Source organism: Solanum verrucosum, unplaced genomic scaffold (assembly GCF_900185275.1).
Source record: "Solanum verrucosum unplaced genomic scaffold, falcon-dt-bn FXZP01000252.1, whole genome shotgun sequence".
Classification (NCBI taxonomy): Eukaryota; Viridiplantae; Streptophyta; class Magnoliopsida; order Solanales; family Solanaceae; genus Solanum; species Solanum verrucosum.
The window spans coordinates 813404-866000 of record NW_026019988.1 but is presented as its reverse complement, the minus strand read 5'-3'; the positions used below and the strand labels follow the sequence as shown (position 1 = coordinate 866000).

The 52597-nt window shown below is 31.8% G+C and overlaps 4 protein-coding genes across 4 annotated transcripts; 1 reads left to right on the top strand and 3 right to left on the bottom strand.

Annotated features, from left to right (window-relative positions):
* The first annotated feature begins 7900 nt into the window (after positions 1-7900).
* On the top strand, positions 7901-23374 carry LOC125818680 (thioredoxin reductase NTRC). Its single transcript, XM_049498190.1, has 10 exons — positions 7901-8186; positions 13051-13258; positions 13343-13448; positions 18149-18414; positions 19212-19491; positions 20089-20196; positions 20595-20681; positions 20789-20893; positions 21876-22006; positions 23294-23374. Exons 1-10 carry the CDS (start codon positions 7901-7903, stop codon positions 23352-23354), a joined length of 1638 nt encoding a protein of 545 aa, XP_049354147.1. The 3' UTR covers positions 23355-23374.
* Positions 23375-24843: 1469 nt separating this feature from the next.
* On the bottom strand, positions 24844-30393 carry LOC125818688 (short integuments 2, mitochondrial). Its single transcript, XM_049498200.1, has 8 exons — positions 30204-30393; positions 29221-29325; positions 28712-28789; positions 27721-27862; positions 27535-27605; positions 26183-26279; positions 25687-25904; positions 24844-25183 (listed from the first exon to the last, which is right to left on the bottom strand). The coding sequence occupies exons 1-8, from the start codon at positions 30354-30356 to the stop codon at positions 24929-24931; spliced, it is 1119 nt and encodes a 372-aa protein (XP_049354157.1). The 5' UTR covers positions 30357-30393; the 3' UTR covers positions 24844-24928.
* Positions 30394-37864: 7471 nt separating this feature from the next.
* Positions 37865-39115, bottom strand: LOC125818691 (protein MIZU-KUSSEI 1). The gene has a single exon (XM_049498202.1). It carries the CDS (start codon positions 38915-38917, stop codon positions 38072-38074), a length of 846 nt encoding a protein of 281 aa, XP_049354159.1. The 5' UTR covers positions 38918-39115; the 3' UTR covers positions 37865-38071.
* A 5545-nt stretch (positions 39116-44660) lies between these two features.
* Positions 44661-46650, bottom strand: LOC125818831 (uncharacterized). Its single transcript, XM_049498350.1, has 7 exons — positions 46567-46650; positions 46407-46468; positions 46070-46169; positions 45744-45785; positions 45538-45583; positions 45330-45378; positions 44661-44739 (listed from the first exon to the last, which is right to left on the bottom strand). The coding sequence occupies exons 1-7, from the start codon at positions 46648-46650 to the stop codon at positions 44661-44663; spliced, it is 462 nt and encodes a 153-aa protein (XP_049354307.1).
* Positions 46651-52597: the final 5947 nt, after the last annotated feature.

Genomic DNA, 52597 nt, shown 5'->3' with positions numbered 1-52597 from the left:
TGTAGCTAGTATATATTAGTTTTAAACATATAGTTTCTTACTTTTGATATTTAATTTGTTATCATTTATTGTCTATTGTATTTTAATTATAACATTATTTTACTGTTCTTTTGAATGTAATATGTACTATGTTTTTCTTATTAATTGACATATTTTCTTTATTGTTGTTTTCCTTTTTCATAAATACTTCGATTTGAAGCACCTGAGCACAAAGGGCCTTTGGGAAATATATAGACCTTCACAATGCACGGGTTATATTATAAGATTCATATTCTATTTGTTGCACGGGATATGTTATTATGCTGTTGCTAATTGTTTAATATGAACAAAAGAAAAATACTACTTCTACCTTATTTATACAGTATAATTTTCATACATATTCAAATAAATCCCTTCCTTTAATTAATTACTTTTATCTTCAAAATCAATCATATTAAGTTAACAACAAACTTTTAATAACAAGTTAAAATACGAGGTAGCCTCTAAAATAAAGTAATAATTCTCATTATTGATAGCGTAAAAAATAATTATTTAGGCATTATAGATATATCATTGTATATGACCTAAATTATTACTATATAATTATTTAGTTGTTTGACTTGAACTCTTTGTTTGAATTTGGATAATATATCATTATATTGTATTCTTTGTGTAAAATACCTCATTGCTACGTGTACTTTTTTTTTTTGACTATACAAACGTGTGAGCATAAACATGTTACTTATTCAATATGTATATAATGTAGAAACAACTACAAGTAGTTACTTACAAAATTATTCAAAATTTGGTCCCACTTGGGTTGAGATTATTATTTTAAGACAAAAAATTTCTCAAAAGTTAGGAATAGAATGTTTCAAATTTGGTACTGTACTAGAATTGAATTATATTATGTTTCATATACTGTTCAATTATCTGATACATGTGTTGATCGGTAGTAACTAATTAATATATTATAATAAATAAAGAATAGAGTGATAATTATTTAACAGTAATAATTAATATAATTATCGTTATCTTATATTTAACAACAATAATTAATAATCAATACTTTATATAAATATCTTTTAAAAACATTCTCTCTATTTCTACGAGAGATAATGGTAAGACTCCACTTATAAGATTTTACTGTGCATATATAGTTATTGTTGTTGTACTTGATATAAATATTGTTAATAACTTTAATACATATTTTTTCAAATTTTTTGAAACTTAGAATTTTGAATAGTCCATAAATGGTAGTAATTCTAATACTCAATTCAAAATCAAATTAATTCTAATGCTAACAAAAAAAATCAACACTAAGAATGACAATAATGTTGAATACTTATTTTTTAGTTTTACATTGGTTTAGACATTTAAATACATAACCTAATTTTAATTTTTCTTTAATGTTTAATCATGTAATTACTCCATACTTAATAGACTTATTTTAGTATGACTTAGTACTTTTAAATTATGATCATTTTTATTATGACTTATTAATTTGCAATATTTATTTTATGCGATTTCATTATTTTTGTTGAATATTTCAGTGTCACCACTCATCTCATATTTTGTGTCATTTTCTTAAGAAATGTCTTAGATAATTGTACTTTGATTGGACTAAGGAAATATCTAGAGTACAAGTTAATTATATGTTTGTACGAATATTTTACCAAAAAAAAACACAAAAACCTAAAAAATCCTGAGGTTTATTAGTTTATTTTGATTTAAAAATTTAAAAATTCGACACAAATAGTTTGGTTTGATATTTGAAAAACTCGAACTAACCCAAAAAAATCCAAACTTCAAAAACTGAGTTTTATTAATTTAGTTTGATTTATAAATTAAAAAAATTGACACTAATAATTTAATATTATAGGGAAAATGCATAAGTACCCCCAACCTATATGTCCAAAGTCTCAGAGACACACTTATACTATACTAAGGTCTTATTACCCTCGAACTTATTTTATAAATAATTTTCTACCCCTTTTCAACCTACGTGGCACTATCTTCTGGGCCCAGCACGTGTTGACAATTTTTTCAAGCTATATGATTGATAGTGCCACGTAGGCCGAAAAAAGATAAAAAATTATTCATAAAATAAGTTTAGGGGGTAATATGACCTTAGTATAGTATAAGTGTGTCACTGAAATTTCGAGCATAGATTGAGGAGTACTTATGCATTTTTCCTCTAGAAAATCCGAATCAACCCAATCATGTATGCCAACTGATGTATTTCTCGGGTTAGTATTTTGGCAACAATATTGACCAGACATTTATAATAGGAAAAAAATTAATAATATTTAAGATGATATAATGGTTAATGTGTCCATGTGGATAAAGTCATAATACTTCCAAAGCATATTCTTGCAAAGTTAGTTTGTATTTTCCATTCAACTTAGAGGAGCTTGAAATTATATACTTTATTTCTTATTTTAAAATTTTTATAATTAAAATAAGTATCTAATGTGCAAATTGCTTTTCCTTTTGGATTTTTCGTTGGAAACAAAAATACTTTATTGACTTTTGTGTTTTTCTATCTAAAAAAAAATATATTGGATTTTATAAGACGTAATATCTACAGTAGAGTAGTTAAAAAAAGATGCTCCAGGTAAATTCTTTAAAGATAAACTAATCGTTTATAAAATAAGAACTAAACAATGTTGATGAATGACGTGGCATAGTAATCAATGAAGGTGAAATGAAGTTACAAGAGATAGATTAATTAAGGCCTAATTAATGTTCAAAATTTCAAAAGAGATGAAAAAAAAATATATATGTGATTTCTTTTCATCGATATATTTAATCTTAGGAGAAAAAAAGTTAATCGATAAATATGTCAGCGAAAATAATAAGTACTTATCTAATGAAATAGTTCTAAACTACCTAAATTACGTAACGTAACGTTTAAATCGACAAACATGAGATTAAAAAAAGAACTAACAGTTTTGCATGTCTATATAATTAAAGGAACATATTACAATTACTCTAAAAAGAATAATTATCATGATTTTATCAATGTCCTTAATTAGATTAATTAATACATTTCAAACACAACTAAAACACACAAATTTCCAACCAAAATTTCTGACATAGTCTATCGACAATTGGCCCAAATTTACATGAATCCTTATAACGATTTCAAGTTTAATTTATACATCAGAATAACTATAAAAAGTCAAATATTTATAGATATCATATGTGTTTCCACAAAAAGCTACTAATTTTCGATTAATTCATAGATCACGGGTTACACTCCACATCCATCATTATTCCAATGAATATTCCATCAAAAATCTTATATTTCTGTTGCATTTTGATAAAAACATCCGTTAAAAATTAGCGATTTTTTAATAATGGATTTTATACTGTTGAAAAGTTGATTCATGGCACTTGGACGTATTCAAAGTTTCTAAAGTTTGGTTTGGGTAGCTGAATTTTTTTGACCCCCCACCCCACCCCCACCACACTACCCTATCTCTTTATTTAGTTCTAGACTAATTTGTTTTTCAATACTAATTATTTCTTTTTAATAGTTTCTACTTATCTACCTACATGTTTGTTATTTAATTTCTTTGTCTAAAAGTAGCTTTTTCTTTCTTTCACCAACCACAATATAATATCTTTCCTCTTTTCACACTTGAATGAAATGCTTCTTTCAAGGAAGGTAAGGTGTGGAAGAGGAATTTAATCTATTGGACTTTGTATTCTTATCTAAACATGAATATATTTAGTGGGGACGAGATTCTTCTATTTCTAATAGAAGATTCGAGTTTGAATCTTGAAAATGATAATATTTTTCAATCAATCTTATATGAGACGCATTATGCATATTTGAATTAATTGAATCAATAAATTTTAAATATTGAATGATGATATATTATAAAAAGGTCATTTGTCTTTAGTGATGAATTCAAAATTATGAGTTTTGATTTGGACGGTAGTTTCTTATTTAGAAGGGAAAATATGCGGAATAATGACAAACATGTAGCCTATATTAAGTACTATAACTACAGTTTAAGAAAATTATAATTTGCGGTTATAATTTTCTTAATTTTTGCTATTTGTCTGATTTGTATAAATCCAAAATTTGTATAATTTGGTTCTTGATTGTATAAATTCATAATTTTGTATATGCTTACTCTAGCTATTTGTATACGATTTATGAAAAAATCATACTATAATTAATCTTGTTTGTATATTGGCAAGCAAAATATACAAATTAACGGAGTACTGAAAAAATTCTAAATGTATAAATACAGAAATTTGTATATACTTACTCTATTTGTATATTCGCAAGCGAAATAATATACAAACCGCAGCCTCCATAGCAAATGAAACTATAGTTATAGAACGCAATTATCAAAATTATAGCTATAGAGCCTTATTATATCTATTATATTTGTTATTCTCAAATTTTGTCTATTTACAAACATAAACATTAAAGAGTGCTTAAGGTAGGACAAGGGTATGTGGTTATATTATTTTATAAGAATAAGCACGATCCTTACGCTCTTCACTTGAGTTTTTGAATTCGAATCTTGAGTTTAGAGTGATTTTCTTTTTAATGACCCCTATATGATTAGACTAGTAGACTAGTAAATTTCATATTTCGAATAGTTATATCAAATAAATTTATTTTAACTAATATATCGAAAAGATTATTATATTCAAAAGTTAGACATTATATATGACTTTTAATTTGAAAAATAGGTTGTGAAATAATATAAGTATATATCAATTTGGCTAGACATGCAAAAAAGATATTAAAAAAAATCATCCGATGTTTGGTATCAACATTGGAGTCCGACTAATTCAGATTCACGGGTAGATCCTATTTGAGGTAGTGCTCTCTTTTAAGAAATTTTTTTATACCCAAAACTTGAATTTGAGATTCTAATTAAGGGAAGACAGACTCATCCACTGCACCACATCCTTTGGTCTACGTAAATCTATTGTTAAAGGATCCTCTTTGTCCCATCACTTTGATTATACACAATAACGTGATACTTGTTTTGGAATAAAAATTTTAATATGGTAGTATATTAATTATTCGAATATATTTAATTAACTAGGTAAAGTGCACTATTAATTCTTAATTAAATTTTTGTTAGGTAAACAATTTAATTTAACAGTTTAAATTATTTTAAGAGTAGAAAATCATGACCTCCAACTATTGACACTGTAATTAATTATCTCAACAACTTTTGGAAGGTTTCATCATATGTTCATATAATTTGCTAATCTATATATACAATGGAGAAATAAATATTTTTAAAAGGGAACTTTCGCAAATAGCCACTATAATAAATTTAATATATTTTATAACTGTAATTTGTATATTTACGGGTTGTAGCTATAATTTAAGCTGTCTCGTTTGTATAATTCGCGGGTGAGTTTGTATAATTTGCGGATACATTTGTATAATTTTGTTATTTTTGTATAAACTCAAAATAACTAATTTATACAAATATAAACATCTGAACTTTAAACAGTTTATATAAATTATATTATACAAAATTACATTATACAAAAGTTATACAAATTATATTATACAAACATGCAAATCATACAAAACTAAAAAGCTGAGCCGTGTAATTATAGCTAAAAGTAGGTCGCGAATTGTAATTAAGACAAACTGTAGTTATGTTAACTAATTAACTAGTACTATGTTTGCTTATCCGCGTAATTTTCCCTTTTTAAAATGAAATCTTTTAAAGAGCAAGTGCATTAGTAGCTTGAACTGAGTAATTTGTTTGCAACAAAATAAAAAATAAACTAAAGTCACAAATAAAATATGACGAAATACAAATTTTTTATTGATGAATATATATTTGTACGTATAATTACGTTCCTCTCTTGTTTTTTGTTCTTGAATTTTCAACTTGATTTGAAGGTCTACCAAGGCTTATTAAACATGTTCTAGTCTTCCTATGCACATGTGAAAGTTGACAGATATAGTTTGATTGGATTGATGGATGGTGCACTATCCTTCTCCCAATCATTTCTCACCAAAATCAATGTGTACAATTTATTAAAGGGAAACTACGAAAAAGATCTTAGAGTTAGCTGTCTCAATCATCCACAACTCCGGGATTAATGTGCTCTTTTTTATGCTAGAGTCATAGCTTATCTAAATTCCTATTTCCACCCCTACAAGGTCTTTAAATAAAATGAAGATAAGACGATAACTTATCGTCTGCATCTATAACTACTTCTGGATTATATACACTGCTAAAAGGTTGAATTCCAAACGATTAGGTTGGGCAGGGTGGAGTTCCTCTTTAGCATTGTTCTTTTAGGTGTAGTTCCGTCAAGGCACCAAGATCAAACTCCGGCACCAGTTGAAGACCCCACCGTCAGAGAATCAATCTCGGCGTGAAAGCGATTTTCAGGGAAGACAGTCGTAGAAACGAAGTCTATCGCCACGCCGACCATCAAATACGAGACTGAGCCCCTTCTCAAAGATTTGATGGAATGGTCCACCCCACCCAAGAGCGCTTATGTCATAGGGGAACTCATGGCTGGAAAAAATCCTTATGGTTTGTTTTGATATTCGGTAGGAATAAAAAAAAATGTCCAGGTTGGTTGGTTTTTAATAGCGTATTTTTTGAAGGTATGATTCATGAATCCCCCTGTAATATATTTAATTTCTAGGAACGTCAGACAATGATTTAGCAAAAATGATATTTAATAACTTGATCTTTTTTAATTGTGAATATTTCAAAATTTTATGAGATTCCAATAAGGACGGAGCTAAGTGCGAGTTCATGTGGATTTAAATAAACCCAATAATTTTTTCCTAGACTCTATATTTGTATTTAAAAAATTAACTCGATAATTTCTTCCTTTTACTATATGTATCATTCTTGCCGTCGAATGATACATATAGTCATAAGTCAACTCGTTTTATTCGTGTAGAAAAAAGAGTAACGCAACAAAGGTAACTACTATCTTTACTTGTGTAACTTGAGATTTTGTTCAAACATTATTGTCGTATTTTGTGTTAAATCTTTTTTTAAAATTATACCATTTTGAGAAGATTTGACATGCGATAATATTTTTAGAGAGTTTAACCAATATATAATCAAACTTATTAATATTTGGTAATTCCTATAATATTTATTAATTTTCATTATAGTTTGAAATAATTATATTTTATCTTACTATTTAATAATTTTATAAAAAATTTCAAGTTAGATATACCTGGCTATATGTTTTTTGCTACCAGATGCAATGAAATAGAGAGAAAGGTGAGCGAGATTTGAGAGGAAGAGGAGTGAAATTTTATCTATGTATTGCAGAGATATGCGAATCCAAGATACATGTATTTGAATGTATCTAGATGCATCAAATTATGGTAAGATTCATAATATTACAAACTAAAGTTTATCTAAATAATTAGTTCTTAAATTAGTGGAATTTCTATAAGTTACCCTTTATATTTATACATTAAAAATTGAGAAACTATCTAATTACACAAATCTATGTACCATATTTATTAAGTCTCCCTCTAGTTTAAAATAATTACATTTTATCTAATTAACTAATAATTTTTATCATATTTTAAGCCAAATTTGACATGTATCTTACTACCAGATATAGTAAAATAAGGAGTGAGACAAGTGAAAACAGAAGGGCGAATGAGTTTTGTTTATGTATCTCAGATACGCGAGCAAGATAGGAGAGTAACGAGGAAGACAAACAATATTTGTTTACATATCTCAGATATACATTGCATTTAGAACAATTATATCTAATTTTGATAAAATATATCTCGAGATACAACACACTAAAATCTAATAAAATTAGTAATATTGCGCAATAACGTGTATTCAAGTAATTAAGTCTTAAACTTAGATTTAGGTAAGTTAATTCCACCGTCTATTCTTTTCCGTTGCGGGAGGGAAACCAAATGGCTACTACTATTCCGAATATTAACGGCGCCGTCGTAGCCGGAATTGGTACCGGAACCGAGATCTCCTGCAATGCAACTCGCCGATCTGTCTTCGGCCTTATGCCTGCACCTTCAACTCTGTCAACCGCTCTTCGTATTCCGACCGGTTCGCTCTTGATTAACTCCGGTCCGAGTCGAGCCGGTCGAGTTGACTCATTCCTTACTGGTTTCACTTTCTCGTCTTCTTCAATTCGATCCTTCGCCGCAGAGTCCGCCGGCGAGCAAGTGCAAGCTCATTCTTCAGGTCTATAACTGTTTACTAATTCTGTATTTAGTGTTTATATAAACGTACTGTAGAGGAATGGATATACACAAATGTGGATTTATAAACAGAGTCCTCCAGATTAACATATAATTTTGAATTTATCAGCTTAAACAACAATATAGTACTACTAATTACTGAATTTAAGTATTTTTTCATAAGAATAAAAGCATATATATTAAGTTCTTTTTTTGTTTTTGTATAGAAGTTGACTTTTTCTTTGTAATGATGTTTAATGCACTTGTATCCAGAAGTAGCTCAATATATGCACATTGCCTTGCTTGTAAAAGGAATGTTAAAATTGCATCTTGCTCAATATTAAGCTTGGCAAAATGCTTGGTCCACTCCTTAGTTTTTTTTTTCTTTCTTTCCTTACAGCGTGTTTGCCATTGTTGTTGAGAGGTCAAAACTACTTATTTTGAGAAAAAACTATAGTTTCTTTTGAAAAATTAAGGTGTTTGGCAAATCAGTAAAATGGCTTTTAAAGGGAAACAAAAATAGTTCTTTTGTTGTTGGGAAGAAGCTAATAATTCTGTTTTTTTTTTAAAAAAACACAGTAGAAATAAAATTTTTATTTCTTTCAAGACCAAAGTATCTGCGTCATACATACATATTTACCAATATATGTTTTATTAATTAATTAGCATATCTCATAAGTTTGGTTAACTTTCATTTAAAATTTTATTTTTTATTTTTGTATAATAATTTAATTTTATTTGATGTCTATATATTATTATTTTATATTTTATATATTATTTTACATATTATTTTGTAGGACTAGAAAAAAGGTAACAACAATACTTTGGCAGGATTAGAAAAAAGAAAAAAAGTTAGGACTTTATTTATTTTTGTGGTGAATTTTCCGTATGTAGTGATTTAATTTGTTAAATATTTTTGAATTATTTTGCTTGATATTTTTAATTATATTTAAATCATCATATTAGTATGGCATCAATATTTAACTATTTTTTAATGTATAATATTGATTGAAAATATGAATATGTATATTTTAATTAATAAAAATAAAAATTTAATTAGAAATTTTATAATAGATATTTAAAATAATTCCTCTCTATTAAATAATCTTAATATTAAAAGTGCATTACAACTTGTCTTTTTTTGTAATTTGACTCTAAAAAACATTTTTTTTTAAAAATTACTCAAACACAATCTGCTAATCAAAAACACTTTTCAAATGAATTAGTCAAACACAAATTGCTCTTTTGCAAAAGCACTTTTCTGAAAAACTATTTTAAAAAAAGTTCTTCTAAAAATAAGCTATGTTTAGCAGTAATGCCAAACAAGTTCTTAACTTGAAATTTTAAGGAGGATGAAAGTGGTGACGGTAAGTGTACAAGAGGGTTCAGATGCACTGTTGTATCTTACCAAGTAAAGTATTATGTGTTTGGACAAAAAACGTTATTTTGAGAGTTTAAACTTCAGAATGTGAGAGTGATGTAGTTTTAAACAGAGAGGATCATGTTTAGTCATATTTGTTAAAGAATGACAAGTCCCACATCGGTGGTTAATGAGATGGGTGGACTCCTTATAAGGCTTGGACAATCCTTCTCCCTTTGAACTAGCTTTTGGGGTGTGAGTTAGGCTTAAGACCTAATTTAACATGGTATCAGAACCTCTACTAACTTGGTAGAGAATTAAAGAGCTTTTGCTGCCGGCGGGTGGCACCCATATATGCTGCCCGTCTGGCCAATGATTATGTTAGCAAAAGTTGGGTCACCATGCATCATTCTAGTGACTACTTTCTTATATGTAATTTGTGTAGCACCGTGCCATCATTTCGGTGACTGTTTTTTCATATTTAATTTGTAGCACCGTGCCATCATTCTGGTGACTACTTTTTCATATCTAGTTTGTGTAGCACTGTGCCATTATTCCAGTGACTCCTTTTTCATATATAATTTGTGTAGCACCATGCTATTCTTCCGGTGATGACCTTTTTTTGCATATCTGATTTGCATAGCATCGTGCATCTCTCCGGACTACTTTTCATATTTAATTTGTGTAGTACCATGGATTTTTTCGAACTATTTCTCATATCTGAGTAGCATAGCATCATGTGTCTTTTCAGTGACTTCTCAGATTTGATTTGCATAGTTCCATTCGTCTTTCCGGTGACTCCTTAAATCTGATTTGCATAGAGTTGTGCCATCATTCCAACCCTACCTGTATAATTTTTCTTTTTCAGTAGGGTCGTGCCATCATTCCGACCCTACCCATATTATTTTTCTTTTTCAGTAGGGTCGTGCCATCATTCCGACCCTACCCATATTATTTCTCTTTTTCAATGGGGTCGTTCCATCAATTCGAACTATCCTATATAATTTCTATTTTCTAGTTGGATTGTGACATCATTCCGACCCTACCCATATAATTTTATTTCTTAGATTGTGACCACTTTTACCCATCAAATCTAATACTCCGGCATCTGAGCATGTTTCGGGCAGTTTTTCGGTGACTTGTTTAATATCAACTGTCTATTGATTCCAACATGAACCATGTACTTTATACTAGATTTTGAGCACTTACAATGTTCGCTGCATTGTGAAGAAGTCTATATGGAGCAACCACCTAATTTTGTTGCTCAGGGGGAGTTTAGTAGCTTTGTATGTTGATTACGTAAGTCACTCTATGGTCTAAAACAGTTTTGCAAGCTTGGTTTGGGAAGTTCCAACACTGTAATTTCATCACTCTGTGTTTTATCGGCATTATGCATCAAATTCAGTATTTCATGAGAAGATCAAGCACATTGAAATTTATTGTCAATTTTGTGAAGTCGAGTGATCAACTCGCAGATGTCTCACCAAGCCCCTCATCAGTCCTCGTGTTAATTACATTTGTAACAAGCTAGGTACATGAATTGTATGCACTAGCTTGAGGGGGAGTGTTAGAATATGAATAAGTTTATACAATCCTATTAGAATAGGAATAGATTTATACAATCCTATTAGAATAGAAATAGGTTTATACAATCCTATAAGAATAGGAATAGGTTTATACAATCCTATTAGAATAGGAATAAGAATAGAAATAGAAATAGGAATACTAAATAGTATCCTACTTGGTAAAGGATTGTATTCTAGGGTCTATAAATAGGGTCTCAATGTAATAATGTAGACACAACAACACAATTCAATAATATTTTTTTCCTATATTTCTCACATGGTATCAAAGTCATGGTTCAATGATGGAACCATGTTAGAGATGGGTGTTTATCTTGGCGGGTGTAGTTCTAGTCGCAACCTTTTTTACAGTAATAAAGATTTTGTTGGAGAAACTGTTTCAGAGAGGTTCTCTGTGTCGAGACGTAGATTTGATGGAGGAGATTATGGAGAAGAGATGCAAGATCCTAAAGATTATGTGAAGAAGGTGGACAAATTTATTTTGTTAGAAATTCAGACCAAGGGGGAGATTTGTTGGGCTTATTTGCCCTGATTTCTTACCATAAATAGGTTTTCCTTTTAGGAAAAAGTTTTAATATTTTGAGTAGTTCTTTTCTTGTAGGAAAGGTTTTAGGACTCTATAAATATAGGTCTGTTTCTTCTAACTTAATCAACATTCACAATGTAGTCCTAGGGTTTTGAGAGTTGCGGTTATGGAGGAGAATTTTGTGTACCTCCTTGTATTTCGAGTGAATTGGTTGAGGTTGTTTCTCTCTATATTTTGTATTCTCATATTTATAGTTGATTGCTCATCTCCTTTGTGGACATAGGTCGATTGACCGAACCACGTTAAATCTGTCTCTTTTGGTGTGTTTCTCGTTTGTCTTCTTACTCGTGATCTTTCGAGGTTTGCTTTGCTAGCTTCCGCATTACACCTGCTTTTTCCCAACAAAGTGGTATCAGAGCAGGGCCCGTCTCACCCGATGTTGGGGCCCCCAAAATCAAAAATTGCCCACGCACTAGGCGTGAGGTGGGGTGTTAAAGAATGACAAAAGTCCCACATCGGTGGTTAATGAGATGGGTGGACTCCTTATAAGGCTTGGGCAATCCTCCTCCCTTTGAGCTAGCTTTTGGGGTGTGAGTTAGGCCTAAGACCTAATTTAACAATATTGACCTTCGAATTCTAGATAAGAAAGCTTTATATTTGTCTACACTTCAGCTCGGTAACACTGATAATTTTGATATAGAGCGGGTATAGAGTAAGAAAGGATGACTTGTGCTTGAATAAATTAGTCAGTTTGGTCCTTGACATGCCATATTGATCTTCTTATGCTTTGATGAATTGCCTCTATTGGCACTACGTCAAGAAGGATCATTTTGACGCGTTTGATGAGCGCTTGGATTTGTAAATATACTCCATTGGTAGTTGTTGATGGAATATTACATTTTGTCTCCCCGAACTTGCACCAAAACTGTTACAATTTTAAAAAACTGGTGCATGAAGAAAGCAATGTTAGAGTAGATCCTCTTCAACTTTCCTGTTAATGTGAAGGCATGGCTTTTTAATGACGTTATTCCATTTCCATCTTTAGCTTTCTCTTTGTTTTGGACAAAGATATTCTTGAGTTTCCATAGCACAGAGTCAATTCTAATTGCTGTTGCAGCAGAGTACATAATTTTTGCTGTTTTTTTTAATTGAGTAGGATTATTTTCTTGATTATACCCTGAAGCTGGTTGAGAATTTATACCGATCACATAGGTCACAACTTACATATCCTATTATTCACAATCTAGGCATAATTGCAGCAAATAAATAAAAGCTAAATCAAAATGAATAACACAAAATTAGGCGATAACCTCAATAGCTGGGTTGCTGCATAGTTCATTAGTTTCTGATGTTAGTTATGATTTTAATTATTTTCTGTTCTTTTTTTGGGTTTTTGCAGCTCAAGGTATTGAGAACTTGGTAATAGTAGGATCAGGTCCTGCTGGGTATACAGCAGCAATTTATGCTGCTCGGGCCAACTTGAAGCCCGTGGTGTTTGAGGGGTTTCAAGTGGGTGGTGTTCCAGGAGGACAATTAATGACAACAACTGAAGTAGAAAACTTCCCTGGGTTTCCTGATGGGATAACTGGCCCTGACTTAATGGATAGGTACAAGAATACCTTGGGCTGTTCTTTTTCCAAGTTTCCTCGGTTATAAGCGAAAAGTCTCAATCCTAACCTTATGTTTGCTAGGATGCGACGACAAGCTGAGCGATGGGGAGGCGAATTGTTTCAGGAAGATGTGGAATTTATTGATGTCAAGAACACTCCTTTTACTGTACGAAGTAGTGAACGTAAGGTGATGCTTCCGTTTGGTTGCAGGTGCTGCTTAAGTCTTATCTTTCTTTCCCCATTAAAGCACTTGCTTGTCTTACTTGTAGCTTAATCTTTTAGATCTTCGTGGAACAGCTCCTTGTGATGCACTGGTTTTGACCTATGTGCTGGAATATGCTACACAAGTACGTTAAGATTCATAACAATTGCTCATGTAGTTAACCTAAATTGAGTAAATTGATCATTAATTGCATCAATCACAGTTATTGATAAATAAGGTGTTGTAATCAACTTAAATTGGGTAAATTGCTAGAAATTTCATAGCAATTGCTAAAATATGTTATAACAAGTTGTTGTAAAGTAATAGACGATCAATGCAACAACTGTTGTAATCTACTGAATCACTTTACCAAATATTCAGGTCAATTATTTAGTTGTTGGTTAAATAAGTTAATGGTTTCTGTTTTGTTTCACTTGGTGAAGATAAAATGGCTCTAAGGAAAAGAAAAGCAACAACTGCTACTAGAAGGAGAATTAGTACACAGAGACGAATAGAAGAAGAAAACACAAGGTTGGAGAAGTCTATAGAAGAAGACAGAGGTGGAACATATGTTTCTACCACAAATGTAGATGCCTTAGATGATAAATCCAAAAGTAAGGAGAATGTAGAATGTGAGGATAGAGGAGTTGAGGATGAACAAAGAACAAAGCACCGGCATAATATACCTATCCTAGAGGAGGAGACATCTCATACTGCCGAGTCCTCTCCAAACAGTCCTTTACCTGATACCTCCTTTGTCAAGCCTATTAGGTATTCAAATTACAACTTTGAGACCACGATCATAGGTAACCAGATTTGACGGGAGTTGTTACTATGAAGTCAGGATTGAATAAGTCTTTTTTTCGAGTTCGGAGGGATCTTGGAGGAACAAAAATTATTAAGGGTTGTTTGGTTGGGAACAAGTTATCCCAAGATAACTTATCCTAGGATAACTTATTCCACCATGTATATGTTATCCCATCACTATGACAAAAATGGTGGGATAACTAATCCAATGACTACCTAATGCCTCCAACCAAAATGGGATAAAATAACCCTACATTTTATCTTGGAATTATCATACCTTATACTCACACCAAACGAGCCCTTAATGTTCTTTAGATTTTCCATTTTCGGTAATTACCTACTACTACCTAAGGATATCAACATAAGATTTCAAATGAATAAAGTGTACCAACTTCTTTGACGACTGAATTTATAGCGATAAACTATTGTGGCTTGCAGGTTTGTTTTGGCATGAGAGAGTTTTCCATTTTTTTGATGAAGTAAGAAGAATGTCATTAACAAAGCATCAAGCAGATGCACAGATTACAAAAGAAAGAAATATCAGCTCCCAAAAAGGCAAAAAAAGCTATCTAAACAGCTAACAGCAGAGATCTATGGAGCTAATAAATTCTAGGAAAGAATAGACACTAAGTACAGGAGAGAGATTAACCCAACCAAAAAGAGTAATCAAACATCTTGCTTTAAAGGTAGAGATGGGAGTTGGGGTGCCATCAAAACATCTTTTGTTCCTCTCCGTCCATAAGCACCACAAAATACAGGCTGGAACCAAAGACCAGATATGCTGACGGACTTCCCAACTTTCCAAGAACTCCAACACACAAAAGCCTCTCTCAATGATCTTCGCATGACCCAAGTGAGTCCAAAAAGTGAGAAGAACATGTTCCATAGGCCTGTTGCAACTGTGCAATGAAGGAACAAGTGATTAATAGATTCTGAGTTGCACAAGCACATGTAGCATCTGTTGACTATTTGGAATTTCCTCCTCATGAGATTATTCTGAGTCAAGCAAGAGTCTTTTAGAGTAATCCAACTGAAACAAATAACTTTAGGTGGCAACTTAGTTCTCCAGATTAATTTCCATGGCCATTGATCAATTACGGTCTTCTTGGAGCTTTGTTGAAGGTAGCATGCTTTAACTGTGTAGGATCCATTGTCACTTGCTTGAATTGTCATTTGCTAGATGTGTATGATGAAGAGAAACTCTCAACTATCTTGACGTAGTGGGGAAGAGTTGTAAGGATAATGAGCTGGTTAAGCATCTCAAATCCAAGGATGCTCGTAAAGGTGTGAAGAAGTCATAATGCTTGCTTTATTTTGTGCACAACATTCTTTGTGGAAAAGATTTGAAGACGAAGATTGCACCTGAATGGATTTTGCTCTCAATCGATAGATATACATTGTTTGCCTATCCACAGGGTCGAGTTAGCTATGATCTTACAATCAAATATCTATTGAGCACTGTAAATCCAAAAGTGAAAATTACCAATCTTTATGGCTTTCCATGGGCTTTCATGGTAAACTTTATTTTAAGATCACATAGGATAATGAGTGAATCCATGAACTCCAAAAAAATAGATCACATGTATTTTCAAAGGTATATTTTTTTGGAGTGCTAAGCAGCAAAAATAATGTATTGTTGACATTACACATAATGTCTTTCATATTATCGCATGTTAAAGAAGAATCACATGTATTTCCAAGGGTATATTTTTGTTTAGGGGTATTTCCAAGGGTAGATAAATGTAAAATGATGCTTATCGAGTCCTCATGGGGATCAAACAACTCATGAGTCTCAACAGATTTGTTATTAATTATTGAAAGCCATCAAAGGATCATCGACAAAGACACTTGTTTCAAAAACAATTTGAATTTTTTTCGGAGGGAAGGAATACCCTCAATGCCCAACACTAAATAAAATAATCATAGAGAGAGTATCACAATATTGAATAGACTAAAAAACATTGAATAAAATAAAGTTTACCATGAAAAGCCATAAAGATTGGTGATCTTCACTTTTGAATTAACCGCGCTCAATAGATATTTAATTGTAAGATCGTAGCTAACACGAGCTCATGGATAGGCAGGAAATGCATCTCTATCAGCTAAAAGAAAAACCCATTCAAGTGCAATCTTCATGTTCTGGAAAAGAATGTTGTGCACAAAATAAAGCAAGCACAATGACTTCTTTACACGACTTCTTCACACCTTTACGAACATTCTTAAATTTGAGATGCTCATTCTCCTTGCAACTCTTCCCCATTATGTCAAAAATTTGTTGTTCCCTCTTTGTCTTAGTTGACAGTTTTTCTTCATCATACACAAATGACAATTCAAGCAGTGACAATGGCAAACTCTCTCATGCCAAAATAAATCGGCATGCCGCAATAGTTTATCCAAACTTCCTTTATTCAATCGCTATAAATTCAGCATTGAAGAAGTTAGTACACCGTATTCATTTGAAATCTTATATTGATATCCTTAGGTAGTTGTAGCCTGTAGGTGATTGCCCCCAAGGCCTAGCTCAACTGGCAAAAGGTGGAGGATTTGTGGCTTAGGTCGCAGGTTCAAGCCCCACACCATGCAAAGCAAAGCCCGGTATTTAAGTGGAGAAGGGTAGAGGGGCGGGCCCATTATCCATCGAGTTTAGAAGGCTGTGATTGGTCCAAAGGGCGGGTCACAGACAGATTTTTCGGTTATCAAAAAAAAAGAAGGTAGTTGTAGGTGATTCCTGAAAATGGAAGATCTAAAGAACTTTTCCAATTTTTGTTCCTCCAAGACCCTTTTAAACTAAAAAAAAGACTTATCCTATCCTGACTTAACAGTAACAACACCCGTCAAATCTAGATACCTATCGATCGTGGTCTCAAAGTTGTAATTCGAATACCTAATAAGCCTAACAAAGGAGGTGTCGGGTAAAGAACTCGACAGTATGAGATGACTCCTCCTCCGGGATAGGTATATCATGCTGATGCTTTCTAGTAGTAGTTGTTGCTCTTCTTTTCCTTGGAGCCATTTTAACTTCACCACATTAAACAAAACAGAAATCTTTAACCAACAACTAAATTATTGACATGAATATTTGGTAAAGTGATTCAGCAGATTACAACAATTGCTAGGAAATTCTCAATAATTGCTATATTGATTGTCTATTATTTCTCAACTTGCTCTAACATATTTCAACAATTGCTATGAAATTTCCAGCAATTAATCCACTTGCTATAGCCGATTCAATTAAATATGATTAATACAATCAATTTACTCAGTTTAAGTTGATTACATCACCCTATTTATCTATAGATATGATTGATGCAATCATTTTCGGTTGATTACATGAGCAATTTGCACCCTTCGGGATGACCTAGTGGTTTGGGGTTGGGACTTCCATGATAGAGGTCTCAAGTTCGAAACCCCTTGCCAGCGAAAGCAAGGGGTTTGCCTTTTGGGTCGAGCTCGTCGCACCAGGCTTGCCTAGTGCGGGTTACCTCTCTTGTGTGGTTTGCAAGCTATTGCATAGGAGCGGGGGTTTTACCCTATGCGCACCCAAAGGGTAGCGGCTGCGGGTTTCCCATGTCATCAAAACAAAAACAAAAAACTAACTTATTTGCTATAGTATATTTCAATAATGAAACTTGCAGCAAATAACAGACTTGTGTAGCATATTTCAACAATAGGTATGAAAGTTTCAGCAACTAACTTACTTGCTATAGCATGTTTCAACAATTGCTATGGAATTTCCAGCTACTAACTAATTGGAAAAAGATTTGGCATGAGCTGGTCAAACTTGTCACCAATTTTAATTTCAACTTATTTGTCACACTACACTCAATTCTCACTATTAAGTCCTTCTATAGGATTACTACTGACTTTTTAAATTATAGATCAAGTGCCATAGTCTTATCATAGCAACGGGGGCCAGAGCTCAAAGGCTAAGATTACCTCGTGAAGATGAATTTTGGAGTAGAGGTATTAGTGCATGCGCAATTTGTGATGGAGCATCACCACTTTTCAAGGGTCAGGTTCTTGCTGTTGTTGGAGGTGGTGATACAGCTACAGAGGAAGCAATATACTTAACAAAGTATGCAAGCCATGTCCATTTACTTGTCAGGAGGGACCAACTAAGGGCATCAAAGGCAATGCAAGACAGGTAGTACACATTTTTATGATCTCATTTTGTGATTCCTCTCTAATATACATCCATAGCACGAGTAGTTAAAGCAAGTGAATGATTTGAAATTCGAGTTATTTCACAGAACAATACTCATATATATTTTGCTCATAGGGGTACTTCACAATTTAAAAATCAAGGTTACAGCGCACTGTAATAGAGCTCTTCTTAAAATCGACATTGTAACCAGCCTTTTTCTCCTTTTTGTGCATCAGGGGAGAGGAGGGCCCTTGTTTGGACTTTGACTCAAATAATACTCTTCCTCCATTGATTTGCTTTCCTAATTCAGAAGTTCTTAATGATAACTAAGAGTATTTAAGTTATGTAAAACAGCCAGTGGTGCTAGGCAATTATCCTGTAGTTCTGGAAGATGGACCAATCCTGTAGTAGTCATTTGAGAGTGTTATCCTGTTATCCTTGAACACAAATTAGTGGATGTGCTCTTTATGCTCAGCATGTGATTTCAGAATGCACCTGCAAGTTGCAACTATATGTTTTAATAGGACATACAATCCTCTTAAGTATTGAATAATTGGCTAAACTGGTACTTCTTGTGCTTCTTAGGACAGCTAACTTCAGCTTATTGCTGGCTATTTTTGTGCCTTTCAGCTCTTGTTGTCTTTAGTCATTGTGCAATATATATCATTTTGTCACAATGTTACATACTTCTTTGATCTTTTCCTTTTCAAACCAATAAAATTACTAATGAGTCATATATTTCAAGTTTCAACTCCCTGCATGATTGTTTAACAGGTTGATTATGGTGAATGTTTCAGAGTTTTTAACAATCCAAACATCACTGTGCATTTCAACACTGAGATTGTTGACGTTGTCAGCAACTCTAAAGGCCAGATGTCGGGCATTTTGATCAGAACAGTTGATACAGGAGAAGAGTCTGTGCTCGAGGCAAAAGGCCTATTTTATGGTATCGGTCATTCTCCAAATAGTAAACTCTTGGAAGGCCAAGTTGAACTTGATAGTGCAGGCTATATATTAGTCAAGGAGAGCACTGCCAAAACTTCTGTTGAAGGTGTATTTGCAGCTGGAGATGTCCAGGTATGCACAGAAATTCATTCTTCCATTCCTATTGTTTTCCTTTATTATCTAGTACTTGAATGATGATTCTGCTCACAAAAAAGTTCCGGTTAATTATTCGTGTTGTTTCCTGAGATTTAAGACATAAACCTCTATGAGTCTGCATTCACTGTACGGGTTTAGTCTAGACTTCGAAACGTCTCAAGTAAAGAAATATTTTAGAGAACAAATACCCTGTTTAGCAGGGATACTTGAATGAGTAATTGGTTTTTCCCTCTTTCAGAAATTAGATTTTAGGTGTGCAGTGAGAGAGGGAAGCTATCTAATGAAAATGATATATAAACAGTGGTTCTCTTGACCTTTTTTAATGTACTCCGATCGTCCAAAAGGAGGGGAGCTGAAATAAAACTCATGGAATGTTTCAAATGTCTTTGTTCTCTGTATACAATGCTCATGCGGAATTCCTTTTTATAAGCAGGAACACACAATTTTAATGTCTTGTTAAAAGTAAGTTCTTTAATTTTCTCATTTTCGTGTTCAAAAGAAACTCAAGCTTGTCTTCTGCTGCAATGTCTTGCCAGGACACTCTTTCATACCATTGTTACTGTTTGTACGTAGGATCATGAATGGAGGCAAGCTGTAACTGCAGCTGGCTCTGGATGTTTAGCTGCTCTATCAGTGGAGAGATATCTTACAAGCAAAAATCTTCTGGTTGAATTTCACCAGGTATCTGATTTCTAAAAGGAACTGATTTTATGAAGCTATATATCTCTTTTAGAAGTCATTTTATATTTCCCCACTGTTATGCTTGCAAATAGATATTTAATCAAGTGGAATTTGACATTTAACATTCAATCTTTTGCAATGGCTAACTGGTAGATATTGTTTATCGACATTAAGCATATTTTCCTGTTTAAAAGATTATGCACCTCCATTTCTTCATATCCAAAAAAGAAAATGAGAAATAGGATGAATTCACTTCCACGACATTTTTACTTTACTTGATAAAACAAAAATCACTTCCAGACATCCTTATATATACACACACACCAAGCAGATGGCTTCTTACTTGGAACCGATAGTTAATTATCTGACTGATACTCTTGAACTTCCTCTATCATCAGCCGCAAGCTGAAGATAATAAAAAGGAACTTAAGGAGAAAGATGTTCAAGAAGGTTTTGATATAACATATGTGAAACACAAGGGCCAGGTATGAGATTTAGGAAGCTTAGATCTTTTCTAATTGCCCCTTGTAACCAATTATCCTTTTGATAAGCATTTTATCTTTGCTTGAATTTTGTTGTTTTTCTTTCTCAGTATGCTTTGCGGAAATTGTACCATGAGAGCCCAAGGCTTCTGTGTGTACTATATACATCGCCATCATGTGGTCCATGCAGGACTTTGAAACCAATTCTTAGCAAGGTATGGCAATTCATTACTTCTATATAGACATACATCATATTTATATTCCAGGATAAGTGACCCACTCTGTCAACAGGGGGACATTGTTCAATCCTTTCAAACATGATAATTCGTCAGGCATGCCCGTATCGGTTTGGCCATGAAATTTGATCAGATTTTGAAATCAAGTTCCCAAAAGTTGGCTCAGACTAATTTTTGGGACTAACACCCACAAAATTTCAAATTTTTTCCAAGTAAAATGCATGTCCAAACACAATTTCAAGTTCCAAAAATCACAACTTCAAAAACTCAAATTGTCAAGTTTCAACTTCAAAATCTATGGCCAAACGGGAGCTTAGTTTTCCATTTTATGTCCATCATTTTGAAGAAAGCTGAGGACTTCTGAAATTTCAATAGAATTTTTTATATATATATAATTAATGAAGATTTATTATCATAGAAGTAGCAAGAAAGTGTTTTGTTCATTAAAGAGCTCAATTTAAAGAGCAACACTAGAACTCAATTTAACATTTCACTCGGTGACTTCTGCGCCAAAGACAGAAAAAACACCAAAGATATATGTGGAAATTTTTAGTCTTGTGAATTTCTTTCTGCTAGAAGATAAAAGAATTAGATGAGGGGTTGTCCCCACTCACCAGTGCTTTGGTCTAGTGGTAAGAGCGCATAATTTGTAGGTTTAAGGGCAAGTCACAGATTCGAACGCTGTGACAGTTTATTGCAAGTTGCATAACCTTATTGTCACCATTCATGGGTTCGAGCAGTGGAAGCAGTCAGTAATGATTGCATTAAAGTAGGTTGTCTACATCACACTCCGTGGGGTGCGGCTCTTCCCTGGACCCTGCGTGAATGTGGGATGCTTTGTGCACCGGGCTGCTCTCGCATAACCTTATTTCTGCTCACTGATCTGTTTCCTTTGGCTCCTCTACTGTGTACCGACTCTTTGGCCATAATACTGACTGCTCAGTATGTGGTTGTGCAACAGGTAATTGATGAATTTGACCAGCATGTCCACTTTGTTGAAATTGACATTACTGAAGACCCAGAGATTGCTGAGGCAGCTGAAATTATGGGTACTCCATGTGTACAATTTTTCAAGAATAAGGAAATGCTCAGGTTGGTTATACTCATTCTTCATAGCATGCCTGCTGTCTAACATTATTTTTTATATAACATAGTCGGTTGTTTGTCTTCTCTTAACTCTTCGTTTGCATCAAGTCATGCAAGAAATCTTCTTTCATGTTAAGATCTCACGAACACCAACTAGATATGCCTATATTCGGGTTAAAGCGCTATGAACTTCATGTTGCCAGAAATGTGAATTCTTCTAGTATCAGTTTCAATTTACTCAGTGAACAGTTTTCTTAATGATTGACTTCCTTTTTGCACGACATAAACGTTTTTGAGAAAATATTCCCCTTAATAAAATCATACGCATGCAACTACCTCATAGCTCCCAGTTAAAGGTTTGTTTGTCTACTTTTGCTATTGATGAGTTATCACCTAACACCACTCCCCCTGCACTACTATCAGATGTTAGAACTATACTAATGCACACATATCTTAACATACTCTTATTTCTAACCATAGTTAATTAATACACGTTCTAACCTTAATTTTTGAATTAACCATGGTTAAGTAGAATGATTTGGTGTAAACACTAGGTAATGTCACTTTGCTATTAGCATTGCCATCCATCTCCATTCTCCTATATTAACTTCTGCAGCATTCATTTGCTCCCACTTTTCTTTCGATCTTTAAAATGAATGTTAGAAAGTGTAATGTGTGTTGCCTCAAGATTCAAGTTTTTGCACGGATTGCCCCTATTTCGAGGTGGTCTTTAATTTGCGCCCTTACTGCTTATTTAGTGGAAACTTGTGGGTCAAAGTACCTGAACTATGACCTAATCTCGCAAGGCAAAAGTTTAGAGATCTTTTGCAATAGGAAAAAGTTAAAGTCTCTTAAGGCATAACTTTGTGGATTGTGGAATAGAACTTATGCTTCCATCGACTTAAGTTTTGTAGGAACTATAAGACATAACGTGTGGGTTATAAACTTCTTAAGGCATAACGTTCTGAAACTAAATTTATGCCGATAAGAACTAAGTTATGTCTTGTGTGGCATAACTTGTGGGTTATGAACTGAACTTATGCCTTATGCCATTATTTTGTAGGAATTAAGCGGCATAACTTGTTATGTTATGATACAAAACTATGAACCTGTCTTGTAAATTCTTTTTTGTGATTTTGATGTCGGTATTTTCAACCACTTTTTATTACTTGAAAGTGCGGAAGAGCAAAAATTAAAGACCACCCCAAAATAGGGCATTCATGAAGAGAATATTAGAAAGCGTGACAATTGTTGCCTCAAAAGTTTCTAATTTGGCTGCTTGAATATATGCAGGACCATATCAGGTGTAAAAATGAAGAGAGAGTATAGGGAGTTAATCGGAGCAAATAAATGAGGATTTAGAGTTATCTTGTTCCTAAGATAATCCTTCCCAGCTTTGTTATGACGAAACCTAAATGCTAAGTCATCAACATTTCTAAATGCCACTTCTTCCTCTCACATCCATCTTCAGAACTATATAGCCATAAAAAAGCACGTCTTAGTTGGCGCAAATCATTTCTTTCCTGGGCTGGTCATTTTTTAAACAGCCTAATACCTTGTATTAGCTCAATTTATACTTGAAATTGCACATCAAATGTCCTCAATTTGTCAGAAAGTTCGATAGTGATCAAGAAACAAAGAGTGCTCCCAGAAATCATTTGGTTTGAAAGATTGTTCTTCACACACTATTATTTGTCTATCAGAAGCAACCTCATTACCCCCACAAAGGTAGGGGTAGGTTCTGTGTACACCCCACTTGTGGAGATATATTAGGTATACTGTATTTGTAATGGGTGGTAACTATTGGTATTGGACTTTTTTTTGGGTTACATGATATTGTGTTTTTCGTTTTTTTTTAAGAAGGATAAAAAAACAATCATTGATAGATCCATGTGAGAGCAATTAGATTTATAGAAATTGTTAATATTGCATTTTCCACATGTACAGTACATTGTTGGCCAATGACAACCTTTTTTTTCCCTGCCTGGTGCCTGGTCTAAATCCAGATTCTTGCCTGGAAGACCCACATTGGGGGTGGGGTGGGGGTGGGGGTGGATGAAGCGCTCCCTGACAAAGGCGACTTTGTAACCAAAGGGACTCAAACTTGAGACCTCTGGTTAAGGATGAATGAGTACTTACCACTCCACCACAACTCTTATTGGTAATGAGAATCATTTATCTTCTGACTAATGTATCCTTTGCAATGATAAATAAACTAGAAATGGTGTTTGGTAGACATTTGGTCAAGGTTTTATAAATGGATAAAGTAATCTGATAATATCCAATAGACAAGTAAACCTTATATTCTATATTTCAATAACAATCATCCTTTATGACTATTTTTACTATAACAATCAATTTTTCATGTTAAGCTATGTAAGATGTTTTCTATACACTTCAACTATAACAACCAAAAACCATTGGAATAGGCAACACCATTATAGAGAGTTTTAGGCAACATTATTATAGAGAGTTTTGATTGTATATTCATATCCCTGTCTCACCAATTAATTGAAGGGAGTTGAACCAAACATTTGAGCTCCTTTCTGGCTGAGATATTGCATGTGCATGACTAGATAATAGCAACCTGCCTTCATGGCTTTGGTCTAGTAAGTAAGAGTGCAACATCGATATGTGAGTTAGACACACGTCACGAGCTTGAACTCTTCAATAAACAAAATTCAAATGGATATTTAAGTGGAGAAGGGTAGAGGGCCGGCACATTATCCACTGACTTTTGAATCGTGAACCTCTACCTCAAGTATTTCTCGATTATCAAAAAGAGTAAAAGCAACATAAATAATTCATGGAACATAGTGCAAATATGTCTATTAAGTCGACTTCCAAACTAGTATTAGATTGATCAGGGTTTAAGTATTCAAAAAAGATATATCATATTATATACACTGATACCTTGCAAATGACATTTCAAGATGCAGAATCAGATGTATCAGGGACATCATCCAGGATGAAAGGACCAAGTTTGCCTGTTCTAAATAGAGTTAGAAATTTTTTTGACACCATCATGCGACCTTCCGATGCCTTGTAAGGTATCTTTAGAGCCGTTTGCAAAGCTTCAAACTGCTGATCTATCAAAATCTCCAACTCGCCTTCTTCTTCCAAATTACCATTGAACTCTGACAGTGTGGTGCATAGCGTGCGTTGGACTTCACTGACCATATCCTATAAACAAAGGAAACATGATAACATCTATAGAAGAAGATGATGATGATAATGGGCTTCTTCTTGAACTAAATGGCATGGCTTACCTTACTTTGTATCAGATTTCAACACAACAACATACCGAGTATAATCCCACAAATGGGGTCTAAGGAGGGTAGTGTGAACACATACCTTGCCCCTACCTTGTGATGGTAGGGAGGTTGTTTCCGATAAGACAAGGAGAGATGAAAAAGAAGCAGTAATAACAGGCAGTAACAAGATAATAAGATAAACAAAGCGAAAGAAACAATCAAATAGTACAACTCATGCCAAATAAATAAATTTAAAGTAGTTTTAACTCCATTAGTTAGGAATAAGAGAAGTTTTATGGTTTATTGGATTAGATATGGTTAAATTTGATTTTATGATCATACACTTTCCAAATTGTGTACACATGTGACTACACTTCTAAGTATTTCATCAATAAAACTTAGACCTTTTAAAAAAAAAACATCATGTATTACCTCTATGTAGTAGATATCAAATTTATTGGGTGGCTTCCTTCTTTTTGGTAGAAGATCCTTGAGATTATACTCAGGTTTGTCATCCAACTCGTGATGAAGGCCCTCAGTTTCCCTACCGATCAAGTGTCTCCAATGAAGAGGAGTTCCTCTGGTGTTTAGAACTGCCAATAGGTATTGAACAATTCGATCTTCACCAACTACTGAATCCTTGATGGACCCTGCACAATCATACAGGTACCATAGGAGGCTAAGTGAAGTTGAATCGTAAAAGGGTCACCATAGTTTCTCATTGACTCTGCTTCAATATGGTGGGCTCTTTGTCTCATTTATAGGGGGGTTTATCGTTTACCCTTTACCATTCCTTACAATGCTTGATAGCAAAAAGACAACCTTAGGTTTAATAAAACCAAGTTGCCTAAGGCTGATATTAGACGTTTTTGCTTTAAAAAAAAAACTCTTTAGACGAATAGAATGTAAACTTGGAAAAGGAACTAACCTGCTAGAGCCAACTTTAACCCTGTTTCAATATCTGGAATACTTGGAACCAACACACCTGGAGTGTCCAACACATATATGCTAGGTTGATGTGCAATCTGTGTACAGCGATGTATTAGCATCAGAAACATTAATATGCAACAGCAGGCAATTCAATATACATGTAACAAAAAAGATGCCTGTTTCAATGACTTAAAGTTCTCAACTAATGGAAATTATGGCCATGAAAAAGCAGCTTTTGGTACCCGATCATCAATAAGAATTGGAATATCGCTTTTACATCTAAAAGGGAATTTCTATAAGCAGTTAAAGTATTAAACTCTTTCTCTTTTCTTATTGAGGTGACATCAATTAAAATTTATAACTATCTTAGAGAAGGTAACAGATTGGCCCATCAGATAAGGGAGTGGTTGTCTGATGATGAAATGCACTTGCTTTGTTCTTTAGTTCCGACATACTTGGACACTCGGGCTGTAATTGGACATCAGGAGGAATCGATAAGAGGACATCGAATTCAAATCCTGGATTTTCAGGTTCAGAGAGATAAAAATTTCTCTTCTATTAGGAATGTCATTGTGCAACCAAAAATATGCACACTCTTGAGCTAGCTCTGAGCAAAAGAAGGAAAGGGACTTGCAAGTTGCACCAGCTGCAAAGCTTAATGCTTCTGCTGAAGCATCTAATGTATCAGAGAGGAAGCAACTAAGCTCAACCTTCCCGTAGCTATAATCTCTTGGGCTTCATCTATGCATTTACACTTCTCTTAAAACATCTACAAGCCAGATAGAATATCTAAACCGGTCAAAAATCTGTGATACAACATACACAGTGAAATTCCACAAATGGGGTCTGGCGAGGATGGTGTGTATGTAACCTTACCCCTACCATTTGAAGGTAGACAGAGTGTTTCAGATATACCCTCGGCAATATCCAAAAACAGTAAAAAAAAATAAAGGAAATTTAGTAATGAAGAAACCATATATATAAAATAATGGAGAAAAGAACAATAGCAACAACAAACAGTATGATAACCGAAGCAGAGGCACAACAGGTAAAAAATAATAATTGAAAAATAAGGTAGTATGAGAGTACTAAACAAAAATTCGTCTACCTACTACCTACTAGCCTTCCACCCTAATCCTCAACCCCTATATACTACTATCTAGGGTCAAAAATCTGTGGTGTGAAGTAGAATATGGTCAACATGAAAGAAATTATTTTTCCTGAACAACAAAGGAGTACAGAAACTATAATGTATAATTTGGAAAATGAAACATTGCACCATTTATCACACACAATTTTAGCCATCACTGAATAACTAACAGATATCCAAGTTATTGAATATTTTCATACCTTATATCCAACAATATCTTGAGTAACACCAGGCAAAGGCCCCACTGTAGCCCTCTTCATCTTCTCCTGCACTAAGACAAAGGTTAAAACCATCAGCGCTTGACGTAATATGCCAGTATCCCAAAAGAACCATGTATGTCATACAGAATCACAAAACAGAAACACTAACAAAAACAATTGTTTCACCTGGAAATCGGGATGATGCAATTTGATGGATGGAATTGATTAAAGCTGATTTTCCGACATTAGGAACACCAACCACCATGACAAGAAGAGTAGGTTCCCTTGTAATAACTTCCTTCAATTTAAACTCCACAATATCGAGAAGCTTCAATACATAAATAACAAAGAACACTTCAGAAAATCTTGGAAGAAAGGTAGCCTATTAACGTCTGGCTCACTCAAAAATAAAATCAAAAGCACCTTTCTCCCTCAGCATTCATTAATCTGGTCGCAGTTGACTATATTCTGCACTAATAGTACTTGGCCTACTAAGGATAAAAAAATGATATTTTTTGCTTTCTAGCATATATAATGGGCAATATATTCATTGGGTGAAGTAGGCATTCCCATTCCAAAGCAGAAAGAAGTTATTCTTTTTTTTTTGGGGGGGGAGGGGGGGGGGAGGTTGACAATTACACCACTCTTCTGTTTTTTCACTACCCTCCATTTCAATTTATTTGTCTAGTTTTGACTTGACACGGAGTTTAAGAAAGTAAAGAAGTTTTTTGGTATTTTGTGGTCTTGAACTAAAGATATGTAGAATGTACCAAAATGTCCTTTAATCCTGTGGTCTTAAACATGCCATGTGGAAAGTTAAAATTCAAGAGTTTCTGAAAAAGGCAAAGAGGTGTTCTTTCTGAAACGGACTAAAAAGGGAAGCAAGACAAACAAATTGAAACAGAGGGAGTAATAGTGAAGCAAATAGTTCTAAAAATATAAAGAGTCAGAGATCTTTTCAGGCAAAAATGTACTTGAGAATTGAATTTTTAGTTGATGAAAATTGAAATTACTCTAAGAATACTAACATAAAGTTCTACAAGTACTCATTACAACCAATAACATTGATAAAGTGCTCAAGGATAACTATTGTTGCATCTTTGAAATATACAACATAATACAAAGCCATTAAACCACAAGCTTCCATCTAAATAGCATAGATAAAATGTTAGCTAACCTTTTGCACAGAACTTCTACTGTGTGCATTTATTGGGAAGCACTCTTGTTTACATGAATTGAAATATCGGATCCACCTCTGCATAAAATAAAAAAATGTAAGCTTTACTTTTACAATTGTGAACACCATCAAACCAATCCAAATTTAATTAAAGTTCCTTCAATAAGCACAGTTATTTAAAAGACATTATGCTATATTACTATTTGTGTCACATGAAAGCCAAAGCACTCCTCAAAACACTAATCAATTTCGTTAGTTTATTGAAACAAACATGCATAAGGCTTCAGATAACTAGTTATGGGATCAGGTTTGTCTTACTTTCCTTTTTAGTCCGTTTAAAAAAGAACGCCTCTTTCATTTTTTCCGCAACTCTTTAAAATTTCAACTTTCCACATGGCAGGTTTAAGACTACAAGATTCAAAAATCTTCTTTACTTTCATAAACTTCGTGCCAAGTCAAAACCAAACAAACAATTGAAACGGAGGGAGTACAAAAGAGAGAATAGGTACATGCATGATGTTGGGGTTGGCCAAATCTTTCTTATTGAGGGCAATCACCCGCCTTTTCTCACAAAGCATAGACTGCAAGTCTTCATTTGCTGAGGATAATGGTATCTGCATAAAAACGCAAAATTTAAACATGTTTAGTCTGAAATTAACTTAATTACTCAGTCCACTAAACTTCATTTCAAACTAGTTGGGGTCAGCTATAGCTATTCGGCCTATTTCATAACAATACTAACTAGGAAAAATATTGTCAGCAGAAATAGTAAGGGTAACTAATGTAAACGAAACAATAGTAGTACGACTGATGAAAAATGAGGTAATGGCAGAAAAGTACTCTTTCATAATAATACTGGTAAGGAGGAGAGAGAGAGAGAGAGAGAAGATAAAGTGCTCTAAACCAGATCCATGCCCCCGACCTAAATGCAAGAAATGGCTCAACATCCTACTAATTGTCTACCCTAATTCTCAACCCCCATGCTCTCTTGCCTAGGGTCATTGATGAGCTGAAGGTGCGTCATGTCTTGTCTAATCGCTCTTTCTCAATTCTTGTTCGATCAGCCTCTATGCACCTTCTCATTTGGCCTATTACTAACAACCTGTGCGCCCCTCCTCTTTACATGCCTGAACCATCACAATCGCATTTACTGCATATTATCCATCACAAAGGTCACGACCACCTTAGCCCATATATCATGGTTCCTAATCTTGTCTCTCCTAGTATGCCCCAAAAAAAAATCACTCCTTTTTAGCTTTAATTCACATATTTGTCTATTAACATAAAGTTTGTTTACTCAACAATCTCTTATTTAGCACTCCATTCAAGATCAGTTCCAAAGCTTCATACTTTAGTACTAATCCTTTTTTAGCCTATATTCTTGAACAAGTATCAAAGCAGTATCTGGTTATCTCACACAAAAATACACTACTTTTTAGCTAACCAAGGTGTTACTAGTATAGAATCAAAATACATTGAATTAGACACTTACACGGGCATCACGGACTTCAATGACAAAATCGGAGAGTTTGAGCCGGCGGCGAATGGCACGATTGGCAGCATCCATATGACCAGGGAACCAGTTAATGTTTCCGCCATTTTTGTTGAAACCCATTTGCCCTAACCATCCTTTCATCTTCACCATCAATTTGAATTTCGATTTAGGTCTTCTTCGCTTAAAATCAGACCATTGAATCAACTAAAATATATTAAGAAACCAAAATGAAAACGGGAGGGTAAGGGCATTTTTGGACCAATTACAAACGGACAACATTTTTGTTTCTTTCGCATAGTTTAGCATTTTCGAACCAAAGTATTGACCGTAAGGACATTTTTGAGTCAAACTATAAACTGAAGACAGTTTTTGCTCCTTTCACATAGTTTAAAGATATTTTTGACCTTTTTTCCTTTTAATAATAAATATATTAAAGACCAAAATAAAGTATTATCCATTTATTAAGGACCATTTTGGTCATTTTCATTCGCACTAATTGTTATACTGGTGTGAGTGTTTCCTTTTCTTTTCAGTATTGTTTGGTACTTGGTTAGAGTTATTATGAATTAGTTATACATGTATGAATTATAAATGTATAAGGTATTAGTTATTTCATATTCTATGTTGCATAAATTATACATCTCTTGTAATTTATATATGTACTAGTTATGCGGATTTTTAAATTGTCAATCAAAGATCATATTAAATTTATAAATGAATAATTTATTTCCTATCTATCCATCTACCAACATCTTATAAGTTATATAAAATAAAAAGCAAATTTTAGGAATAACAAATATAAAAATCACAAGCTTTTGATAGCTACAGTTTTGCTATTCGCGCTCCATAGCAAACTAGCATCTAATTTGTATAAATCGCAGACATCTGATTTGTATGAAATCGCAGCGATTATATATGTATATCGGTTAGAAAATCGTATATATGCAATTACTATGTATATGTATTAATGATTGTGTTTGTATATCTGCACAAACTTTGCATTTGTATACAATTGAATCGAGTTAAAACATTTGTTATTTGTATATCAAATCTCTCAAATCTCTCTCTCGCTTTATACAGACACAAATTATACATTGTATTTTTGTATAATTTGTGTTTGTATAAAGAGAGAAAGAGTTAAAGGCAAAAGAGAACTAGGTAGGGGAATTTTTGTATTTATATAATTATAAGTGTATAGGACGAATAAATATGTATTGTATTTGTATATACAGTTCTCTCTCACTTTATACAAATACAAACACAATTTATAGATTTGTGTTTGTATAAAGTGAGAGAGGGGAGCCAAAGAGTGGTGAGCGAGATTCAGGAGAGAGAGGCGAGTGACAAAAAGTTTGTTGCGAATTGGAATTAAATGAAGCTGTAGCTATAACATTTATTTTGAATTAATAGTTTGCTATAATACATAATTTTCCCTAGAATTAATACTTATATAAGTTGTTTCTTATCCAGCTACCAAAACGATTCATTTATGGTTTGATGCCGAATGGGCTATTCCTAGTATTTGGCAATTCTCCTTTATTTAAAGGACAAATTACTTAACTACACTCCTTTACTTACCTTAATATCCATTTATCCCTACTTATTTCAAAAATCCCTTATTTACCTATGTATCCCGCATGTATCCCGTGCACAACGCTATGTATCGCGCTATGTGAAATGTATCAAACGTTATGTATCCCGTGCACAACACTATGTATCCCGCTATGTGGAATGTATCACACCTAATGTATCTCGTGCACAACGCTATGTATCCCGCAAACATCATTTTTAAGGAATTTTTGGTAAATAGAAAACTAGAAGGGATAGGATGTTATTTAGTACTTATAATATGTGGTTCTTATAATTTATACTTATTTAAATGAGGAAATTTCGCAAATAGCCATTAAAATAAATTTAATTAGGTTCGATAGCTATAGTTTGCTGATTACGATTCATAGCTATATGTTAGAGAGAGGAAAAATGCAAGCGAGATTGGGAGACAGAGGAGAGAGGCGAGCGAGAGAGGGTAGAGAGTGGAGAGAGGCGAATTGTATATGTATATATGTCAGATAATTATATCTATGTAACTGGTATACATATGTATTTGTATATCATGTGAGCGAGATTGGGAGAGGGAGGAGAGATGTGAGCTAGAGAGGGTAGAGAGTGGATAGAGGCGAATTGTATATGTATATCTGTTAGATAATTGTATATATGTAACTGGTATACATATGTGTTTCTATATTTGGCAAGCGAGATTGGGAGAGGGAAGAGAGAGGCGAGCGAGAGAGGGCAGAGAGTGGAGGGATGCGAATTGTATTTGTATATATGTCATATAATTGTATATGTATAATTTGTATTTGTATATATATAAAAGAGGAGAGAGGAGAGAGGGGACTTAATTATGGCTAAAATTAAGTTGCGAGTGGTAATTAATGAAAACTATAGTTATGTCAGCTAATTAACTACTATATGCTTGTTTATCCACGTAATTTCTCCTATTTAAATTTTACGGAATAATTTACGTTGTATCCCATTTTAAACTCGATATTTTGTAAATTAAAAAACACTAAAAAGTAACATATGCTTTACATTTGAAATTTTGAATTTAAAAGTGGTGGTATGAAGTAATAACCTTAAAAGAAGCTCGGCCAAAAACATACTTTACATATTAAAATTAAGATGAATTATCTCATTTGTAAAAAAAATAATTCTATGAGATTCGCTTGTCAACTAAACTTCACTGATAAATAGGTTTACATTGTGATTTAACTTTAATTTCCTATAGAGAGGTTATGAATTATGATACTACTCGTAAAGAGCTATATTCCTTCTTCTTTTTTGAGTAATGAAATCATCCAATAACTTTGAATTCATCGTTTACGGCTAGGATTATTGGGGTATCTAATCTTATTTTCGCTCCCCTAACTTTTATTTCTCAATGTTAGTGTCACCCCAACATAGTGCTTTCGTTGTTGGTCTTCTTTCACCCTTGTTGCATTCCCATTCCCAGACAAGTTCCTAAGAGATCCTATTATTCCTGATATTTCAGTTGAATCTGAGAAAAATAGTAGAATATTGAAATATTGAGAGTTACATTATTCATTTCTACACTATATCACTAAATGATGACTGAATTCCGCTAAACAATATTATTACTGATATCATCGAATTCTAATCTTCATAGGCTGCTAATGGTAGAAACTGCATTTTTCATAAATATAGGATAAGTAAATAATCCTGCGATGTAGATCTTTTTACTATTTGACTAATTAGTACATGCAACAAAGTGTCAAGTAAATAATCTAAGATATATGCAATTTGGCTTGAACGCTACCATTATCAATAATATATATATGGAGAGTGGATATTCACAACGATTATATTATTCATTTGGTGACTAAAAAGTAATCATTGTATGTTTTTCAGCTGCAAAATGAAAGCAGTCTTTTAAGGCTTTTAAGTCATACTTTGAGAAATAAAGTCCAATATTAAACAATAGATGTTTATTACCAAGAAAAAGTCCACAGTTACAACACTTTATTTACATTATTAAATTGGTAAAATTTAACAGGACAGAGCCACGTGGGGAAAGTGAGTTCATCAAAATTCTTTTGGACGGAAAATTATATGATATATTTAAAAATTAAAATTAAAATTACTGTTTTTTATGTTTATATATATATTACTATATAAAAAAGAGGGAATAAATATTCACCACAAGTCAACATGTGTTCTAATAAGAAGAGGGAATAATCAATATATTACTATATAAGAAGAGGGAATAAATATTCACCACAAGTCAACATGTGTTCCAATAAGAAGAGGGAATAACCAATATATTTATAAAAAGAAATGACATATAAAATAAAATGGAGAGAGTATTGGTTTTTCAAAATGGAAAGAGACAAAACACATATAAAATTAAAAGACATATAAAAAAAAGTTAGTTTAACTCTCAAACATAAAAAGTAACATATGTTATTAAAAACTTTAATAAAAAGTACTATAATTTACAATAAATAATAACTTAAAATATCTACAAGACAACAAAAAAAGACTAATTTTTGTACTGCTTGTGTCACATAAATTAGGATTGGATGATTTTAAAATTTTAATCTTGGTTATACATTATAAAATAGCCGAAAAATTGAATGATATAATTTTTTTAAAAATAACCGAATGAATCGTCCTATCGATAACCCTAATGTTACTTCTACTCTGTTTATTTTTACTTAAATTTAGAAAGATATGCTTCATTTCTACCCTCAATCTTATCGCTACATTTATTTGCTATTTAAATTGAAATTAAAAAGACAAATGACAAATAAGTTTCTATATTAGCTCACTTATGAGCAAAATATATTATAACAATCTTTACTAATTTTATAACAATACATAAACTATACTCCCTCCGTCCCATATTAGATGGGCACTTCCAACTTTACACGGTGATTAAGAAATCATTAATAAATTGGAAGACTTCACCATTTTGCCCTTTGTTTATATCAATGCACATTGAAATGAGTTACAAAAAATACACATACAATATAGGAATGGTCATATTAATTGTAGGGGTAAAATGGAAAAGAATTAATTAATTATATCCTAATTTAATAAGTGCTCAAATAATATGAAAAAAATATTTTTAGTAAGATTCTCATCTAATATTGGACAGAAAGAGTATTAGTTTTTGAAAATGGAAAAGGACAAAACACATATAAAATTAAAAGACATATAAAAAAAAGTTGGTTTAACTCTCAAACATAAAAAGTAACATATGTTATTAAAAACTTTAATAAAAAGTACTATAATTTACAATAAATAATAACTTATAATATCTACAAGACAACAAAAAAAAGACTAATTTTTGTACTGCTTGTGTCACATAAATTAGGATTGGGATGATTTTAAAATTTTAATTTTGGTTATACATTATAAAATAGCCGAAAAATTGAATGATATAATTTTTTTAAAAATAACCGAATGAATCGTCCTATCGATAACCCTAATGTTACTTCTACTCTGTTTATTTTTACTTAAATTTAGAAAGATATGCTTCATTTCTATCCTCAATCTTATCACTACATTTATTTGCTATTTAAAATTGAAATTAAAAAGACAAATGACAAATAAGTTTCTATGTTAGCTCACTTATGAGCAAAATATATTATAACAATTTTTACTAATTTTATAACAATACATAAACTATACTCCCTCCGTGCCATATTAGATGGACACTTCTAACTTTACACGGTGATTAAGAAATCATTAATACATTGGAAGATTTCACCATTTTGCCCTTTGTTTATATCAATGCACATTGAAATGAGTTACAAAAAATACACATACAATATAGGAATGGTCATATTAATTGTAGGGATAAAATGGAAAAGAATTAATTAATTCTATCCTAATTTAATAAGTGCTCAAATAATATGAAAACAATATTTTTAGTAAGATTCTCATCTAATATGGGACGGAGAGAGTAACAATATAACTTTATTAATGTTGGGTCCGGGCAGCGCCCGGGCTTTCTTTACTAGTATATATATATATCGTAGATGTTAATTGCAAATTCTCTTAGCTAAGTTATATATATCGTAGATGTTAATTGCAAATTCTCTTAGCTAAGTTCTTCGTATGTTTAGTTTGTCACATTTTATATTTTTGAGCCGATTTGAAAAGTCATCCTTATAATTAGATTTAATGGTATTGAGTATTACACTGTTTTATATATTTGGTTGACTTATATAATTACTTAATCAACATGTAATTAAATAAAAAAATTACACTCTTCAATTCTCAACGAGGGGTTGTGAATTGTTGGTAATTACATTGTGAATTACTAGCTATTACATTTTAATTTATTCTTTTTATCTTTATTTTTATTTTATATTAATATTTCATTTCCTTCTCATTCTCAACTTTAACTTCTTCTGATTTTTTGCGATTTTCGTATTATCTATTTTATTTGTTTATTCTATGTTTAATTTTTTTTCATTAGCATGATTTTGTCAGTATTCTAATTTTTAAATTGAAGGAAAATTCATTGTTAAATAAAGTTATAGATTTACGTTTTTCTTTTCTTTTAAATCATATTTATGTACGTTATGTTGAAATTTGACATAAGAGTATTATCTTAAATTTTTGTTCAAATTTAGAACTTATGTTATATTTTCAATTTCATTTGTTTTAATAATATTGACTTGATATTTCACATTTCAAGTCATTTATTTTTAGTTAGAAATTCATGACACTATGTTTAATTGTTTATAACATTAATCTTTTTGTAAACATGTATTTTATGTTCATAGAAATCGTATACTTTTAATTTTTATTATTAATTTAATTCATATATATTAATTTGAAAAGAACATAAATCGTTTTTTTTATAATATTAATTAAGAACATGTGTTTGTTGATTAATATATTTTAAAAAGATATTATATATCTTAAATATTTAATTCAATATCATTTATAAATTCTATTATTTGTTTAATATAAAATTTTAATTTAGATAATTAACTTTTATTCATAAAATTTAATATAATTTTATAATTGTAATTGTGCAACCACACAATACATTTGTAATTACATTGTGACAAACAAACTTATCAACATAATAACTAAATTGAATAATTACTAGACTGATAATTACACTATTCTAATCAACCAGTAATATCATTTTAACTTTCAGTTGTTGCATCAATCATTACATAAATACATTTCTTTGCTTGTAATAGGTTTAAACCCCACAAATAGTGATTAATAATTAATCTTCCGCGTTTTCTTCACCAATAAGGCAATAACGTGGTTTAATTAATTAGAGGAAAATAATTTTGTTATGAGCAATTCTAGTGCTCAATTTTTCGTTTTAAGATATCGTTAGAATCATGATAAATAATGTTCAACAATTACATAATTTTTCAACAAAAAAATTGTATCACTTAAAAGTAGATGAAGTGATCAAACAACCTGTTAATTGTGTCAATACTTTCAATGACATAGAATAATGCATCAGAATAAACATAATATATAGCTTGATATAAACACTCAATGCGTAAGATCAAACAAAAAATACTTTAGACACACTCAACACAAACAACAAATATATAGCTTAATATAAACACTCAATGCATATTTTCCGAATCTAGCTATCCATGTCGAAACATAAAAATTTCCACATTGAATAGTACTACCTTGAATTTTCACAATGTTGAACCTTTAAGACTTTTAGCACGATCACTATCACAAGTTTAATCTTACGATATCGAATTCATATAAATTTAATATTTCAATATAGAACATAGCATCATGCTTAAGAATTTATTAAAACTACACCAAATAATAGATATATTTTGTAGTTTAATGTATAAACATCAATAAATTCAACAATAATCATGAGTACTTATTATTAATAGTTTAACTATAATTGTATTATTCTCTCCTTCTCTAGTGATATTAAGCATCTTTTTCATCATTTTAATATAAAAGAAGGATTCAATTAATTCGAATTCACATGAAATAAATTTCATAAAAAGAGAAAACACTTTTTATCAAAATCTTTTCTCAAATCTAATTGTTATTTGATTAATATTACCTGAAACTATCCATCTCATTGAAACCGATCTATATGAGAATAAAGGAGAAATGAAGAAGAAATCATGCATATGATCATGCAAATATACATATAGAAAACTTACAACAAAAAGTACAAAAAATCACTAACCAAAAACATTACATATACCTAATTAAACACACTATAAATTCAAAATACTCAAACAAAAAAAAAAAGATTATAAATATTATCATTTCAACTTTTTCTCTTCTTTAATTTTCATATCAATTTTTTTTTCTATTTTTCATATCCTAAGAAGAAAAATACTGAGTTCAGGTCCTCCATTACCATCTGGATTCATCATATAAAAAGCTTCTGAGTCACGGCTCCCTACAACTCGTTCAAATTTCGCTCTCATATACAACAACTCACCTTCCGCCGCACTAATTTTCCGGCCATCATCCACCACCGGAATCACTCCGGCGCCGACGGAAACACTCTGCACTGTACTCAACACATGCCAATCGGAATCCGTACATAACCTCGATGTTGCATACCCACATTTCCTCCCGTTACAATACATCGTCCACATCGGCTCTTCAAATAGCCCTAATCTCTTCCGGCTACCTCCCGGCGCCGCCGTTTTCTCGCATTCTAACGCAATTCTGACCAATCCCGACGACATCTCTTTCACTAACGACGACGTAGAAACTGCGAGCTCGATTAGTAAAACCGGGTCGGATTTCGGATCGTCTTGTACGGCGAAGCTGACATGGCCTCTCCGGTGACCGAATAAAGTTCCGGTGACTTTCCGGCCGAGGGATGGGGTAATTGAGAACTGATTCGGGAGATTTAGCCATCGGCAAGTAGGGAGTACGGAAGGGAATGAGATGATGCTGATTAGTGATCGGAGGAGAGATGAAACTCCGATTCGGGTTTTGGTTAATCGATTGAAATTGTTCGAAGAAGACGATGATGAGCTTCCGTTGTTAGGAAGAACGAGAGATTTGTCAGTTGAATAATCACGGGTAGTTGAAGAGTAAGACCGCGAATAAGTATTGTTATTTGCAGGTATGATTTTTTTCGAGCTTTTGCAGCTGCTTGTTCGCGGAAGAGCAGCAAATGGTTGTTGTTGTTGTGCTTGTCTCATTGTATGAAGAAAACTAACAAACAGCAAATTAACTAAAAAAAAAAATGAGACAAAATTAGAATAGTCTATTGGCTTTGTAGGTAGTGATAAAAAAAAGGAAAAGATTTTGATTCTATAATTGAAGAACCAAGAAAATGGGAGTAGTAGTAGTAACTTGTGTTTTACTACTACTCCAAATCAAAAAAATAGGGTGGGGTGGGGTATGGGGGGGGGGGGGCGGGGGTGAAGGGTGAGTACTCAACTCTCAAGAAAAGGAGAGAAGTTTTTGAGGTATTTTGGTGAGTGAAAAAGAGATTGTTATGAGCATGTGTATTTTAGCTATGATCAAAGGCCAAGGTACTAAGAAAAGGGCAAAAAGAAATAAGGAAAGTAAATATGATGTTATAAGGGTTAGGTGGGGTGGTTCTTTTCCCTTTTTCCTAATTTTTTGTTGTTGTTGTTAAACCAGGAATAATCAATTGAGAATTGAATTCACACTTACGATAAGTAGAAGACTTCAGTACTGATATTATCAAGCTGCACACGTATGTATTGGAGGTGGCTTTAATCACAAGAAGCAAAATGAGTTTTAGAGTTGGAAGTGATTTTGCTCACAAGAAGCAAAATAAAAGGAAAAAAAACAGTAAAAATCGAACTCACGTCAATTTCATCAATATAACTAAGATATGATACTTAGTGGTTAGATGAATTAGCTCACAACAAACACAAGGAAATAGTGAGGAGTATTTTGATCCTATTTTGCTATGGAAAAGGCAAAGTGGAAAAGTATAAGGGATTTTGGTATCAAATATCAAGAAGGGGACAAGGTGATGATGAGTGTTTTGAAGGTGGCTAAGAAAAATAAAGAAAAAAATACTATAGAATTTTGTGAAATGATTGTGATCATTTCTTTGCATTCATGCCCTCCCCTATTTATATACAAAAAACATATTAATAAAATTATATACAATTTTTTATTTTCTTTTAAATTAAAGTGATAAAAAAGGGATGATATAGTGGTCCTGCAGAGCATGATTAAAGAATACACGTGCAGCCGTTGTTTTTTATTAAGCGTGATTTTGATATTAATGGATCTTGAATGAAGAATGGACGGTCAGGATTGGCTGATGAAGAATAAATGTTGATGTTTCTTTTAAAAATTAAAAATATATTTATAACATTTGAACTGGTCCAACTAATTCGGATTTATGTCATGGAAATCTAACACCAAGCAAGCGTGAGATAGTAGAGATGCATCACTGAAAAATAATATGAATGACGACAAGTAAATTCTATAGTTAATTAACGTGATTTATCAGTCCTTGTTATTTTTATTTAATAATAAATTAATGTAAAATTATATTAAAAAATATATATGTAAGCTATGAGTTATCTAACGATAGATTAGCTACCACTTCCAACAATGACCAAAATACGATAATAGTGACTTATTAGTTACTTGTTTTGATTTAAAAGAAAGACGAAAAATTTGACAAGTATATAACTTTTTATCATTGTTGCGAGTTTGGCAGCAATTGCAAATAATTTTCTTTAGTCATTGTTGCAAGTATTTCAGACTTTACTAGTTACTTAAGTATCAAAATATTCTTTTTAGTTTTGGTTTTACAATAACGATATTTTCTAAAAACTATTGATCACACAAGTAGGGTTTTGAATAACACAATCTTTTGATATTTTTTTTTGGATTAAACATTTAAAATATGTTTTTTTTAAAAAGAAAAAAATGTATATAGGATATTCATGCAACACATATGGACGACACAAACAAACACGTCTCTTATTATATAAGATCATATAATTAATACTTTACAATATCTTGGCCAACCATTATTGCAAATTAAATATCAAATGACTACTTTACAATTTCATAGTGGTGATCTGGTTGTGATATGAAGTTGATTTTTAACGTTTTTTTTATGAAGTACTACAATTGTTTGGTGTCTCACTCTATGCTTGATATTGATATCGATTGCCTCGAGTAATTTGAATTTGTGTTTCGTAAAGCTTATTAAAGAAAAAGTGCTTCCCTTTAAAAGATTATGTATTATGAGTCTTACGATGAATTTGATTGCAGATTCAGTGATAATAAAAATGTAATTCATTAGGGAGATGATAGAATTCATAAAGATTATTCAACGTGCTCTGCATGCTATTTTAACTTAAAGAGCACCATACTGGGAATCAAAACTTGGCCATAGCACATGTAATATATAACTTTGAGCATGCACAAACAACCACTACATCAAGCAACTGCTTGTTGCCTAGGTGCTCACTAGGGTGTTCGTGGTTCAGATCGAAATCAAACCAATCTAGTCGGTTTTTAAATTTCTAAAACCAAATCAAACCAAACAAAAAAATAATCATTGGTTTGATTCGATTTTTCTGATTTTTCGATTTGAGAGTAATAAATTTTTGAGGACATACATATCTTGACAGACACAAACACCTAGTACATGAACAATCCATAGGAAAGTTATTGTGGTTCAATTAAGTAATTAAGTAATACTAGAGTTATTATTACACGAATAAAGTGATTCAATTAAGTGGGCCAAAATTTAAGTGTTAGGCTTGAGAAAATAGTAAACTTAAAGACTTAAGTTAATTAAAATTTAACAAATATTTGTATTTTATTTATGAGTAATATATAAATAATTATAAATTTTATATATCTAATTTCTCGATTCGGTTTGGTTATTTTTTTAGTTTGTTTTTAGTAAAATCAAAACCAAATCAAATAGTATCAGTTTTCAAAATTTTGAAAACCTAACCAAACCAAACCAAATATCAGTTTTTTTAATCGGTTTGATTCGGATTGCGGTTCAATTAGTTTTTTTTTTAACCATAGCCATAAACAACCCTAATGTTCACTGTTTAATTTTATACCATCTTTCATATTTTTATATAAATATATATAGTTTGATACGAAATTAATGGGTGCCCGAACACCCAGAGCCTTCAATGTGGATCCGCCCCCTTGGATGCAACCTTATTATGTATTTTTTTTTTACGTAAACTACATATTTATGTGTAATAATTCTCCAAGATTGCATCATAGTAGATTTGAATCCATAATTATAAAAATATAATAAGTCTAAGGTAATTAAACCATAACCGTAAATCTAAATTTTAAATCTATCTTTGCACCTAAACTTTGAAAGTCGAAAACTTCTAATTAAGGATAAAGTGATTATATCCCTTTCATCACAACTCTTTGTGATCAGTACGACAATTAAGTTGATACTAGTTAAATTAAAATTATTATACAAGACAAAACTTAAAATTTTAAATTTTATCTTTTTGGGACGGTTCCAAACAAAGCATTATTATTTGGGGTGATTTGGCTAATCGGATTGGTGGCCTAACCTCAATTGAACGGTCAGGATTAAAAGTTGACCTCCTCTAATCTTGACACGTTGACTCTTTAATTACCAATCAAAAATTAATTAATTTTATTTTCCATAAGCATGTGACATCTACCTTTGCATCACTATCTTTGTTTCCATCTATAATATAAATAATATAAATAATATTAGAAGATATAATATTTTTATATATCCAAAGGAATTTTTACATTCAATATATATAAACTAAATAGAAATTAGCGACATATAACTTTTATCATTAAACATAAAAAACCTATGTCAATCTTATTTAGCGTTAGATTATGAAACAATTACTTTTGAAAAATAAGTCAAAAAACTTGTATAATGTTTTAAATCACATTGATAGTATAAGAATTTACACTTTTAAAATATATAAAAAATTATTTTGGAATAATTTTAAAATTTCTATGGAAATTATCTTGAAAGATTAAATCAAAACTACTTAATTAGCTTCGTGCGGCATTTGTACTTTAAATGGACTTTTAGGATGAACTAATTTTTTAATTAATTAATTTTTTTTATATTTTTTTAGATTTATCATTATTATTAAGATTGAGTTGAGATTTTGGTATATCTACTAAACTACTTAAAGTCTTAAAAGAAAAATTAATGTATAGTTTTTGCCTTCTGCATAACATATTCACGAAATTCTAATTTAAGTTTTTTGTTACTTTCTTAGTTCAAGATCAGATTCATACACTACTAAAAATAATGTAAATATTCAATAAATATTTTCATCAAAATGTCATTGAAAATATTTTCGACAAGTCAAATTTCAATGAAATCAGATTTTTTTAAGCAATGACACTTGGTGATTTTAATAATTTGTGATTTCAATTGATTTTGAAAGTAAAAATAAAAAGGTTATGTAAAGGAAAAGTAGCACAATTGGTCCATTTTTGGACATAATTTTGTTCCTTCACTTTTATACTTTTTGTTTGTTCCACATTTTAAATATATGTTAAACACACAAAGTTAAAACACAATCATTAGGATATTCTGATCCACATATTATGTTTGTCCAATTTTATAATTTTTAACGATAAAATTATTATTATCTTGAACAAAAAAAAGTTATTTGCTTATAAAATATATTCGACAAATAATGATTCAAATGATATTTCATATTTTTGAACAAGAAAACAGTTAATTTCTATTTTGATGGCAAGTGTAACTAATATGCCATTAAGAATATCATTTTCAACGAATCCATAAAAGTGATTATATCTTTATCATCAAGTCCGAATAAAGATAAAAAAATCTTGAATAGACCGATCCAGCTAAATAACTCAAAAAATAAATTGTCATATTTTATACACAAGAAGTTTTATATTTAATTTTTGTAATAGAAAAAGTATGTGGTCCAAAAAAAAGTGTGATTAAGTTAATTCCATATAATAATAAATAAAATTTCGATTTATTTGTATTGATATACCATATGATTATTTTTTTTAATTTTTTTTAGAGAAAACTATTAGAAAGTAGGCATGCAACCATTATAAGAGAATTATTATTAAATTAGTGAATAATTGTATTGAACCCTTCGTCATTTGAGTGACTAATCAAAGTAATGATTAGACTAATGCATGCTAATAGTACTTAATTTAGAAAATAATTAGTTAGCTAAAGACTGATGTGTACTTAAAAAGAAAGGGTAACCACAAAAATAACATTGTTTATTGGATGTTAATATTTAATTTTCTAAAAAATATTTTAAGAAAATACAAGGTCAATCTTATATGATAACATGTGACATTGGTAACATTAAAATTCATAATACTTAAACCATCTAAAGATGATATAAATTGTGGTTTAGTTGATACAGATGACATAGATTTTGATTTGAAATCCAAAATTATTTATTAAGTTTCATATTCATTATAATTTAATTATTCGATATTTAAAGCATGATCAAAATTTGCTTCAAATAGACTTATGAAGGGAACATTCCACTCCATACTAAGAAAGTTGTTCATTTTCAATACTGAACAAATCACCTTAAATATTCGAATCTTATTATGAAAAAGATCTTAATAGAAAGTATATTTTTATTTAACAGGCTTTACACGACACAAATTTTGATCATTTTAAGTCTCAATACAATATATATCATCGAGTGAAGACAAAAAAACAAGTGAAACATCGCACAACCACAATGATAATATCAAACCTAGAAAATATTGAAAAAAGAAGATCAATTTTAAATTTTCAATTCTTCTTGATAAAATCAAAAGAAGAATCCAACTTTTGCGTCAAACATTCGACTTTATTCCAACTTAGCTTTAACCAAGCTAATAAGCAAAGATTAATGTAAAAACTAAAGAGAGTCTTTATTTCAAATTGTGAAAGAGTAATATAAATCACTCTATGATCATAGGATTGTCAGCATCATTTTCAGCTTTTGGGGTTCCCAACTTCAAATTGGAATCAACAGGCAGCCTGTAAAACATAAAAAAAAAATTAAAATTTATTTTCTAAATCAGTCTTTCATATACATAAAATAATAACCGTGCCTCAATTTCAAATAAATAAAGTTGACTTCATGAAATTGTTACAAATCATATTAACATTTAAACTAGTCAATATCATTAAAATATTAAGAAGCACTAAAGTTTCTCAATATACCAGTAACAATAATAATTGCACGATCTCAATCTCCACTAAGTTAGATTGACTATATGAAATTATCACCGATTATATCGCTCTATTTAAAATTACATATGAAATTAATATTAGCAAAAATATTTAAAAAATTAAGGAATAAAAAATAAATAAAAAATTAGGAGAAATGCATAAACGAAAGTGTCCTCCCATATCACTCAAATAAATTGAGTCGATCAAATGAAATTATCACTGATCATATCATTTTATTTAAACTAAAAAGTTTTAAAAAATTCTGCAGGCATTCATAAATGTTTTCAAATTTAGTCTTCATATAATAATAGAACCATAGAGGTAAGTTTTTTCTTTTTCTAAGAGGAAAAAATTATTAATAGTAATTAGAAGAAAAAAAAAGTGAATATAATTACCTCAAATGCAAGAAAGTGTCAGTTTCATCAAAAGAATTTTCTTTCATAGCTAATTCACGTTGGAGTTCTATAACCTGAATTTTCAAAATATCTATATTTTAAAATATTTTAGTAAATTTAATAATAAAATTAGGAAAAATTAATAATTATAAATCACAATTATAATTTTAGAATATAATAATTTAAATGAAGTTTGAATTAAGGCTACTTACTTGTTCAGGTAATATTTTGGCCTCAATCATAGCCTTTTCCTCCTGCCAAAAGAAAAAGAGAAAATAAATTCTAAGCCACAAAAGGTGATCAATGAAATATTTCCAAAAAAATAATAAAGTATAAAATCTTCTTAGTGAAATTCATGTTTTTAAATCACGGTCGATTTCATCACGAGTTAGAAAAATTTATATATATTTATACCTCCGGCATATACAATTCAAATTGCCCCATCAGCTTTCGTTCCTGAAATATAAAGAAGAAATAATCAAGAAAAAAATGCTTCTTTATTTCCCCTCTAATTTTAAATAGGGGTTATTTTCGAAATACATGTGATAACTAATTAAAAATATTAATTCAACAAAAGATAGTTTGGTGCATATAGCATCGCACGATTATCTAGGATCTGGGTCAAAGCTGCACATCAAAAGGTGTGATGTAGACGATTGATTCTAATATAAATATTAATGGCTACTTCAAAGTCTCGATATCATAATGTCACAAATAATTGAAAAAATGAATATATATACCATGTGATCCTTGACACTCAAAGCACCTTCTTTTAACATATGTTCCAAATTTTGCAATTCTGTGAAACTCAAGCCATCAAGGTTTTTTGCCAGCAACCCACTTCACATTGATATACAAAAAAATTATTATTAATTTATATCATCAATAATAAAGATATTAGAGAAATATTGAATATATAAAGTATAACTATGATACGAATTCATCACACATATTGTTTGTCCCTCAAGCTATCATTATCGAGCCTAAAATTCACATCATAATTCTGTGGACACACTCTATCTCACACCCCTTTAGAATTTTAAAAATTTTTAAAATAAAATTTATAGAAAAACATACCTTTGTATCTTATGCAACACTGCAATTTCTTCCTTGAGGTTATCTAACTCAGTCTGAGGCTCCTAATTAATTAAAATAATTAAATTGGAAAAAATATTTTACTAAAATAAATGAATAATGTAATCAATTAATTTATGTGAAAAATATATATTTAATTTACCACCTCAGTTGCAATAGTTTCAACTATTGCAGGTTCAGAATTAGTTTCTGAAATAGGGTTGTATCTGGCCAGAATATTTTCCATACTTCACAAAAAAAAAAGGATATGTTACAAATAATAATATTAATAAACAAAAAGACTTTAACTTCTATAATAATTTATTATTTAATAATAACAATAATAATAATAACAAAAGAATTAAGCACTTAATCATGGGAGAGTGAAGCATAGACAAAAATCGAAATAAGAATAACATTCTATTAGTCGATTTAACATCCATTATTGAAAGACAAATGAAATTTTTAGGAATAGTGTTATAATAATCCTTACTACTACGGAATAGTACACTTGCACACCTTCATATATATATATATATTGTTTTTTTCAATCGAAAAGTTAAGAACTAACTATCGAGACTTTAGATTATTTGTATACATGCTCATACATATTCGCCGCTAGGAGTAACGAGATCAAGTCATGATAAGGAATAACACTTACATTTTTACTGAAATTTCTACACAAATAATCGATTTTAATTCACTATTTACTTTTTCTAACAGGTATACATGATTAAAATATACCTTGGCTTAGCATATTCATACAACTTCCCATTGTGGGAGTAAACTATTACTCCCACATCCACATAAGATCGCTAATTCATTTGCCTTTTTAATCAGGCCTTGTCATCTTTTCGAAAAAGTAACCAACCTATTAGATGTTTTCTCAATTTTCTTCAACTCAACTTTTCCTCTCCCCATTTTTATCTTTTTTTTCTTTCCTCTTAATATCTAAATAAAATGGTGATTGGTGATGGAGGAAATATAGATGGGAATGTGTTTATATAGGAATGCTGAATGCTTGAAGGATGGAAAGTACTACTACATTGGAAAGGAAATAATGTACTTTTCATTGTGTTATAAGATACTACTAGTATGATTTTTTCTATAACAAGGTAAGTTTGAATTTATTATTTAGGTAAGATAATTACACTTACTCACACGTGCTGTTTATGCCAGATCAGACTATCTTGCCATAGTTAAGTTAATAAGTAAAGGTTGGCACGTGTCGACTAACTGATAGTTTAGAGAAAGTAATATGTAAGTTAAGTATGTGACGTCATGTCTTCATTGAACTGATTTAAGCATCGGGTACGAGTATGAATTAATCTAGATTGGACATATGTTGTCCAATTTGCTACATTTTCCTTCATGTTTCTAAATTTGTTTAAGATATGTTTTGTACGACTAAAGTATTTTCTGAAAAGCAAATCATTTTCTAGAATTTGATTGTCTAATATTTAGAATCTTTCGTAATACTTTAAATCAAGTTGGCTGACTTTCCGGTGCAAAAAATAGTTATGTAATTATGGTCCAATATAGTGAAATCCTACTTATTGTTTGATTTTGTAGTATTAAGTCGTAACAGACTAGTTTGGGTGAGTTATGGATTTTTTCTCAGAGAAGTGGATCTACAATCCCGACTCGTTTGAGAGGTCGTCAAAAAGCTTAGTGAAGCAGATGAATTTTCTTTGTCCACAAACTAGATATTCTTCGTAAGATGCAAGGATTATTGTAATGTCTCATTTCTTGTGAATTTGCTTTTAATAATAAAATAACCATTTTACCCTTACTCGTTGCATTTGCACGCTTAGATTGTGTTTCAAAAATAGTTGGTGTGGTCCTCGATGCAATCAAATGTATTTTTGATAATCTGACCCCTCTTGGGTTGAGAATTCATGATACCATTGACTTCAATCATTATTTTGAGTCTCGAGCGTCGAATGGAAATTCCGCCAGTTCCATTGAACCTGGAATGTCAAGTTTGAGTTAGTAAGGTGGTTGGTAAGGTTTCCACGGCCTTAGGTTGAGTTTTGAACGTTTGAGTGAGAAGTTGAGTTTTAAGCCTTAAGAGTGATCTGGGAGGGTTATTACATCATTTATACTCTTTTCGAAAATTCAATGATTTCATTGAGTCCGAAATGTCTAATTTAGTGGGGTAGCATGCCCAATTTATTTTTATCAAACTCCAAACAGTTTCTAGGGTCCGAACGGAGACTTGTACTTGAGCTTTATCTGTATTTTGGTGTTTGGTGCAAGGGGACCGCATTTGTGGGTCCTTGGCACGTTTTGGAAGAGTGGGTTTGAGGCGTGTTCATGGGTGAACAGTGCTCCGGAATCGTTGTTCCCGCGATCACAAAGATGTTCCCACGTTTGCGAGCCTTAACGGTCTAGAGGGCCGCATTTGCGAACACCATTTTACAGACCTAAACAATGTTTAAACGGGAATTCCTCCCATTTTTCACTCGTTTGAGAGCTTAGGAGAAGAGATTTTTGAGGAGATTTGGTTGGGTAAGTACCTTTAGGTATTCATTATCGATTCCTTCAATTTTAATCTTCCGAAAAGATCCTTAAAATATGATTTCAATGTGGGTTTTGGGGGTTTATCCCTTTAAGTTTGAAAATTAGTATTTTCGTGATTTGTAGATCGATTCTTGCTTGTTTTAATGGGATTTCAACCACAAACTCCTCTTGACTTGGAGAGCTTGATTTTCAACTAAAAAATTGATTTTACCCTTTTGATTTTTGAAGTGATTTTAAAACTATTTTACCCCTAGTTTCAAATCCTATCAAAATGGTTATCATTGAAATCATTTTGATGAACTATTTTCATTCTTGATAGTTGAGGATTGTTTCGGTGATCGGGTGGTTGAGGAAGTGCTTCGATAGAGTTGTTCGAGTGATGTTTGACCTTCGAGGTAGGTTTGTCTATCCCTCTTTTAGACTGAGATGAGTAATTAATTTCTTAGGAAGTCAAATGTGAAATGAGTAGTAGTGTGAGTCTTAAAAGTTGGTAAGTGTTGACTTCATTGTTTAGTTCGTATGATGCCTATTTGTGATGCTTAGACTGTGTAGAGGCTTGTGTGATATCTTTACGCTGCAGTAAACCTGTGATATTTGAGTATATGCCCGAGGTAGGGGTTGTGTGGTCTATCTTTATATTTGACATTGAGATGCGCAAGTTAGAGGCATGAGTTGCTTTTTAAACACTTTAAAATGAAAGAAATGCTTTCTAACACTCTATTTGGATCATTGTTACCCATTGTATTGTATTGTATCGTTATTACACCTACTATGTTTGTTTTGATTGTTATTTAAAATATATTGTATTGTATTGTTAAATTTCATTGTTACGTAACAATGAAAACTCCTATTTTACGGAACAACTGATTTGGTGTGTTCCCATTGTTACTTAATTTCTTTTTCCAATTATATCTTTAGATAATATTTCAAAATACTATTTTACCCTTTATCTTAAATTATTTAATTCAAGTCAAACCACCTACCCTAGAATAATTAAGGACATTTTAGTAAATTTATAAATTACAATACAGTACGATACAACCAAACAATTAAAATGTTATTAAACAATAACAAACATTACAGTCTAGCCAAACATTGTATCTACCATGCAATACAGTACAATAGAGTACAATACAATAGAATACATTATGAAACAATGTGTAACAATGATCCAAACAGAGTGTAAATGGTAAAGACTGATTTCAAATGGATTCCTCCACTATCCCTATAATTTGAGGACATGTTTCATGACTTGTTGAGTTTGGAAACTTGATACTATTTGAAATCTTCGACGAACTGCTTATACCTTTGTGTTGTATGTGTTGTATGTGTTGTGATGCATTCATCCTCATGCAACATATCATTGTTCATGGGGATATAAGAAAGTGGAGAAATTCTTTTTTTTTAGGAAAGAAATTGTGACACCTTATGTAACACCCCAGAAAATTTTGAACTAAGACTTGAACCATCCTTCATTGTGAGTAGGATTTTACTGAGGAATTAAAATTTCTTAAGTGTTAAGTTCACTAGATGTAGCACCTTGATTTCGAAAAAGAACTAAATTGGAAATAGCAAAATCTGAAATTTTGCAAGTTAAGCTAAGTATGAGTTTGGGGTCAACTTCAAACGACCTTAACTCCTAGATCAGGATGATTTAGGTGTGGTACCAGATATCGTATGAAAGAACTTTGAATTATCTTTCCAACGCCACTGAGTTTGCTCAGTTTCGAGTTTGTATGAGGGAGATATGTGCATTTGAAGTTGAGTTGTCTAGATAAGGAAAGTCAAAACCAGATTTTAAAGGGGTATTTTGGTCTTTTCCTTACCAAATCAGATTTCATTCATTTTTAGTAATAATTTAGGGGTATAATCTGATTAGGTTAAGTTTTATAATCCTAGTTTATGCCTAGGGTTTTAGTTGAGAATTCAAGAAGAGAAAAGAAGAAGAGAGAAGATGAGAAAAGAGAAAGGATCGAAGAGTTCGTCGAAATTCTTGAGAGTTGTTGCGTATTGTCGCCATGGGTTTGATCCCTAAGAGGTATGTAAGCTTCCATAGTGTTGGGTTAGTTCACCCACACTCCAATCATGTTATTTTCAGCGAAATTTCATTCTTGATGTTGAAAGATTAGAGTTCTTGATGAGTTCTTCATAGGTGTTCCTGAAGTTCATTCTAAATCTTGTTGTGTTGGGGTTTTGATGATTTCTTGAAATGAAATTTAGTAATTTGAGTGTTTTTTTTTAAGTATAATAGAGTGTACTTATGTTAAGTAATCGAATCCAAGTGATTGGGGAAGAAACCGTTCGATTCTAGGCGAGTTAGGGTGAGAAAACGAGCAAGCAAAATTCGTCGGATTTTCTGGGTTGGGGCCTGGCGTGATACGCCAGCTAGAGCACCTCAATCCCTCCTCTGAAGTTTAGGGGCTGGCGCCCCGCACCACCCATAGCGCCAGGGTCGCCTGTCCCATATAGTTTGTCCTCGGTTTCCTCGTTTGAGTTCGTTTAAAGTGCACCTTCACTCCTTTTCGATTCTAACTACTCTAAGCTACTTTGAAACACCTAAAATCATTCCTAACATGATCATAACCTTGAATTCATAATTCAAATTCAAGGTAGAGTTAAGAGTTAAGTTTTGATAATTTTTTCGAACATTCTAAGCAAGTCCCTTTGAGTTTTTTTGAGGAGTCTTCTACAACTTCTAGTAACTTGTTTCAAGACTCAAGTAAGTGAGCATGAGAGTGAGGAAAATATATTCATGAGTCTACTTTATCATTACGAGATCCTTCATATCATGAACCATAACTCTTGAATTCATAATTCCCATTCAAGAGAGAGTTAAGAGTAGAGTTCAAGAAATCTTTGAGTTCAATTGTGAATCCTTTGAGGTCCACCATCGATTTGAGTTAACTTTTGAGTAAGTAAGTATAAGAATGAGAAGATTCGTATACATGAGTTCCTTATTGATATTCCGAACCTTGAGTCGAGTCGTTCATGTCCATAACTTCCGCATGAACTTCATCAGTTGAGTACCTTCAATAGGAGTAGTATCTCCAAGTTCTAAGTATTGAGTTCCTAATCCCCAATGAGATTATATTTATAGTCATGACACTATTACATGTTACCCATGAAGTTATTGAGTAGAATTGTTCATGCCCATAATTTCGCATATACCCTATAAGTCGAAAAGTCTTGAGATGAGAAGTATCTTTGAGTCCTTGAGTTGAGTAGTTCATGCTCATATATTCCGCATGAACCCTCTGAGTTGAGCATTCTTGAAGTGATTAGTATCATTGAAGTTCTTGAGTTCTAAGTATTTTAGTCTTTCTATGGTTATTCAAAACTTTGCGTTGAGTCGTTCAAGTCCATAATTCGGCGTGAACCATATTTTTAAGAAGTCTTTTACAAATGTTTAAACTTTGTTTTAAGACTTAAGCTTTGAAGTTGAGTAAAAAGTAAGAGTAAAGTTCATTTTCTTTAAAATAATATATGGGAACTAAGTATTCTAAAGAGTAAATGTTGTCACATTTAAGATGAGAGGAAACTGAGATTTCCTAAAGAGTTTTGAGCAAGAAAGGGAACATCGATTCCAAGAGAGCTTTTAAGCTAAGTTTTGAGTAATTATCTCAAACCAAAGAAAGAAGTTGTTTTAAAACATATGAGCTAAGTATATTTTT

Coding starts and splice junctions, on each gene's coding strand:
- LOC125818680 (XM_049498190.1), top strand. CDS start 7,901: ATGGCTACTACTATTCCGAATATTAACGGCGCCGTCGTAGCCGGAATT. Junction 18,415..19,211: donor TCAAAGGCAATGCAAGACAG/GTAGTACACATT, acceptor TGAATGTTTCAG/AGTTTTTAACAATCCAAACA. Junction 19,492..20,088: donor TTGCAGCTGGAGATGTCCAG/GTATGCACAGAA, acceptor GTTTGTACGTAG/GATCATGAATGGAGGCAAGC.
- LOC125818688 (XM_049498200.1), bottom strand. CDS start 30,356: ATGGTGAAGATGAAAGGATGGTTAGGGCAAATGGGTTTCAACAAAAAT. Junction 28,790..29,220: donor CCAACCCCAACATCATGCAT/GTACCTATTCTC, acceptor TATTTTATGCAG/AGGTGGATCCGATATTTCAA. Junction 27,863..28,711: donor GTAGAAGTTCTGTGCAAAAG/GTTAGCTAACAT, acceptor TATGTATTGAAG/CTTCTCGATATTGTGGAGTT.
- LOC125818691 (XM_049498202.1), bottom strand. CDS start 38,917: ATGAGACAAGCACAACAACAACAACCATTTGCTGCTCTTCCGCGAACA.
- LOC125818831 (XM_049498350.1), bottom strand. CDS start 46,650: ATGGAAAATATTCTGGCCAGATACAACCCTATTTCAGAAACTAATTCT. Junction 46,170..46,406: donor GTGTTGCATAAGATACAAAG/GTATGTTTTTCT, acceptor ATCAATGTGAAG/TGGGTTGCTGGCAAAAAACC. Junction 45,786..46,069: donor TGAGTGTCAAGGATCACATG/GTATATATATTC, acceptor TTTATATTTCAG/GAACGAAAGCTGATGGGGCA.